Source organism: Pinus tabuliformis, chromosome 8, assembly GCF_031772625.1.
Source record: "Pinus tabuliformis cultivar Carrire ecotype Pingquan chromosome 8, CPIR1, whole genome shotgun sequence".
NCBI classification, from domain to species: Eukaryota; Viridiplantae; Streptophyta; class Pinopsida; order Pinales; family Pinaceae; genus Pinus; species Pinus tabuliformis.
The window spans coordinates 882,528,222-882,600,310 of NC_142294.1; positions in this window are offsets into that span (position 1 = coordinate 882,528,222).

The window sequence follows — 72,089 nt, forward strand, 5'->3', positions numbered from 1 at the left end:
TATCATGGATACTACAGATGGAGCAATATTTGGATCTCCATAATGTGCAAAACATACAAAAGGTATGCATTGCAACTTTATATTTGGAACCCAATTTGTTTTTATGCTATTGATGGATTTTCTCTCGTAAAAAAATTACCACTTGGGAAATTTTTACGAAAGAAATGATAGAACATCATGAGGATACAAAAAGAAACACCTTTTTTAGTCAATTGATAAATCTCAAACAAAAGGGTTCAATGATGAAGCACATTAAGGACTTCCAAAAATTGAATATAAGGGTAAAAAGTATTCCAGAGGAGCATAGGATTGATGTGTTCATAGGGTCATTAAAGGATAACATCCAACATGAGGTCCTCCTTTGGGAACCTTAATCATTGGAGAAGGAATTCGGGTTGGGAAGAAAAATGGAAAGAAAAATTATGGAAACAATGAAGCCTACCACTCAGAACTATAAATATGGAAGTGTTGTGGCCCCTATCCTTCCACAACCTACAAGGTTGACACCACAACAATTGGCAGAAAAGGGAAAAAAAGGGCTTTGTTACAGTTGTGATAGCAAATACACTAAAGGTCATAAGTGTGTTGAGAAGAAATTAATTTACATAGATTTTGAATAGGAGGAAGAAAAGGAACAAGAAACATCAAAATAAGAGGATATACACCAATAAAAAACCCCATAGAAAGAAGAAATGAATCTGACCATATCTTGTAATGGGTTGGCCAGAATTACCACTCCTCAAACTATCAAGATAGAAGGACATATCAAGAAGAAAAAGGTAACATTCTTGATTGATTTGGGTAGTACCCATAATTTTGTTCACTGTAAGATAGCCAAGGAATTGAATTGTTTCCTATATCCAACACCAAAGTGTCAAGTGATGGAAAGTGTCATAATATCAAGCTATGCATGGGAGAATATGTATTGAATAACCCAATGCTTTCCATTCCAATGGGTGGTGTTGAGGTTGTACTAGGAGTCCAATGGATAAAATATTTGGGTATGATAGCTTTCAATTTTCATGAACATTTCATGAATTTTTTTCTGGAAGGAAAGGAAGTTGAATTAAGGGGTATCACAAGGAAACCCTGAAAGATAATCAACTCTAAAGGAATGCCAAAGATTCTAAAGAAAGAACAACGAGGTGCAATTTCACAATTATGTTCGTTAGAGGTTTCGACATTGAAATCATCTATTTCTCCAGATCTCCAAAAAGGCTTGGATAATCATTACAAGGTATTTGAGACTCCCAAAGGCCTCCCACCTATCCATGATCCTGACCATGCTATTAATTTGATTCGAGGAAGTGTTCCTCCAAACATGAGGCCTTACAAAAATCGTTATACCCAAAAGAGTGAAATTGAACCTGGACAAAAATGTCTTATTCAACCTAGTCAAAGTTCTTTCTCTCCTCTAGTAGTATTCATGCACAAGAAGGATGGATCATGGTGAATGTGTTCGGATTATAGGGAGCTCAAAAATATCACTATTAAATATAAATTTCCATTCCTATAATTGATGAATTATTGGATGAATTAAATGGATCAATTTACTTCAACAATTTGGATCTTCATTCATGATACTATCAAATCAGAATGAATACTGAAGACATTCCAAAAAAAACATTTAGAGCTCATGAGGGTCACTATGAATTTTTGGTCATGCCTTTTGGACTTACCAATGCACCTTGTACATTTCAATGTTTGATGAATTCCATTTTCAAACCCTTCCTTAGAAAACTTGTTTTGGTATTCCTTGATGATATACTAATATACAACAAGTCTTGGAAGGATCATGTTCAACATATTGGCAGGGTGCTCAAACTATTGGAGGACAAGCAATTATATCCAAAAACATCCAAATGTTTCTTTGGAGTACAAGAGGTGGAATATATGGGTTACATTGTATCTCATAAAGGTGTTAAGGTAAACCCTAGCAAAATTAAAGTCATTAAGGAATGGAAAATCCCAACATCCATAAAGCATTTGCAAGGATTTCTATGATTGACAAGGTATTATCGCAAGTTTGTTAAGAATTATGGGAGAATAGTAGCACCTCTAACAATATTATTTGAAGAAAGATGCATTTTCATGGACTTGAGAAGAAGCAAAGGCCTTTGAACATCATAAAAATGCAATGTACCAAGAACCGGTGTTAGCTACATCGGACTTCACAAAAACCTTTATTGTGGAATGTGATGCTTCAAGAAATGGAATTGGTGTTGTTTTAATGCAAGAAGAAAGACATGTTTCTTTTGAAAGTCGTCCAATCAAAGAAAGTATTTACAAAAAGCTATTTATGAGAAGGAAATGTTGGCTATACTACATGCACTTAAGAAATGGTTACCATACCTAATGGGAAGACACTTCAAGGTTAAAACCGATCATGATAGTCTTAAATAATTTTTAGAAAAAATGTTATCTTCAGAAGAGGAACAAAAATGGGTCACAAATATGTTTAGTTATGACTTCGAAATAATCTACAAAAAGGGAAGAAAAATGTTGTGGAATATGCACTCTCAAGAAAGGATGACGATGTGGAAGCAACACCATTTCTGTTATCCAAACATATTGGATAAATGAAGAAAGGGATGAATGGAAGAATGACGAAGAAGTGTGGCACTTAGTCACAAGTTACAACAAGATCCAAGTACATCTGATACATTTAGTTGGAAAAATGATTCATTATGGTACAAAGATTGCTTATACCTATGTAAGAATTCCCAACTCAAGCAAAATATTCTTATGGAATTGCACACCTCTCCCTTAGGAGGACACTCAAGATTTTTAAAATCTTACCAGAGGGTTAAGAAGGAATTTTTTTTTGGATGGCCTTAAATCTAATATTCAAAAGTTTGTGGCGAAATTTTTGGGTTTTCTAACAAAATAAAGTTGAAACAATTAAGACTCCAGCTCTATTACAACATTTAACCATTCCAAGCAACCTTCGGAGGAGGTTTCAATGATTTTATCACAGGTTTACCCAAGTCCGAAAGAAAGAGTGTCATCATGGCAGTAGTTGACAAAATTACCAAGTATGCACGCTTTTCTGCATTATCTCATCCATTTAAAGCCAATAGAATTTCTAATACATTTATGGAAACAATTCAAAATTTAGATGGAAACCCAAAGGTTATTGTAAGTGACAGAGATTCCATTTTCACTAGAAATTTTTTGACAAAATTATTTTCTTTTCTTCGTACTCAGTTAGCTCATAGCTCATCTTATCATCCTCAATCTGATGGGCAAACTGAGATAGCAAACAAATTTTTGGAAGGATATCTTCATTGCTTTGTATCTGATAAATAGACACAACGGATCAAATGGTTGCCTCTGGCTGAATGGTGTTATAACACTTCCTTCCATACTGTAGAAAAAATGACCCCATTTATGGCTCTTTATGGATACCATCCACCATCCATAACATCATATTTAAGAGAAAGTTTGAAGGTTCAAGCAGTGGAAGACCACATCGAGCATCAACAACAAGTTCCTCAACTCTTAAAGGATAACCTCACTTTGGCACAAAATAGAATGAAACAACAGGTAGATCAACATCGCATCAAAAGAAGTTTTGATGTAGGTGACTAGTTATTTCTATGGCTACAACCATATAAAGGAATTTCCCTCAAGAAAGCTAGGAAAGATAATAAATTATCGCCAAATTATTATGGTATGTACAAGGTGTTGCAAAAGATTAGAACCATGGCATACAAATTGTAGATTCCTGCAGCTTCCCGAGTACACCCAGTTTTTCATGTTTCATGCTTAAAGAAGGTTATAGGTGACAAGCTCCTAGTTCAAACAATATTGCCAGAACTTGGTGAGGAAGGAAAAATCATATTAGAATCTGAAGCAGTCATAGAAACAAGAACTTGATGACTATGAAATTGATCAATTTCGGAGTATCTCATCAAGTGAAAGAACTTACCCATTGAAGATTCCACATGGGAGGATGAGAATTTTATACAGAAGCATCCAGAACTACTCAAGCATTGAGGAAAACACTTTTTTGAAGGAGTGGGGCATGTTAGGACCTTATATTACTATTGATTCCCCCATTACTATTGTCATATTGGCCCTTATTATTATTGTTGTGCCATAATTGTCCCCATATTGTTATTATTGTGCCCCATAAAAGCCAAATATTGTTATTTTTGTGCCCTTATATTATTATTGTTATGTCGGCCTGATTATATTGTGACCCCTTAGACTCCTATATATAGGAATGGGGTTTCGTCATTTGTATCATCCAAGAATTTTTCATTTGTGTAATGTAAAGGAGGTTTCCCCCTTGAAGGGGCTGATTTTCAAGTCGTTTATCTATCTTTTCTTCTATTTTGTGAGTTGGTTGCATAACATATATATATATATATATATATATATATATATATATATATATATATATATATATATATATATATATATATATATATATATATATGACATACAAATACATATGTATGCCATGCAACCCACCTTGCCACAGTGCTCAAACACAACGGGGACTACACTTACCATCTGCTACCCATCTAATAGATCGGATTAAAACACTACATCAATGGTGGAGGGTGGAATTGCTAACACTAACCTGTCACTGACGTCATGGGTAGGGGGGCATGGTTGCACTATTGTTTAATGGCCGTTTATTTCTAGAATTAAATCTACAATGTTCGAGTGCTTACTCAATTATCTTCAACCATTTGTAAGGTTATTATGTGGGTTATTGGATGAGGTTTATTGTCACGGTGCACAATATGTTCACAACATACTCCTCGTCATGTATGCTAGATATGACCAACATATGGTCGAGTGATACAAGACAAGAGAAATTGATGGTGTTCACCTTCAATTGCATTTGACTCACCAGAAACGTATATTTTTATCAAGATGAAATAACCCAACTATAGCAGAGTGTAGAGTGTATTATACCACTATAGGAAAACTCAATGAAATAACCCTCTATGATATTTTTTTCATACACAAGAAGTGTTAGCATCATAGAACAGTCAAACAGGTGATTACTTGCATCGGTTTCTCGTGAGAGGTCTTTCAAGATTTGAGTTGACAAACACTTGCTTAGTTCAACACTTTTCAATGACGATTATTGAGTTGCTACACAAATGCTTGCATCCTGCATCTTATGACTCCAGATTATGAGAACATGACTAGTCTCCACAATCGCGACTACAAAGGAGGAGTAACAGTAGTGAATGTTAAGGGAATGAGATCTGGAATTTTACTTTATTTCAATGATGTTATCGCCATGATATGAAACCATGCAAAGCTACCCATACTAGCTCTATTGTTAACATATCACATGCACCTACAGTCTCACCATTATAATTTTTTTTGACATGGTAATTGAGCCTCCTCTCAAGATGGCTAATTAGTGTTACTAGAAACATACAGAGACTAATAGTTATCATGAACCAGGGTAAGAAACATACCTTGTAGGATGACATTCTTGAGCATAAATAAATCTACCAAGACTAAGAGAACCATGATTTTTTATTATTACCACAATACTGAGAAACACATAGTGGAGTACTTATCAATAAGAAAGAGTTCTCATCATGTATATGGAAGCGTTGCAAATTTCATTGCAAGTCCAGGGTCACTAGAAATATAAAATGAAGTCAACAATAAGTATAAGGAAATCTCATGAGAAACACACAAAAGGAAGTTTTTATCCCTACTTAAGCAATAAGGAAATAGAAGCACATACCCAAGAACCTGGGCATATTTTATTGAAATACTTGGGAAGGAAATCATATGAAATAAAGAGGGAAATAGGGCTAAAGGGTGATGAATCTCCATTATTCCTACTCAAACATGTAAATAAGAGCTAGAAAGAGCTTGTCGTAAAATAAATATTATGCCACTATAAATTTGAAAGGATTTTCATGTTGTTTTCCATTAAAAGATAACCAATGCACACACAAATTGTTGGAATATGATTTAATTTGAGAACCATAACTGTAACCAACTCCTCAACATAAATTTATCACATTGTTCCAACACCTTTTATGAACAATGTCAACAACATATTAGTCATTTGTGTAAAAAATAACATTACGTACCATGCCTCATATAGCAATGGCATTATTTGAGATGATAAATGAAAATATATTTTCATTGTGAATAAATAACATAAGAAACATTTATCTCAAAAGTTATTGGGCAACTGAGTCTGGGACATCAACTCTCCACTCAACCATAGACACTGCAACCAAATTTCACTTACAATTTTCACCCTAAGCTATATTCCAGTGACTGAGGAGTGTCACTTATAGCTGTCACCCCTGAGCTAGAGCTAGATACTAGTGACTGAGGGGTATTTTTCTTAGTGATTAAAATCAACTACTAGTTGAACCAAGGATTTTAGAGATTCTCGCACCTTCACCCACCAATTCATTTGCAGTGAATAGCAGTGAACTAAAATTCATAGGGAGACTAGAGACCTGTTGTGTCCACCCTTCATATTTCTACATTATGGTTCCATGCAACTTGGGAACTCTAGAACCATAAAAAAAAAAATTACAACATGGAATCTTCTAGAAATCCTCTAGGAATTTCTATGAACAATTCCTCCACTGTAGCCCTCAAAACTCAGAGAAACGCAATCTCATCCCTCTGGGCAAAAGAGAATCAAGAGGCAATTAATTCCTCACCTAGATGTTATTTCCTCATGCCCCCTTTCGAATAGAGAAGTCATCTCCATTATTTGACTGATATCCCCCTCCAATTGTCTCTTCTTTTCTCTTCCCTAATTATTCTAGTTATTACTCTGCCTTCTTTGTTGCTTTATCCTCAATTGTTATAATGATCTCCCTTCAAATAGTAACTTGTGCCACTAGAATCATGTCAGCCAATGAGAAAAGTGCTACTTTCCTGCATGCTCCCAGGTTGTTAATTGCTAATTAGTTAGTTTATTACAGTGGGTGGCCAACACACCTTTCATGCTGACAACTTACCCATTCTCCTTTTTAAATTTCTGTCAATGTTTCCATGTACACTACTGTTCTTTGCATATCTGATAAAAAAAATACAATGTTTCCCTTTTGAATAGCTATCAGCTTCATGTACAAGAGCATATTCCTTTTGTAAGGAAACTTTAAAAGTATCATCATCGAAAAACCTCCTTAATCGTGTTCCATTATTTGGCCCATTTTTCTCTCCAAAATATTTACATTTGGGTAAAATAACTGGGCAACACACCCTTCACAAAGGCCAAAAGTAGAGTTTCTAATGTTGAAATTGATTATAAATTTCTTTATTTTTTTAAAAAAATCATTATAAATATTAACATGGATAAATACACAAAATAATAATAATAATTCAATGTTGAAGCTGATTCTAAACTTTTTTTTCCTAGAAAATTTATTATAAATAATAATAAAAATAAATAAATAAATCTAAGCAAAATTTTGAATCAATGGAAAGAAACTTGAAGATAAGATAAAATTATATATCTATATAATGTTCAAATTAACTTAAATGTTTCTATTTTCTAAAAAATTACTATAAATATTAATAAATATAAAATTTAAAGAAATTTTTAAATTTATTTAAAAAATTTTAATATATAATGAAATTACATAGTTTAAAATCTTCTCTCATAAATCTTCCACACAAATTTACATTGTAATTTTAAAATAAAAAATAAAAATGGAATTACAATTACTTTTTAATAATTTCAATTTTATAGAATGAAATTGTCAATAACGTTTCTTTTACTCGACATTTTAACCCATTAAACCTTAATTTTTACTCAATATTTCAACCCATTAAAAATTAAAAATATACCATAAAAAAGCTCAAATAGGTGTACCAACTCCAATCCACTTTAATAGTTGAAAATATATGATTATCTTCATTTAGAACACCTTTCTATAGTTTTATAAAACGAAATTATTTGTATTTTTTATTTTACTCTATGTTTCAAGACATTATAAGTATACATATTTATTTGTAATCAACATAGATCCATTTTTATTCTTGATCTACGAAGTGCCGAGAGATCAGATATTTTTCACTCTATGTTAGTTTGCATATCAAGATATTTGATCCCTCTCATAGATCTATGTTAGTTTAATTCCCCCTTTAAATAGGCTACATTCCACATGAATACCATGGGTCAATACCATTGATTCTCAATACCTTGTGCCATCTTTATTTTTATTAATATTAATATTAGAATTAATATTGTTCTTTTTGCATGGTATTAATAATAATTTGGCTCATTGGCTGCATCTAAATAAAACCTCTTTTTTAAGTATTCATAAATATAAAATGACTTATGGAGTAAATATAAAAAAATGTTTTATTTATTTACCATACCTCTATTTATATTTTTATTAATTTAATATACATCTTTTATAAATATGGTATTTGGCCCATAAGTTTCACCTAAATAAAACATTTTTTTGAGTCTTTTTAAATATAAAGAAGTTTATGCAATAAATATAAAAAAAGGTTTTATTTATTTACCATACCTCCACTTTTATTTATGTTTTTATTTATTTACGTACTATTTTTTGAGTGCTCATAAACTTCTTTAATTATATTGATTTCTAAATAGCCCTGACATTTGATTAAAAATGGTAAATGTTAAATATTACATGTTAAATGTTTACATTTATATTTACATTTACGTTTTTATATGAGATCTACAACACTTATCCATTTAAGATAACTATATATCTTAAGTAATACATTTATGTGAAAATTACTTACTAATTTTATCCAAAATAAAAATAAACTATTTTCTATCCTTGTAAAACAAAATGCAGAGATGAATACCACTTTTCAAAATGGATTCCAGGTTGTTATTTTTGTCAACGGAGTGCACTATGATATGAAGAGAAATATTATTTATTAAATGGAATACAAAATGGAGATGTTACATATTTCTTGGAATATTCTATCTTAATATTGGCTTTTTCACTTTTCAAATTCGGATAACTTGTTTATTTTAATGTATGGGCTGTTATTTTAGGATTAGGATAATCCAGCATTCTGTCTCACTTAACTCCCTACTTCCGGATCGTAGGTTGTAACTCTACTAATTCTTTTGATACCAGAAAATATATTTGATATGAGTTGTAACTCTACTAATTGTCTTGATAAAAAACATATATTTCGTACTTTTTGCTATAGCAAGTAAATGATATATTACTCTACTGAATTTAATTAAATTTCACAAATATTTCAACATCTAATAGATAGACCATCTTTTAACCTCACTTTTAAGATTTCCATATTAACTCACTCCCCCACTACGTTCATGACCTTCACTTTGAATTAGATTCTAAAATAAATATTATCAAAACCTACGATCAAAATAAAAATAATCATATTTATAATACTCTTTCCACATATTTCTCTTCTACTTCTACCCCAAGTTGCAAATAATATTAATAAGAAAAGCCGGAGTGAGGAATTATAGGCAGCGGAAATTGGCACCTGAATATGCCCACTGTCATTGTCATCGTCATATGTCCCTGTAACCATGTACTGCTGCAACACGACTCTTGCAACAGAACTCAACATAAATATCATCATCATCCGAATAAATACTGACTCGGAGCCCAATGCCCGAAATCAAATACCATCATAGGATGGTATCGGATTCCAGATGGGAACCTGGTGCAGGCGATAAGGCTGGAGCAATAGTGTCATGGATGTCGAGCAGTTTGAGACCATTGGGTAACAGAGTGAGATTCGAAGGGACAGAAATGGGACATATCTTTATCGGTGGTCTCATGAATTCGTAAAACTAGTAGTGGTGTGATACGTCGACTAAAGAACGTGATGTTAATTTGATGTGCCTGGTGGCCTCCGTAACATATTCGAAGTTCACTTTTCTGCATGTTGCAAAGAGCATAAAATGTTCTTTGCAAACAATGTTAAACAGTGGGACACAAGGTCAATTATTTTGTTAGTCTTGTTGTCAAATTTTAAAATATTTCAAGAATTTCCCATAGAAATGAGCTTTAAAATATTTCAAGTATTTACAATAGAAATGAGTTTAAATTTGATGAAAGATGCTATTTATGAGTCTAAATTTGATGAAAGATGTTATTTATGTTAAATAGTGAAACTATATTTGCTATGATAATTGTTTAGATCATAGTCCAAATCTAACAAGGTTTAAACAGGGTCATGTAAGAATGACATGAACGGAAAAACCTAGATGAGAATGGTGTCCTCTTATTAATGCTTAAGCGAGGTGTCCTCCACCGACTCACCTCAAATAAGTCTAAGGGCTGTGTATATTATTCACTTGACAGCGCAGTGGTTAATGCTAGGGAGATGGCATGGTTTAGTAATTTGGCCATGCAATATTTAAATTTAAGAAAATGGATTTAAAGTTAAGAAAATGGATTTGAATATTATATTATTTATAGTTACAATGAAGAATGAAGGTTGAATAGGGAGATGGCATGGTTTATTAATTTGGTTATGTAATATTTAAGGTTAAGAAAATGGATTTAATATTATATTATTTATAGTTATAATGAATGTTGAATAGTTGGGTGTATAGATATAATCAATACAGCTAAGTGAATAGACATAATTATGGATAAACTTTTTATTTCCAGAAATAGAAATCTTTTGCTATGTTTGCTAACATGGTTAGCAGCTTCTTGTTTTATTTACTGTTGTTTTTGCATTTGATTTTTATTTTTTTGTTGTAAATTTATAAATAATATAATTACATAATTAAAAATAATTTATATATACAAATTCACATCCTTTTCTATTTTTATAGAATGAATAGAACATATAGAAATATATAAACCGCTTTATTTAATTTTCACTTTGATATAAATCTTTAATGTCTAAGAAGATATATGTTATAGGTTTTATATCATTTAGTGTCATTCTAAATGTTTTATGTTTCTACATATAGTATATTAGACTGGAAGTCCTTAGTAAATTACAAATTCAAAGATCATCTTGATATTAGTTGTAAATTTTATTTTTGATGAGGTGTTGTCATAATTCACTGGTTAAGTGAAATTTAAATCTACAATTTTAAAACTAATCTACTATCAGTTCTTGAAATCAATACAATGTATTGAAAATGGCAATAGCCTTTTTAGCCAACTTATATCATGACATAGTATTAAAACCATAAAAAAAAACTTGATAATATCAAAACAACATAATGTTAGAATTTAAAATCAAGGTAGTTTATTTATGATAGTGATCCATGAGATATTACTGAAGCTGCCTATGCCAACAAAACTTAGATCTATATTCATTTCAACCAGCAATGGTAAAGACAAAGCCATAATTCTCTTATTTTAGTGTTAAATTAATTAGCTATTGTTTTCTAGAGAAGAGAAAATTGCATTCTTAAATATATATCTACAAAATAGTAAATTCAAATCTGGTTGTGATTATAATATAGATATAATTTACTGATAACATAGATTTAGTTTAGATCTAGTTTATCATAAAGCAGGTTTATAGATTAATATATATGTGAAATAGTTATTTATGTAGATCACCTAAATTTTTAAGATTTTATATTCTCTAATAGTTGATACTTTGTAATCTTCAATATTTTTACTTAAATTAAATATAGTTTTTTTTTAATTCTTTAGAACTCGTTACCATGTGTTTTTCTTTTTGAGTGTATCTTTTAAACCAACCAATATGATTTATCATAAGACACCCCTCATCATCAACACACTTGATAGCCTAACCCAAAAACACCTAAAAAAAAAAAAAACAAAAAACACTGAGTAGCCTGACCGAAAAAACACAACGTAGTAATAAGGAAAGGAAAATTATACAATGTAATAGATCCAGATATATCATATCAAAATTACTGACCTTAAAAAAAAACTCAGAAAAACTTGAACTTCAATTCAACAGCCTTGGCCCTCAAAATCTGCACGTGTACTGCCTATATATCAACTGTATGCATTCATCCGATTCAGTTTTGGCTTTGTCGGAGCGTTTTTATAACACCTCACCTCAAACACACTTTCTCTGTTTATTCAACCTGCGCGCATCCTGTGCGAGTGGCCCCACATTGGGTTTCTTGGCCTCAGGAATAAATACTATAATCCCAAATTCTTGTGGGGCAGAGGGCTTCCATTGCTCTGAGAAACAACAACAGCTCTCCATCAGCTCTCTACTGTATGGTAAAAAGGATTTGGTATATCAGAAGCATTTGGTAGTGGCATGACTTGTTTGAATTCGATGCCATGGTATCATTTCTGATGAGCAAAAAAAATATAGAAACCTTAGGCAGATCCTGTGCAAGGGTCAATCATGTGCTATATAGACAACATAGTCCCATACGTTGGGAGTGTTAAAGAAATTAAAATAGAAGAACCTCAACCTACTTGTTCTACATATGGCTTATTCAACCGGCTTACAATCAGGTACGGGAGAAGAAAGAAAACTGGGGTTTCCGTTGCGTTGTTTCTCATGGTCTGCACCATCGATCATAGAACAAGTATGATAAATGATCTTTATCGTGGAAAGCAGACAAGCCCCAAGTCACTACTTTTTATTTCAAACGAACGTGAAATGGATTGTTAATGGCCCTTAATTTTTAAAAGGTATTTTCTGAATTTCGAGCTTTTCGTTTGAATTTTTTATTTTTTTGTTCGTAAAATGAAGGGGAGGTATATGTGTAAACCTAAACTAATTTTTAATTTTGTGGAGATATAATTTTTTTTTATGTCGTTTATATAAAATTACAATGATAAGTGGTTTTTTTTTCTAAGATTGATTTTTTCAAGGAGTATATTTATTCAATATTGTAATTAAGGTATTTAACTTTAAAGAAGACTATATGTGTTTATCATCTGCTATGATGTAGTGTGTTGGAACATAAATATTGAAAACTTTTTTATTAGCTATAAAATAATTGGAATTGAGAAAATATTGTATTTATTTGATGAAAAAGGATATATAATAAAATTATAATTTTTTTATATATGTTTCAGAACGCTTTGAAATTGAATAAGGGGTTAAGGATATTTGTTATTGTGTATGATTTACTGGATATTTACATTTGTTGTTGTGTTGTATTTTTGACATTTAATTGTAATTTGTGACAATGTATGTATATTAATAAGCTGTTAAAATCAAGTTCTTTGGAGCGTTGTCAAAATGTCAAAGACTTTAGTCTTTTAAACCATCGAAGACCTAATTGAATTGTAAAAACTAAATGATCAGTTGTTGAGGTATATTGTGAAAGTTATCATCAAGAATTGCATAAAATTGAATAATAAGGTGATAAAATTGAATAATAGGGTCAAGTAAGTCATGAGAGTCAAAAACACTTTAAGTGCACGATGAATAGTACCCAACATCCTAAAGTACCATAGAATCAAGAAAATGTGACACTGATGGGCCTCACAAATTCCCATATTTTCATCATGCAATATTACCATCCATACCCTAAAACCCGAGGTCTTTAACCCGTTCCATACCCTAATTCCATCAACTTGCCGCCAAATCACATTTTATATCTTGTGGTTGAATATCATTAATTTTCTTAGATTTTCTATGATTAAAGATAATTATGCCATTATTTAGTAATGAAGGTTTCTCTAAAGCTCATTTTCACAAGGTTCTATCGCCAAGTTTCTGCACAAGCCAATAGAGTGCGGAAACAACCAATTTGGGGTTTTTGACACTTTCGGCATGCTTCCGGAGAAGCCTAGAGAGGTTATTGTCAAAAATGATGTTGTAATACCTTTCCATAACTTGGATTGCACCCAGGTCACTCATGCGGGTCTCTAGAAGGAAATTCATAAATTTTCCCAAATCTGCGATAATTTTCAAACTTCTAACTTCCGCCTAGATTTTTGTACAAATGAAAGCAAATTAAGAACATCTGGCACATGGGTTTATGTCCCAGTAGAGCCAATTTACTAGCCCTAAAACCATTTTCTAAAATTCCTTACAGTTTGGGAGATATGCAAAGTTATCTGAAGCCAATTTATAAAAAATGTCCAGATTTGTACTTAACAATCAAATTCGGATTTGCTATTTTTATGCCACAGTTACGGTTTGATAAGTTCTTGTCCTCCATCCCTACATTGATCATGATCAGCACCAACCATTAGCTATTTGTAGGCCATCTAGAAAATTCAAACAGGGAATGAATTTGTTTGTAATTAATCTACAACATGTATAAAAGCATAGCAGCAAGCATAGGAAAGGAGGCAGCTCTCAAACATGGAAGTAATTGTTGTGTATTTCATGACTTGTTTTTAATAAAAGATATTGACGATGCTTCTGCTTTGAATTTGGGATTAAGCATTTGATGGATTGTTGAAGACAGTGGATTGATTACGTTGGAGATTTCCTTTCTACTGTAAGTTTATCTAGCTCCTAGGTGTGGCCACGGCCCACCCATCTGGGTTGCTTTCTATATTGCAGATAGAATCACTATGTGATTAGTCACTGTGCATACTTGCATTTCAAATTAGTTTGGCTTGACTGTGTGAGAATTGCATTTATTTGGTTGTTTAAAAGAGTGTAGGTGCATTGCTGTTCTTTCATCCACTCGTTTCCATAATCACTGGCTGAAATTTTTAATGAACTTTGCTTTGATTCCAAAACAGAGTATTCTTGCTATTGCATTGATTCATAATTAACCAAGAAATGCCACATGAACATCTAACAAGTGAAATGAACTATCCATACACCGAGAGTGCTGAGATTGTTTTGCTAATTAATTATATTCGGTGAATTCGAACTAACGAGAACAAGATTTGTTTGCTCATTGAACCATTCTTCGTTCCCTAGGAGCTGGATCAGATTAACTGTGTGTTTGAACTATTTTATAGGCAATATCCCATGAAGAATTCTTGTTGATAGTTCTTGGTTTAGTTTCGAGTTATTTAAGTTAAAGATTGCTTTTATAAACACTGGTTGGTTCACTATAAATATTTGATGTCTAAAATGGGTCTCCTAAGTAATACCATAATATAATAAGGGAAATAATAAAATAAGGTTAGATTACATCATCTAATTTTAGAGGGAAAAAAGAAAAAATGACTTTTTCAACTCGTATTTTCAACTTATCTCCATACAATTTTACTCAAATTTCAAATAAGAGAACTCATTGGATGTGGAATTTAATTATTCATCCAAGGGGTACACGTATTTCATACTTTCGATGAACCTTGCTACAAAAAAAAAGGGGAAATATGTGAAGAAACGTGATAGCATTCACAATTTTCATCTATTTCTCATCTTTTGTGTAACAATATCCATCAAAATTATGAAACATGGGTACTCCTTAGATAAGGAATTAAATTGTGCTTCCACTCTAAATTTTAGTAAAACAATAGGGAGATAAGTTGAAGATATGCGTTGAAAAAAAAGTTTTTTTTTTTTATGTTTTTTTTTAATATTTTTACTTTTATAACTCCAAAAATGGTGAATCATCCCTCGTGGTAGACATCATCATATTATATCCTGTTGGTTCTTATGAAGTTGATTTTGATTGTACATTTTTGTTTTGAGGCCCATTTTTTATATCAAAAAAATTCTAATAGAAATTGTTCTAGTAACTAATGGCTACTGAGTCATGTGATTGGACCCTGAAACTAGTTGGGGTGTGGTTATTAAGTTAACCATAACAAATAGATGGATATAGTTTTTGAGCTGAGCTCTAGTGGCCCCAGGAGATGGGTGGATCAAAGGGTTTGTATCCCTATTTATGAATTTGTGTCATGGAACCTTGGTAAGGATCTCGTTGGAGATAGTGAAAGAGTCATGGTTTGGGCTTTAGCACTGTCTGATGGGTTTGGTCAGTTTGGTCATTTGACGCTTGAACATAGAAAATGGTAGGACGTTGGAGTTTTAGGCATAAACTATTTTGGCGAATCGTAATTTTCTCTAGAAGATAGGCACCACAAAGGGTTTTAGGTTGCTCTAGTTAGGGGTTGGTCAGGCGGACATGAGCCTATGGCTAGAGATGGAGGTCGTAAAGGTTAGTGTCATGGCTTGGGATTTGTTTTTTTTTGTCAATTGTTGCCTTTGGATTTGATGTCCTAGCTCAAAGGTGACTGGTTGTTTAGTTTATGAACCACTCAGTCTATCGATAGAAGGAACATGGAGAGACCATAACTAGTTGGTTCTTTTCAGGAGATAAGTGTCAAAAATATTGATCATGGCCTTTTTTTGTCCAATCTATTCAGTTAATATTTTATTTTATTTTATGATTCTTTGGAGATTATTAAAATGCAAATGATACATAACATTATTATGTTTTATGTTATGAGTATTTAATTATTCTTACACATAATCTACAATGACACATTGCATATAGTGTTGCATATAATATTTAATTGAATTTCCAAGTACATGTTAAAAGGTTGACAAAAATATTTGTGTACACTTCTGCAATATTATTTCAGATCAATTAATGGGTTATGCAGTACTATAAGAGTGGTGTTTCACGATTGGGGGCTAGGGACAGTACATATTGGTATTAGAGCCAATTTCAACTCTGGGCTTGAATTGGGCCAAGCATTATATGATGAAGACCATGTGGTTGACGAAATAATGTATGGTGGAAATGACTAAAATATCATCAATATTTCAAAGTAAATGTTCTTGTCACTTACTGCAAAATGTGTTTACAGTTGTACAAATAATAAATGAGTAGAGAGGTTGTTAGTCATCTTCCAAGCCATAGAATGACTCAAAGCCTAAAATAGACCCTCTCCATTGGAAAGTACTTTGAACAAGCTTTCCAATGACACGTGGAACTCCAAAATTGACTCATGGATCAAAATATATGGTCTACTGAAGTTTCAAGGATTAAAGCCTCAAGAGGGAAAGAATATCAATGGTTGCATATCAAAGATCCTGACATATCAACCATCACATATCAGAGGTTTGAATGCCAGAGGTCGAGTAGAGTGGTGGTCACAAAATCGTAGCTTGGAAGAGATCAACACATCGAAGCATCAAGCATATCAATGATCTCATATCGAACGTTAGGCATCGTAGCATTGGCACATCGGAAGGTCGATGATTCGGAGAATCAAAACTTCTGATGGTGACAACCTTTTAAAAGTTGCGACATGAATATGTGCTGATAGTGTTGAAAAATGTCGGGGAACTGAAAAAAATATTAACAAAGGATTCCATCACAAGACCACACGTGGATGAGCCCTTTTCTCTCTCCTCTAGTAGGACACGTGGAAACATAAGAATCTTTCCAATAAGCCACCCATGGAATCACATGATTGGCTCTAATAAAGACACGTGGTATCATATGATTGGTTCCAATAAAGCTAGAGTGGAATTTAACATCAGCATGATGTGGTAGTATGGAAGGACATGCGGATGATAGTTTTAGCATTATGAGAGGGCCTATGGGGGAAAATATGGGTGACACGTGTCACCACTCATAAGGTGCCACGTGGAATAATGAAGTCATATCGAAGGTTGCATATCAGAGGTTTAGGATGTCGAGACTTTACAATAGTTGATGCTTGAAAAAATTCCGATAAGGGGGCTTTGATATTAGGGTTTGCACATGGCCAAGAAGAACTCAAAGAACCAAAGGCATAAACGATGGGGTTGAGCACAAAGTGTAATCAACATATCAGAAGTGAAAAATATTGCAACTCCCATGTTAATCCTCTGATTTGAAAGTTCTGATAAGAGGGGCTCCAATATTTGGCTAGCGCATGGTCAAGAGGAATTTAAATGACGTCAGACATTAAGCACTTAACAAAGGAAAAATGGTTGTAGGGCAGGAAAAAAATTGCCCTAGTACCTTAAGGCTAAGCCTCCAGTAACTGCACCGAGTCCCATGGAGGAAAATAGAAAGGGCCTAAACAAAAGGGGTCAAGGGAATCAAAATTTGTTGTTTTCGTAATGTATTTTAAGAATAAAGTTATGTAAGGAAAAATATTTGATATAAGACTATTGCAATAATATAGGACATATTGGGCTTCAGTAGTGTAATACAGAGAGTTATTAGATGGATGGGTCAACAACTGCGATATTGAACGAAGGCACAAAGGAGTTGGTAATTGAAAAGTTTTAATTTTGTGGAAGACTTTGTAATAGGAAACCAAGGACAACATTGGTAGCATAAACAAATTCACCTGCTTTGCTTGCACGTCTTTAGTGAGTTAAAATGATGTATGGGACTCATGAAGTAGTGTGCGGGTCACCTGAGAATTAATTTCTCATCATGGAGCTCCATGCAGTCAGACAATGAATGATTTCCATGTAGATATACAATTCTACTCTGTGAAAAGCAACCAATAGTTGATCGCTCCCAGCTCTAGAGATTAGGGAATTCAAATAGTAAAGGGAAAGTGACAGGTGAACTAGTCAAGTAGCTAAAGCAGAACATCATGGCAAAGATTCACCTGATCAAAGGAAATCACAGGAAGTGGCATGGGGATATTTTTTTATGATCATCATTCAGTTTTCCCTTGTTTTTTTATTTTGTAATTTTTGTATTTTAAAGAAAAGAATCAAATATGTTGTAATGATTTGGGCGATAGAGCCTTTGCATGCTGGGACAACTAGTCAATGAGACAATTGGAACTCGGCTAAGATATTTTTGTAATTGTTTTTCAAGTTCTTCCTCTCCTTATAAAAGGAGGGAATAAAGACTTAAAGAATGTTCAAAAGTTTTGGTAAGAACTCTTGGAAAGGGCCTTTCCTATTTTTGTGAAGGCAGTGTTATGAATCTTGATGTATGCACATTTCTCAGAAGATTACTACAAGCTTCATGGTGATTCCAACTTATTGGATTGCAATATGTTCATCTCCATATGTATTTTCATAAATGTTAAATATTCCTTTGAGATTTCATGTCATGCATTTTCCAGATATATTTCTCATTAGATGGATATTCATTTGATCAATTTATTGATGGAAAATGCTTAAATTGATGTGGAAGCAAGGTCTTTAAAAAGTGCTCAATGTATCTTAGCATTCCAAAAGCATTTCGTTACTTCCGCTTCTCTCTAAATTCAAATATATAGAATTCTTAATTTTAAGCTTTGTATGATGGATTTCTCCTCTACTCTCTTCTACCATTAGATATGTCTTAAGAACTGATTTGATGCAAGCTCTCATTCTGATTTGGCCAACGCTGATTGAGGATTACTTCTTGTATATTCATGCGTGTATGCTGGTTCATACAATGTATCTTTATGAATGGTTTTGAATCAGTCTTATTTGAATTAATTGTGAAAAACTATTGTGTTATAAGTATTTAAGATAAATTTGACAACACTAATTAAGATGTACTAGGAAATGGTCTCCAATCAACCCAAAGGCTGTCTCTAGGAGTGAAAACATCTTTTTGGCACCTTTGTCGGGGAACGAATCAGAGTATTTTTCCTTGCATACGACAATTTTTACTTTCCCTCTATTAGGTGAGCAAGGGAAGTGTGGATTGAAGATCTCTCACCTTGGCAATTCCATTGTTTGAATTTTATTGTAAACACCCCCGTGACTCCACTGTCTCAATCTTATTGTAAACATCCTGATGACTCCCCTCTCAAGTCATAAGTTCATCACCCTATATTTTAAGAGGCCCCATACCTACTCAAATACCCCTTAGTAGAGAACACCATATGTATCTGATCCAGAGAGGCTAATATCTAAAATGATTCACAAGGAAAAAATTACCCATACTAATGCTCTCAAGGTAGAAGAAAATTTTACATCAACGGGGAAGTCAAGGAGAAGAACTATCTCTGGAGAGAAGAAAAGCATGAATGAGGAGGCAACTTCCTCAAGTCATGGAAGAGAATCCCAATAACAAAAGATGGAGGAGATGGAGAGGTTCGTAAATAACTCAAATAAATTGATAAAATTGGAGCTAGAAAATAAAAACCTTCGACGACAAAACTTCTATGCTACTAATCGATGTTTAAATCACTAATAAAGAAGGCCTCCCCTACAAATATTGCAAAGGGAGAGGAAAGAATGACAAGACCACATCCATCCTCCATTATATATAAAATATGATCTGGAGGAGCAGATACAAGATGCCAACGAAGTTCAGGGGAGCTTGTATTCCTCTTTCCTTGATGAAGAACAAGAAGTTAGAACATATGAAGAGGAGGGTGATGATTTTGATGCAATGCTAAACAATGATGAGATTGATGATTACTACAAGCATTTCACTGATTTCATGTTGGCTCAACTGTGAACTAAACATGATCTTCGGTCATCTAGAAAGAGATCAAGGGGACAAGACCAAAATGAAGGAACTTCCTCCCAAGAGCCTCCTAAGCTAGCTAACAACGGGACGGGGCCTTTAGATCCAATTATTAAAAAAATGGAGTCCTCAGATTGAAACTTCTTTAATCCCGAAATCCTCAAAGATGTGAAGTCGCCTTCTCCCTCTAGGCTCATCTATGAAAAATAAAAAGAGACAAGTAGTGTCTATGGCTACCCTAAGCAAGAAGATGTTGGTCAACAAGATTTTTAAGAAAATAAGGCAGCTGTAATTTTCTCTCATCAATTCTAGGACCCAAAAGATAACCTATGGGTTACGTATCAAGTTTTTTGTTTTAATATTTTTACTGGTGCATGCTTGTTTTATTTTTGAATATTAGCAACATCGAGGCATTAGTACCAGCACCCAAAAGATAACCTATTAGCATTGGAAGGTTGACCTCACTTGCGTGAATTGATCCCTATGAATAAGCAAGAGTTGTATATAAATAAGCTCACTATCTAAGTGTTTAATTTCTAGTTTTGTGAGGAAAGCACTCCCAACAAATAAAGTTCCATGGAGATTTTCTGGTTTTATAGGTTCAATATAATTTTGACTCCATGCCCAATGGTGAAGGCTACTAGTTGGTAGGTTCTCAGCACCTTGCTATTAGGTGTGGAGCCTGATTATCTTCTTTATTCAGAGGTATCATTGCATTAGACCCTAGTTTGTAATGTTGCGGCAACACCTCCCATAATATTTTCACTGCAAGGAAAGTCTTGGGGGGGGGGGGGGGGAGCGATCTTTAGGAGCCCCCCCTTGGCAGGGGATTAGGGGCAGTGCCCCCGAAGCTAAAAATAGATGTAAAATTTCCTTGTAAAATGTTGTAATTCGTACTCAATCTAGGTCGTTCATTAGGTAGATATCTGACAGTAGAAGCTATGTTTACTTTAGGGTTTTTTTCCCTAGAAGGGAACCCCTCACTATATATGAGGGAATTGTATTTCATCTATGTAGATCTATATTCTGAGTGAGAAAGAGAGAGGATATTGAGTGAGAGAGAAGAGGGAATTACAGTGTATCTGATGTAAGTTGTATCTCTTTAGTTTGTTGGATAATATAAAAGGAAGGACTGGCTGTTTCTTTGTGGACATAGCCAAAAATGGGTGAACCACATATATATGTGTCTCTCTTGTTTTATGTGTTTTCTGTGTTTATATGTCCACAATATATTTTATGTGTTCCATTGCTTTGTAATATATAATTTTCTAACAACTCGTATCAGAGCCGAATGTTTATTTGCCTGATCAACTCGCAGGAGATAAGAGTTCGTGGCTCGAGTGGGAACAATGGCGGAAGATGGTAGGTTTAGGGTCGAAAAATTTAACAACAAAAACTACCATCTATGGAAGATGCAGATGGAATATTATTTGTACTAGAAATATTTGTACCAAGCATTGAGCGGAAAGGCAAAGAAGCCAACAAGTATGATAGACACAGAATGGGATATTATCAACAGAAAGGCACTTGGAACAATACGGAAGTGCCTAGTGGTGTCACACCAAAAGAAAAAAGGACACTGGTGAGGGGCGAAAAGTGTCACCATAAGCTCATTGGTGATGGTCAAAAGGGCCTTCGTCACCAAAAACTGAACGTCACAAAAAGTGGCGTCCCCAAAAGTATAGGTGTTGTAGTGACATTCAAAGTCTATCACCAATAATGATTTATAATGACAGATAGTGATTCTCACCATTTCATATGAGTAATGGTGATGGACCATAGCCCCCGTCACCAAAACCTGAACGTCACCAAAGGTGGCATTGGCAAAAGTATAGGTTTTGTAGTGACATTCAAAGTCTGTCACCAATAATGATTTATAATGACAGATAGCGACCATCACAATTTCATATGAGCAATGGTGACAGACCATAGCCTCTGTCACAAGAAACTGAACGTCACCAAAGGTGGCGTCACCGAAAGTATAAGTGTAATGATGACATTAAAGGTTTGTCATGAATATTGATTATAATAACGGATACTGACCGTCGCCATTTCATATGAACAAAAATGATTTATTGTGATGGATCTTTCATGGCCATCACTATTCATTGACCCTCGCCAAAAGCCACATTTCCATAAGTATAAGTGTTGTGGTGACATTCGAGGTCCATCATGACTAATGACTATAATGACAAGCATCTATTGTCACCATGTCATATCAACAATAATGATTTATGCTTACAGACCTTTGAGGTTCGTCACTATTGATGCATATATATGGTGTCGTTCATTGACCGTCACCATTTCATATTTTGGTGACGGTTGAAAAGTGTCACCAACAATCATTGGTGATGGTCAAAAGCTCATTCCATGTGGATCATGTCAGGGTACGATGGAATCAAACCACCAACCTTCTACTTGTAAAGCAGGTGCTCTCCCATTGAGCTAGCACCCTTTAAAGAATTAAACTTTTAAAATTAGACCTTGAAACTTCATAAATTGTAAATTATACAACTTTCAATAAATTAAAGTCTCGACAATATTTTACTAAACAAGCAAAGAAACATCGAAGTTGCAAGTCGCTACCTAATGGTTATGGAATTTATGAAAAGTGGGTGGAGGGAAAAATAATTATGTATAAGAGAATCAATATGTTTAGTTGAATACTCAATTAGAATTTAAAGTCTGAAGACATTTATAATCTTCAAATGACCTATAACTAGAAAATGCGCAAAATATTGCAAAGGAAATGTCATAAGTTGCTAACATATGGAAGAAGAACGTTGATGAAGACAGATGCAATATGTTATAGGTTGATTGAAAGAAAAATCTCAATGTTGTTGTTGTTTGGTGTTTAGATATCTGAATGATATCTAAACTTCTATGAAAATGTAACATGGATCTCCGGAAACCATGAACGACATATGTATATATATATATATATATATATATATATATATATATATATATATCCCCTTTACATAAACTAACATGCAATTTGGAATTTCACAAGTCCGCACTCAAAACATGACAACAACCAACAAATAAAAGAAATTGACTTGGACAGAAAGAAATAGCTTCACCTTCATTCTTGAGTTGCTTCTATTTATTTTAATTTCACTCATGACATTTGTTATCTAACAAGGAATCAAAATCATCACTAGTATTAAATTCATCCAACACGGACTTTGGATATCCCACTAACATCTGTGTTTTTGTTGCCATGCCTAAAAGCCATGGAGTTTCCTGTTGATAGTAGAATAAGATGTGTGCTTGCTGCTCAAGAAAAAATTCCTTATTAACCATTGTTACCTAGCAAAAACCAAAAAGACAACACAATATCGGTGTACACAATATCCCCTAGCGAAATATAATCATAACTTAGCAAAGAAGTCTAAAAGATGTTCTTAATTAATAAACTTTGTATTTGGAAATAATGTTTCTTTAGATTTAAAAAAGACTATGTTGTACAACACTTCTTTCTATTTATCCAGGAAATTATATCATAGCATATGTCACACAGTAGCAATATACAGTACCTAAAGTAAAAAGACAAAATTGCTCAAGAAAATAGATTTATAAAAGAGATTTGAAAACTATATGTTTTTCATCAAAGCTTTACTTAATTTAACAACAAACTAGTTGGAGTTTGAAAATCAAAATCATTCATAAGAAATGAATAGGACAATGGCCAAAGTCATTATTCATACAAATAAATCTAGAGTCACTATTTCCATTGCAGATAATTGAAATTTGGGTAGTGGTCTAACAACTAGAGCTTATTTTCTAGAAAGACTCATCAATATCATCATTTTTTTTCCATGGTCTGTTGTGTCTCTAGATCCAAATCAGATAGCTTGCCATTCTCGAGTTCTACCTTTCAAGTACTTATTTCTGGCTAACCCTTTAAAACACAATTATACCACTCGATTTTATTTTGTTTTTTCAAGAGAATTGGCAGGACCTTCCCATCCTTTGTTTTACATAATCAATAACCATCCATCAATGATATAAAGAATAACAGATACACAACAAAGGCCAAAGATGTTCTTGTTGTATACCTATGTTCTAGGACTCATCTGATCTTACTAGCGCAAAGAGCTCACCCTAAAAAAATAACATCCACGTGGAATTTAGAAAAAAAAAAAATCAAGCCCCAAGTAAACCAATCAAAATATGAACATCCTTTTAATCAATAAAATCTTTGACTTAAAATAAAAATGGCCTAGAATTGAATGTTATATCAACAATGTCAAGTAACTAACATTGGGTGAGAAATACAATCCATGCATATTGGATTAGTAAAATAATTGATTTGCTAAAGCTCAAACACGGATGACTTAGAGCTAAGAAATACAAATAAATGAGTTAGAACTAGGACATGGGATTTCCCTTTCAACCCTGTCATTAAATAACTCTTCTTTATGTCACTTACCATTAAACTATTTTTGATACCAGGTGGAAGTGGTATTATAACATTAACCTCTGATAGTCTGTTTCCACGAATACTTCTTGAGATCCGCTCCATTACCAACAATTGGGGCTAGATAAGATACATGCGAAAACCATCAACATGAAAATAAAATCTACATCCTTGTAAAAAATGGGAGGAAGAAAAAATATCCAGAAATTGAAACAGACTGTAGGATACGTCATTCTTGCAACATGATTATCTTGTCATGAACAACAAAAAAATAAATCAGGAGAAAGGTAATTTTGGCCACATTTTGACAATGAAATCTTTTGCATATTCTATAAACAATTGATGAAAAAAGTCAGCTAAAGCTTGTCAGCATCACGATTATCGTAAAACATAAAGGAACCACTCCAACACATATATAATACTAAACATAAGTATCTATACATATAAGTATTTATTGAGGACATTGTATTATGTGAAAGTATGGAAATCAAATCTTTGAAATCACACAATTTATGGTGTTACATTCTTCTAATGTGGGTGATCCCTCTTTCAGTTATTATCTTGAAATGTCAAACAACACAGTGGTTCCTTGGTCTCATGCCTGCATTGTTCTCCTAAATTCTAGTGCTCACAACGTTTATTAAGTGGGTTTCATTTTGGCTAAGCTTGACTTACAGTGGATGTGCCCACTCCTTATTTCTTGTCTACTATTTTCTTGGGCCATTTCATTTTATCCTTCATGTTGTCCTTTACCTTACATTCAATTCTGAGTTTGGGCTTGCGTTTAGATTGTTCATAGTAGTGTTTTAATTTTTGGATGACCTCATTCAATGTTTGAGGTTCTAGAATTTCAATTCGATCTTTGAATGTTATGGGTATCCAACTGATAAGTATTTGGATTTTTTCCTTCTCATCCCTAAGATATGGCACATATCTTAGCAATTCCAAAAACTTTGTGACATGTTCTTCATTCGACATTTGTCCCATCCTAAGCTCATTAACTTATTTTTCTTTTCTCTGATAGTATCATTCTAACAAATATTGATTTCTAAAGAGCCTTTAAAATTCACTCCAAGTCAAATTCTCCTCAGTTATGCCTTGGATATTCTTCAAATATCCCCACAATATTTTTGTTTTTCCCTTCAAACTATAGGTTTCTACCTTGGCCTTTATATTCTCATAATAGTCATTGATCCTAAAGAATTTCTTCAGTCCAGGCAACCAAGCTTCTTTCTCTTCATATTTATTTATCTCTCCATCAAAGGTGGGTGGTTTTGACTTTTGAAATTCCTCTGGAATATAGTCCCTTTATCTCTTACTCTGATGATGATGCCTCCTAGTAGTAGAACTAGAATGTATACCAAAGTGATTCCCTTAAGTACTGGTTCTTCTCTCTGAGTTGGTCATTTATGCATTCACCCCTCACAGTGTCTTCACTTTACCATGTGTGCTTGTTCCTAGGCCTGCTACCATCTTCCCCACTTGTTCTCTCTTCTGAATCCAAAGGGCTCTACCTCTCTTTATCACTAGCCCCCATCTCATGTTTCCTTTGTGTTTGTAATCTAAGAGGCTTTGCATGTTAGTTACATTTAACTTATCTTGCCTCTATTGAGCCCTTAACAACCTTTCATTATATTCCTTGAAGCTCCTAATCTCAGACCTTAGGCTCCTCAAGGCATCCATCTAATCAGGAGGGTTTACCCCTCCCCTATTCTCCACTAAAACTTCTTCATGCCCATCCTATGACCTATCAGAACTGTATTGAACCATCCTACTATTCACGACTTTGTTTCTGACTTTCCTTTATTGCTTGTGATGTGTTTTCATTCACATGTAATTTTTAGATACATAATAGTATAAATGAATGATAAAAAAAAGTACCATTCCCATGATCTTTCTTTTGTGGAGTTGTTATAGTAAGCTTGTTGTAACAAACAACCATGTTAGCACACCAATGTCAGTCAATCATCAAATCAGTAGCATCAATATACATATGCATTCATAGTTAACAACATATATCTATCAACACAGGTTGTTAGATCATCAATAATAATGAAAACATATCAATTGTTAGTCCATGCTATCTAATCAAATCACAAGGTGGGAATATAAATCATGTATGAAATCAATCAATCACAAACTGAATTTTAACATCTAAAAATTTATTTATCATTTTTCTAAAAAACATTATGAATTCCCCTTGCAGAAACTCTATTGTTACTTTACATCATAGAGCCCATCTAGTCCAAGTGTTGAACCTAGATCCTATAATACCACCTATAAACACACCCACTTAACCTTAAGAATGTACTCACTATACTTACCCAAATTACCTGGTACAGTTAGAGAAATGGGATAATATTTTCTTTAATCTTCCTTTTGATTTCTCAAACCTCATTTTGGATGTCTTCATCTCGTTTTTCTTAGTGAGATGATTCCAATGATACAAATTTTTTCCAATTTAGACACTGGGATATTAAGTTGTGCTTCCATAAAATTTCACTAATTAAAAGTGTCCCTCTTTTCTAGCATGTGACACCCATGTGGGACGACCATGTGGAATAACAACCTATTACTACTTAATAGAGGTTTAGACACAGATGCCCATGTGGCATGTCTCGTGTGGCACTTTTATTTATAATGAACAAGTATGTTTCTATGTATTTGTATTTAGTTATGTATATGTATAAATAGTTTTTATATAATGAACTCGGTTGAGGACCAAAAGTTCCAATAATATGACCCATACCTTACTCGATGGCCAATCCCTTATGCATTCCATATATATATATATATATATATATATATATATATATATATATATATATATATATATATATATAATTTTGCCTCACCTTACGCAATAATAATGTTACATATATTAAACGAGGCCATGGGCCCAATGTATTAGTGACCACACATATGTCCAACATGTGCCATATCATATATGCTAGTTCCCTCTAATACTAGTGATTCCCCCATTACTATTGTTATTTTTGTGCCCTTATATTATTATTTTTATATCGGCCTGATTATATTGTGACGCCTTAGAATCCTATATATGGAAAGGAGGTTTTGTCATTTGTATCATCCAAGAATTGTGCATTTGTGTAATGTAAGGGAGGTTTCCCCCTCGAAGAGGCTGATTTTGAAGTCGTTAATCTATCTTTTCTTCTATTTTGTGAGCTAGATGCATAACATTTGGTATCAGAGCTTCGGATTCTAGGGTTTCGCTGCTCCAAAGAGGTCATCATGGAATTTTCACTGTAACGTTTTTTCTACGACGTTTCAGAAGCCAAAAATAAAACCCATTTGAGACACAATCTGGATGAATCATGGGTATGCATTTAAGATCATATCTAATTATAGTTTAGGAGATATGATCCAAAGAAGTTAGGGTTTTTTGTAGGATCACGAATTATATCTCAAACTGGTGACCTGTGGAAAATAGTCATAAATATGTATTTGAGCATCAGATTGAAATTTCATAAAAGAGTAAAGAAAGAGGATGCAATATAGTTTTGTGTCTATCAGTTTCAGTTCCTAAGGTTGAAACAGTGACATGTGGGACTTCATACAAGTTTTCTCTACTAAACCAGTCTATAATCAAGTCATCCTAGGAGATTTGGAATAACACTTCCTTGGAGAATCTAATCTTGATGAGAATTGTAGGGTTGGAACGAGGATGCGAAGGGATACAACATGATGGAATTTGAAACCTAGGAGATCCGCAATAATATAGATACAACATATTCGTTATCGAGCTCCTACAAAGCCAAAAAAGGTGTGTAGTCTTTTTAAAAGTTTGCATAAGTTTGATTTGAAAAATTAGTTTGAAGGAATTCAAAGGACACAGTGAAGCATAATTGTCATTAATTGATGCCCTGAAGAAATAAAATGGAAACAACTATTAAGAAACCTGAAATTTCTAGCATGACCCATGAAGAAGAGGAAGAAATGCAACATGATATATCGAAATTACGAGATCAAGTGCAACAAATTTCACTCTCAAAACAAAAGCTAAGATGAATGTCTTAAAGAAAGGTGTGGAATCTAAGATGAATGGAATGGAATCTAAGATGGATGCCATGGAAGCTAAGATGGATGGCATTGAATCTAAGATAGAAGGAAACCTTAAAGGAAACATGGAAGATTTGAAGATAGATTTGGGAAAGTTTCTACAAGAAATGCTTACTAATGGTGAAATGGTAGTAAATGAAACTCTTGATGAGCACAAGAGAAATGCTAATCATTATTTCATAGACTCTAATGTTGGATTCAATTCCCACCAAGTTCCAAAGATTGATATAAGGAAGTTTGATGGCAAGGATCCCATAACATGGATACTACAAATGGAGCAATATTTGGATCTCCATAATGTGCAAAACATGCAAAAGGTATGCATTGCAACTTTATATTTGGAACCCAATCAGTTTGTATGGTATTGATAAATTTTATCTCATAAACAAATTACCACTTGGGAAATTTTTACGAAAGAAATGATAGCACATCATGAGGATAGAAAAAGCAACACCTTTTCTAGCCAATTGATAAATCTCAAACAAAAGGGTTCAATGATGGAGCACATTAAGGACTTCCAAAATTGAATGTAAGGGTAAAAGGTATTCCAGAGGAGCATAGGAATGATGTGTTCTTAGGGTCATTAAAGGATAACATCCAACATGAGGTTCTCCTTTGGGAACCTGAATCATTGGAGAAGGAATTCAGGTTGGGAAGAAAAATGGAAAGAAAAATTATGGAAGCAAGGAAGCCTAGCACTCGGAACTATAAATATGGAAGTGTTGTGGCCTCTAGTCTTCCACAACCTACAAGGTTGACACCGCAACAATTGGCAGAAAAAAAGAGAAAAAGGGCTTTGTTATGTTTGTGATAGCAAATAAACTAAAGGTCATAAGTGTCTTGAGAAGAAATTATTTTACATAGATTGTGAATAGGAGGAAGAAAAGGAACAAGAAACATCAAAAGAAGAGGATATACACCAATAACAAACCCTATAGAAAGAATAAATGAATCCAAACATATCTTTTAATGGATTGGCCGGAATTACCACTCCTCAAACTATCAAGATAGAAGCACATATCAAGAAGAAAAAGGTAATATTCTTGATTGATTTGGGCAGTACCCATAATTGTAAGATAGCCAAGGAATTGAATTGTTTCCTATATCCAACACCAAAGTGTCAAATGATGGTTGTAAGCGGAGGAACCATAAATTTATGTGGAAAGTGCCATAATATCAAGGTATCCATGGTAGAATATGTATTGAATAACCCAATGCTTTCCATTCCAATGGGTGGTGTTGAGGTTGTACTAGGAGTCCAATGGATACAATCTTTAGGTGTGATAGCTTTTAATTTTCAAGAACTTTTCGTGAATTTTTTTCTGGAAGGAAAGGAAGTTGAATTAATGGGTATCATGGGGAAACCCTGAAAGTTAATCAACTGTAAAGGAATGAAAAAGATTCTAAAGAAAGAACACTGAGGCATAATTTCACAATTATGTTCGTTAGAGGTTCCCACATTGAAATCATCTATTTCTCCAGATCTCCAAAAAGGCTTGGACAATCATTACAAGTTATTTGAGACTCCCAAAGGCCTCCCACCTATCCATGATCCTGATCATGCTATTAATTTGCTTCGAGGAAGTGTTCCTCCAAACATGAGGCCTTACAAATATCGTTATGCCCAAAAGAGTGAAATTCAACATATGTTTACAAAAATGCTAGAGGCTGGTCTAATTCAACCTAGTCAAAGTTCTTTCTCTCCTCTAGTAGTATTGATGCACAAGAAGGATGGATCATGGTGCATGTATCCGGATTATAGGGAGCTCAAAAATCTCACTATTAAAGATAAATTTCCATTCCTATAATTGATGAATTATTGGATGAATTACATGGATAAATTTACTTCAACAAGTTGGATCTTCATTCAGGATACCAGCAAATCAGAATGAATATTGAAGACATTCCAAAAAAAACATTTAGAACTCATGAGGGACACTATGAATTTTTGGTCATGCTTTTTTGGACTTACCAATTCACCTTCTACATTTCAATGTTTGATGAATTCCGTTTTCAAACCCTTCTTTAGAATTTTTTTTTTGGTATTCCTTGATGATAAACTAATCTACAACAAGTCTTGGAAGGATCATGTTCAACATGTTGACAGGGTGCTCAAACTATTGGAGAACAAGCAATTATATGCAAAACATCCAAATGTTTCTTTGGAGTATAAGAAGTGGAATATATGGGTCACATTGTATCTCATGAAGGTTTTAAGGTAGACCCTAGCAAAATTAAAGTCATTAAGGAATGGAAAATCCCGACATCCATAAAGAATTTGCGAGGATTTCTATGATTGACAAGGTATTATCGCAAGTTTGTTAAGAATTATGCGAGAATAGTAGCACCCCTAACAATATTATTTGAAGAAAGATGCATTTTCATGGACTTGAGAAGAAGCAAAGGCCTTTGAACATCATAAAAACGCAATGTACCAAGCAACGGTCTTAGCTACATCGGACTTCACAAAAATCTTTATTGTGGAATGTGATGCTTCAAGAAATGGAATTGGTGTTGTTTTAATGCAAGAAGAAATACATGTTTCTTTTGAAAGTCGTCCAATCAAATAAAGTATTAACAAAAAGCGATTTATGAGAAGGAAATTTTGGCTATACTACATGCACTTAAGAAATGGTGACCCTACCTAATTGGAAGACACTTCAAGGTTAAAACAGATCATGATAGTCTTAAATAATTTTTAGAAAAAATATTATCTTCAAAAGAGGAACAAAAATGGGTGACAAATATGTTTGGTTATGACTTTTAAATAATCTACAAAAAGGGAAGCAAAATGTTCTGGAAGATGCACTCTCAAGAAAGGATGTTGATGTGGAAGCAACACCATTTCTATCATCCAAACATATTGGATAAATGAAGCAAGGGATGAATGGAAAAATGACCAAGAAGTGTGGCAACTCAGCCAAAAGTTACGACAAGATCCCAGTACATATGATACATTTAGTTGGAAAAATGATTCATTATGGTACAGAGATTTATTATACCTATGTAAGAATTCCCAACAAAACAAAATATTGTTATGGAATTGCACACCTCTCCCTTAGGAGGACACTCAAGATTTTTAAAAACTTACCAGAGGGTTAAGAAGGAATTTTTTTTTGGATGGCCTTAAATCTAATATTCAAAAGTTTGTGGCGAAATGTTTGGATTTGCTAACAAAATAAAGTTGAAACAATTATGACTCCAGCTCTATTACAACATTTAACCATTCCAAGCCAACCTCCGGAGGAGGTTTCAATGGATTTTATCACAGGTTTACCCAAGTTTGAAAGAAAGAGTGTCATCATGGCAGTAGTTGACAAAATTACCAAGTATGCACACTTTTCTGCATTATCTCATCCATTTAAAGCCAATACAATTCCTAATACATTTATGGAAACAATTCAAAATTTATATGGAAACACAGAGATTATTGTAAGAGACAGAGATTCCATTTTCATTGGAAATTTTTTGGACAAAATTATTTTCTTTTCTTCGTACTCAGTTAGCTCATACCTCATCTTATCATCCTCAATCTTATGGGAAAACTGAGATAGTAAACAAAATTTTGGAAGGATATCTTCGTTGCTTTTTATCTGATAAATAGACACAATGGATCAAATGGTTGCCTCTGGCTGAATGGTGGTATAACACTTCCTTCCATACTGTAGAAAAAATGACCCCATTTATGGCACTTTATGGATACCATCCACCATCCATCACATCATATTAAGAGAAAATTTAAAGGTTCAAGCAATGAAAGACCACATCAAGCATCAACAACAAGTTCCTCAACTCTTAAAGGATAACCTCACTTTGGCACAGAATAGAATGAAACAACAGGCAATTCAACATCACATCAAAAGAAGTTTTGATGTAGTTGACTAGTTATTTCTATGGCTACAACCATATAAATAAATTTCCCTCAAGCAAGCTAGGAAGGATAACAAATTATCACCAAATTATTATGGGATGTGCAAGGTGTTGCAAAAGATTAGAACCATGGCATACAAATTGGAGATTCTTGTAGCTTCCCAAGTACACCCAGTTTTTCATGTTTCATGCTTAAAGAATGTTATAGGTGACAAGCTCCCAGTTCAAACAATATTGCTAGAACTTGGCGAGGAAGGAAAAATCATATTAGAATCTGAAGTAGTCATAGAAACAAGAACTTGACAACAATGAAATCGATCAACTTCGGAGTATCTCATCAAGTGAAAGAACTTACTGTTGTTGGGAAAAGTATCCAATACGGAATGACCCTATCCCACTCTAAGGGTGATAGTACCTCAGCAACAACCGAATGCAAAGCTATTCAAGATTACTTCTTTATGAGATGTAAGAGAGAGGAGAAAGAGATCCACTAACCGTTGTCTTCCGCTAATGATTGATCCAATATTCTCTCGTTGCTGCTTGCTCCTAGCTCCTTGCTCTTTCACTGGCCCAGCTACACAAAGATCCTGCAAAAGGGCAAGAAAGAAAAACTACAAGCAACATACATTCATAACTGATTCAAGGATTAGAATAAATCAAATACACAAGTATAACAATTCACCATTGAGACACATGCATATAGAAGAACCTCAAATGCTTTATTAATGGAAGAAGTAAAGTTTTGAGAGTGTTACAACCATAAGAGGCCCAATCCAGCAACACCTCCCAGCAGAAAGAAATCTCCTCTTCACCTCCTTCAAAGCAATCACCCAATAGTTCTATACTCAAACCAAGAGCACTTCCTTACATTCACAAGATTCCCCCCCCCCCCCTAGACCTCATGAGAGAGCTCTATATATAGGAGTTTGATGAGTCAGCTTGAGCTTGGCATGGAGCTGACTAGTGTCCTCTCCCACTTCAGTTATTCTTCAGTTCTTGAGTCCACTTGGAGGTTCTTGCTTCCACTTGGAGATCTAGATCCTCTTACTCATCACAAGGCGAATTCCCTGATCCAAGTGTCATTTTGGAAGCTTCCTGGGCATTTGACACATTGAGGAATGACTGTGCCACTTGGCCAATCTCACCCAGCGCAGGTAGCCTTCATTAGAGTTGACATTCAGCGCAGGTACAGAGTGGAGCAGTTGACATTCAGCGCAGATGCTCAGTGGAGCAGTTGACATGATCCAGAATTTGCTTGTTTTTGAGTGTTTTCAGGTGGAGAACTGATATTTAGTGCTGTGGTTTGCTGACCTTGTTCCTCTAGGGGTAGGAACAACATGTTTAGGGACTTTGGATCCCTCAGATTATTGACATTTCATGCTTCATGCTGTAAGGCACAAAAATGTCTATAACAGTTGCCCCCTAAAGTATGAGGTCGTTTATCGAGTGAAATACTTTATCAGGAGGATCCGAAGTTCATTCAATCGCTGAGAGGTGACCTGTAATAAATACAATACAATACATTATTTTTCATTCTGCTTTCATGATCTAGCTGAGGCGGGCATTCCCATGCTCAGCTTTATAAATTCATTTTGGTACATATAACAGACGACCGTCTGATGGTAGACTGATAATTCCCTGCTGAAATTATCATCCTTTGAATAGGATGATCATCTGCTGTAAAAATGTACATATCAAATGTCTTTATATTTCCTGAATATATATCGCAGCCCGGATGGATGAAACTAGATCCGGGGTCTTCAAACTCGTTCGATCTTCACTCTAAGTACAAGTCGATCCATGTGAGAATTGCTCTGAAGTCGAACATGGAAAGACATCGCTTGATTACCGGTCAATAATGTAAACCGTTAACAAGCGCGAGAGGAATCACCGATAATGATAATGACCCTCAAGGTACTGCAGTACAATTCATGTGGTGTGAATAGAGGACTTGGCGTCGAACACCACGCAAAATCTTCTGGTCGAAGGTCATTGATGTATACCTGTCGCCGGAAGTGAGAAACTTGCCATTGAGGCATGCAAGCTTCAAAGTACTGAGGGGGGTGTTCCTAGATCAACTTCTTGGATAATGAGCTGAAGTCGACAAGAAGCGATCCGTCAAAGGAGGGCCTTAATGAATCCCACATCAGTGACACAGAACGGAGCTAGTGATTTTAGTGGAGGTGAAAACAATCTGTGAGATACGATTCAGGGTGGCGATCATGGGTGGATGAAGGATAATGTATGGCAGTGGATGGGACACGGTTGACTCTTTCTGAACAACATCTCTTGAACACATAACGACACTGATGTGATGGATCGGTAGCATTACCCCAAATGTGGATGGTTTGGCGAAGACCATGGTGATGAGACCGGTGAATGAAACAACCCAACCCGATGTGATACGGAGGACAAAGTGTCATGTTCAAGAGCGACTTGCTACCATTAAAGCTTTGAGGTTCTCCCAATTTTTCCCCAGTCATTTCTGACCAGTACCTCTTTATTTTTGTCAAGCTTGAGGAGGATAACATATGCTTGTTCTATAACCTGCCCTTCGGCCAAGCCCATCGCTATGTTTTAACGAGCCTAGCGATAGGGAAACTCGTTCTCGTCTAAAGACAAGTTTGTCGCTATTTAATCATTTTAACGAGTCTAACAACAAAGAAAACTCGGTCCTTTTCATTTTTAGAGAGTCTGAAAAGGTACAGAAAGTTAACTCCAAAATTCCTTTTTCGTCATCTAATCCCTTAAGTCTGAAAAAGTATAAAACAATACAGAAGGGATGAGTTTTCGATAACTTTAACGAGCCGAATAAAACAAGCGCTCGACCTTTTTGTGTAATAATCCCTCAGGTCCAAAAAGATTAAAATCTAGAGGAGGGATAGCTCTTCCGGTCACTTTAACGAGCTGGAAGGCCAAAACTCGGCAAGCTTTTCATATTTTACGAGTCAGGAGAAAAGAGCTCAAAGAAGACTCGTCTTTTGAGGAACGAGTGATAAACAGGGATAGCAGCAGATTCCAGGTACAGGTTGGAATTTTCCAATCACGGCAGTGTCACAAGGATGGCTAAGTGAAATCACTCTTCGCAGCTGTTCCTCAAAATGGGTAAACAATCATATGGGGGTGAATGATCGGCCAAATGGAATGGAGGTGGCAAGTGCAAACACGACCAAGGCTTTTCATGGCTAATAATTTTACGATCACAATGGTTATTTACCGGAATAGGTTCATTTTTTAATGAGCTTAAACTCTGGAGGAAACTCTTGCTCAATCTTATGTTTATTTTTTAACGAGCATGAACTATGTGCTAAAACTGCTCGGATCTTCGCTTTTCTATTTTTTAACGAGCATAAATTCCGCGGTAAAACTGCTCGATAATACCAGTCATAAGATAAGAATGTCTCCTGTGAGATCTCTATTTTTTATAGAGCTTCATCTTCACTAAGCTTTGCTCCCTCTCATCCTTTCTTTATGCAAGTTCGGAAACGGCTAATCCCAAAAGCAGATAAATAACCGCTCCTAGCTTGCACTCCAAAAGGTTTGCATGCCCCCAGGTATAAAGTACAATTTCAAGGCTGCCCCTACTTATCCGATAAAACATTTGTTTTAAAGGGTGAGGCTTGCCTCTTTCTGGTTACCCAAAGATTGTTTTGTTAACACCATCAAACGAAAACACTTCCTCGGCACTGTCTACCGAAGTAGACAATGGTGAATGACCTTTGTCAAACAAGTAACCTTATCAAAAGAATCTTGTTCTAGAACAACCCCTCTTCCTTCCACGGACGGGGTACAGACTAGTCATATTCCTTCGCGGAAATTCTACTTTATACCCAAGGTTTCCTCTGCCCGAAGCAGACCAGGATGCATGCCCCCTGGGTTTCAGTCCCATCTTTCCGAATCACTCGCACTCATCGGGAAGGAGGACTGGGGGTGGAGACATTTCTTGGGTGAATAGACCATTGAGGGTTGGTATGTGACTATTTGCGATGCGTGATTCCGAAAATGAAAGTTGGTCTACGAGCTTGACCATTCTTCCTTCATGTGGAAAACACATTACTCTAAAGAGTGAGGAGACTATAGCTCCCATGCAATATATATAGTCTCGTCCAAGGAGTAGGTTATAATCCAAGGGTCCTTGAACAACCATCACGTTCATTTGAACGGTCTTCCCTTTCAATGTAACAGGCACATTGGGGAGGATCCCTAATGGTCGACTAGTTCCTTTATCAAAACCCGAGAGATTTCTTATCTCAGGCAAAAGCTCCGGGGAACCCATTGCTTTCCAAGCAATAGAGGAAAGGATACTCACAGATGCCCCTTCATCAATGATAGTCCCAGCCATTACCATTCTATAAATTTGGACTATGACTCTGAATGGTACACTGGCTGGTAACCGGGGTCTGCCTAGTTGGTTCCAATCAAAGGACACAACCAGGTTGCTTGGTGGTGGGACCGAATACACGGCCGGATATGACCCTGACGATGTTCCTTCCTGTCATAAAGGAATGGGCGCATTGCCCTGATGCTCATCAGAGTCGGTGTTGATGAAAAGAATCTGGATGGTGTCATCCTTATTCTCTTCAGTGAGGGTGTCATTTGAAGATGAATTCAGTGACGGTGTCATTTGAGGATGAAACCTCTGAAGGAAGAACCGGGTCAACTGCCGTATCGACCTTTAGACTTTCGTCTGGTCTGGATTCAGTAGGTTCATTTTCAATGATTGACGCTTCAGCTGACCACTTGAGCGGGCCAGCTGTATTTTCAACCAACGAAGGACTTGGCACGAGTTTTTTGTATCCAGGAGGAAGTCTCATCGGTGAAACCGGGCGATCTTCCAAAACTCTCTTCGCTTCGTCTAAGAAGGGACAACGGTGGATGGCGTGATCGCCTTCACACAGTCTGCAAGGGGATCTTACTCCCCCTCTTTGTCTTGAACCTTCACTTTCGCTGGTTGACGGTAAGCATTCAACATGGCTATCAGAGGTTGATGCTCCCGAACTGTGCAACCGAGGGGACCAGTCCCTTAGTATCCGGGGAATACAGGGACAATCTCTATGGAAGTGGTCTCCTCTACATATGACACATGGCGATTTAGGCCCGGTCTGTGCTGTGTGTGGATTTTTGTCAGATGTCTTTTGCTTGCCCCCAGTCGCCTTAGGCTCCTTCTTCTTCTTCTCTTTCTTCTTCTTCTCCTTCTTCTCCATGGGAGCTTGGCTTTTGCCGGCTCTACCTTGCGAAGATGAAGGATTGGAAGAAGAGTTATAGGAAGTAGAAGGCTGGTGGACAGCTTTAGACTCATCTAACTGTTGACTCGACTGTTTAGGAACCATGGTGTTCTGAACTACATTGGTTGAGAATAGCCAAATTGGCAGGCCAATTTTCAGTCCTGGAAGCGACAATGTGGCCATGTGGGGCGCACCAACTTCTCCCCAAGAGGAGAAAGGACTAGGATTTCCATCTTGAGGAATTCCTTGGTTGGGGCGTTCCATGCTCTTCAACCTAAAGATCAACGCAGGAATGGGAGGTGATTATGTTCCGTTTAAAATAAATTTTATAACGACGCTTCAGACACAACTTGCTTTTTCACTTTTTAAGAGTCGAGAAAAAGCTAAAGATGACTCTAGTCTCCTTCGATGTTTTAACGAGCCCGAAGTGACAAATGCTCGGATGGACTTTTTCAGTTATAGAGTTTAAAAAGGCCAAAAGAAACTGCTCTGGAGATCTAGGCAGAGGGTGTGCCAAACCTTTCGCAAAACCACAGAATACGTTTTACGGTACGAGTGGTCGATCTTCGTGAATGCTGTGTTCACTGCATTGCGATCAGTAGGGCGGCCGACACGGTTTCCTATGGATAAAGGCTTTGATCCTATAGGGGTCTCCCAATATATATGCGACGGTACGTGGGAGCACAAGTCTGTATTGATACTTATCGCTTCACCATGGAGGAATCACCCAACCACTCAACGCTAAGATATCACGTTTAACGACGCCGGAACACGTCTCTAGCTTAGACCTCTATGTGTTTGCGTTATGTTTCAATGCGTTGTTATGTAAATTCAATTTATTTTAAGGTTGATCTTGTTTAGCAGTTTGCCTTTATGGATCACCACGAGATGTATAGTAACACTCCTAAATGCAGTTTAAGATGATAAGCAAGCTTTTCAATCTTTCAACTTTGAAAATCTTAACTACCAGGGGAAAAGAAAGACAACATCTTTTCACACAGATCATAGAGCACACACTAATGCACTTTTCCCTAAATCAACATGCAAACTGTCATAATGCACATGCACAATGCAAGTATTTCTTTTCTCTTTCTTAATGTTGGTGCGATACAAAAAGAAAGCTGTTGTATAACTTTGAATTCAATTTCAAGTGAAAGCAAACAAGCTTGTCCAAAATCAAAAGACACCTTAATATTTACTTGTTTCGACACTAGAAATATATAAATTCAAACCATATGACGAAAGCAAAAGCCCAATCAGCTATGAATAGCAAACAAACTAACTCTTAAGATCAAAACGACACTTTATCACAGGTCTAGATCTAAGAGGCCACAGCAAGACTAGTTCACTTTCATTATGGGAAACTGTAAATGATATAAGAAATACACAAAGAACAAACACAGTTTCTTTATACAACCGAGGCGGAATAGTGGTAAGGAAAGCTGGTTTCAGATAGGCACATTGACTGGTAACAGGCAGCAAAAACAAAGGTGAAAACAGGGCAAGAAACAACAAGAAACCCCAGTAGCACAAGGCAAGACTGGTTCAGCACAGTTAGTACACTGTCACTTTGACATTCAGCGTAGGTAGCCCCTTCGGGAACTGCGCTGAAATGCAGACAGCCTTCACACAGCCTGCACTGAAGAACGAAACTTTCGTTTCTCTTGGTTTCCGGGTCACAGATTGCTAAAAAATTCACAGTTTTTGGCCAAATCAGAAGCTATCAGTCAAGTACACACTAAGGGATGAAAAGGAGGATGAAAAGCTATCACTAAGAGCTTATTAGAGTCCTTGTGGATCAGCTCTTCAAATCATAAACTTGCCCAGAAACTGAGCTAGAGTAGCTGCCCTCTACTTTGCATTTGATAGATCCAAATGCAGTTCGATTCGGTACTCCCAGTGTTTATAAAATGAATAGCAAAAACACAAACAACCAACAAGATACGATCCCCAGTGGAGTCGCCAATTTGTTGTTGGGAAAAGTATCCAATACGGAATGACCCTATCCCACTCTAAGGGTGATAGTACCTCAGCAACAACCGAATGCAAAGCTATTCAAGATTACTTCTTTATGAGATGTAAGAGAGAGGAGAAAGAGATCCACTAACCGTTGTCTTCCGCTAATGATTGATCCAATCTTCTCTCGTTGCTGCTTGCTCCTAGCTCCTTGCTCTTTCACTGGCCCAGCTACACAAAGATCCTGCAAAAGGGCAAGAAAGGAAAACTACAAGCAACATACATTCATAACTGATTCAAGGATTAGAATAAATCAAATACACAAGTATAACAATTCACCATTGAGACACATGCATATAGAAGAACCTCAAATGCTTTATTAATGGAAGAAGTAAAGTTCTGAGAGTGTTACAACCATAAGAGGCCCAATCCAGCAACACCTCCCAGCAGAAAGAAATCTCCTCTTCACCTCCTTCAAAGCAATCACCCAATAGTTCTATACTCAAACCAACAGCACTTCCTTACATTCACAAGATTCCCCCCCCCCCTAGACCTCATGAGAGAGCTCTATATATAGGAGTTTGATGAGTCAGCTTGAGCTTGGCATGGAGCTGACTAGTGTCCTCTCCCACTTTAGTTATTCTTCAGTTCTTGAGTCCACTTGAAGGTTCTTGCTTCCACTTGGAGATCTAGATCCTCTTACTCATCACAAGGCGAATTCCATGATCCAAGTGTCATTTTGGAAGCTTCCTGGGCATTTGACACATTGAGGAATGACTGTGCCACTTGGCCAATCTCGCCCAGCGCAGGCAGCCTTCATTAGAGTTGACATTCAGCGCAGGTACAGAGTGGAGCAGTTGACATTCAGCGCAGATGCTCAGTGGAGTAGTTGACATGATCCAGAATTTGCTTGTTTTTGAGTGTTTTCAAGTGGAGAACTGATATTTAGTGTTGTGGTTTGCTGACCTTGTTCCTCTAGGGGTAGGAACAACATGTTTAGGGACTTTGGATCCCTCAAATTATTGACATTTCATGCTTCATGCTGTAAGGCACAAAAATGTCTATAACACTTACCCATTGAAGATTCCACATGGGAGGATGAGAATTTTATACAGAAGCATCCAAAACTACTCAAGCATCGAGGAAAACACTTTTTTGAAGGAGAGGGGCATGTTAGGAGCTTATATTACTATTGATTCCCCCATTACTATTGTCATTTTGGCCCTTATCATTATTGTTATGCCACTACTGTCCCCATATTGTTATTATTGTGCCCCATAAAAGCCCACTATTGTTATTTTTGTGCCCTTATATTATTATTGTTATGTCGGCCTGATTATATTGTGACCCCTTAGACTCCTATATATAGGAAGTGGGTTTTGTCATTTGTATCATCCAAGAATTGTTCATTTGTGTAATGTAAAGGAGGTTTCCCCCTTGAAGGGACTGATTTTGAAGTCGTTTATATATCTTTTCTTCTATTTTGTGAGTTGGTTGCATAACAATATATATATGTCATACAAATACATATTTATGCCATGCAACCCACCTTGCCACAGTGCTCAAATACAACGGGGACTACACTTACCATCTGCTACCCATCTAATAGATCGGATTAAAACACTACATCAACAGTGGAGGGTGGAATTGCTAACACTAACCTGTCACTGATGTCACGGGCAGGGGGGCATGGTTGCACTATTGTTTTATGGCCATTGGTTTCTACAATCCAATCTATAATGTTCCAGTGCTTACTCAATTATCATCAACCATTTGTAAGGTTATTATGTGGGTTATTGGGTGAGGGTTATTGTCACGGTGCACAATATGTTCACAACATACTCTTCGTCATGTATGCTAGATATGACCAACGTATGGCCGAGTGATACAAGACAAGAGAAATTGATGGTGTTCACCTTCAATTGCATTTGACTCACCAAAAACGTATATTTTTATCAAGATGAAATAACCCAACTATAGCAGAGTGTAGAGTGTATTATACCACTGTAGGAGAACTCAATGAAACAACCCTCTATGAGTTTTTTTCAAACACAAGAAGTGTTAGCATCACAAAATAGTGAAACAGTTGATTACTAGCATCGGTTTCTCGTGAGAGGTCTTTCAAGATTTGAGTTGACAAACACTTGGTTAGTTCAACACTTTTCAATGACAATTATTGATTTGCTACACAAATGCTTGCATCTTGCATCTTAAGACTCCAGATTACAAGAACATGACTAGTCTCCCCAATCTCGACTACAAAGGAGGAATAACAATAGTGAATGTTAAGGGAACAAAATCTGGCATTTTACTTTATTTCAATGATGTTATCGCCATGATATGAAACCATGCAAAGCTACCCATACTGGCTCTATTGTTAACATATCACATGCACCTACAATCTCACCACTATAATTTTTTTTGACATGGTAATTGAGCCTCCTCTCAAGATCAACTAATTAGTGTTACAAGAAACATATAGAGACTAATAGTTATCACGAACTAGGGTAAGAAACATAACTTGTAGGTTGACATTCTTGAGCATAAATCTACCAAGACTAAGAGAACCATTATTTTTTATTATTACCCGAGTACCGAGAAACACATAGTGGAGTACTTATCAATAAGAAAGGGCTTTCATCATGTATATGGAAGCGTTGCAAATTTCATTGCAAGTCTAGGGTCACTAGAAATATAAAATGAAGTCAACAATAAGTATAAGGAAATCTCATGAGCAACACACAGAAGCAAGGTTTTATCCCTACTTAAGCAATAAGGAAATAGAAGCACATATTGAAGAACCAGGGCATATTTTATTGAAATACTTGGGAAGGAGATCATATGAAATAAATAGGGAAATAGGGCCAAAGGGTGATGAATCTCCATTATTCCTACTCAAACATGTAAATAAGAGCTAGAAAGAGCTTGTCGTAAAATAAATATTATGCCACTATAAATTTGAAAGGATTTTCATGTTGTTTTCCATTAAAAGATAACCAATGCACACACAAATTGTTGGAATATGATTTAATTTGAGAACCATAACTATAACCAACACCTCAACAAAAATTTATCACATTGTTCCAAGACCTTTTATGAACAATGTCAACAACATATTAGTCAGTTGTGTAAAAAATAACATTACATACCATGCCTCATATAGCAATGGCACCATTTGAGATGATAAATGAAAATATATTTTCATTATGAATAAATAACATAAGAAACATTTATCTCAAAAGGTATTGGGCAACTGAGTCTGGGACATCAAGTGACCACTCAACCATAGACGCTGCAACCAAATCTCACTTACAGTTTTCACCCTGAGCTATATTGTAGTGACTGAGGAGTGTCACTTATAGCTGTCACCCCTGAGCTAGAGCTAGATTCTAGTGACTGAGGGGTATTTTTCTTAGTGATTAAACTCAACTACCAGTTGAACTAGGGATTTTAGAGATTCTCCCACCCTCACCCACCAATTGATTTGCAGTGAATATCAGTGAACTAAAATGCATAGGAAGTCTAGAGACCTGCTGTGTCCACCCTTCAGATTTCTACACTATGGTTCCACGCAACTTGGGAACTCTAGAACCTAAAAAAAGAAAATTACAACATGGAATCTTCTAGAAATCCTCCAGGAATTTCTATGAGCAATTCCACCACCGTAGCCCTCAAAACTCAGAGAAACACCATCTCGTCCCTCTAGGAAAAAGAGAATCAAGAGGCAATTAATTCCTCACCTAGAAGATATTTCCTCATGCCTCCTTTCCAATAGAGAAGTCATCTCCATTGTTCGACTGATATCCCCCTCGAATTGTATCTTCTTTTCTCTTGCCTAATTATTCTAGTGATTACTCTGCCTTCTTTGTTGCGTTATCCTCAATTGTTATAATGATCTCCCTTCAAACAGTAACTTGTGCCACTAGAATCATGTCAGCGAATGAGAAAAGTGCTACTTTCCTGCATGCTCCCAGGTTGTTAATTGCTAATTAGTTAATTTATTACAGTGGGTGGCCAACACACCTTTCATGCTGACAACTTACCCATTCTCCTTTTTAAATTTCTACCAATGTTTCCATGTACACTACTACTACTGTTCTTTGCATAGCTCATAAAAAGAAATACAACGTTTCCCTTTTGAATAGCTATTAGCTTCATGTACAAGAGCGTATTCCTTTTGTAAGGAAACTTTAAAAGTATCCTCATCGAAAAACATCCTTAATCGTGTTCCATTATTCGGCCCATTTTTTCTCCAAAATATTTACATTTGGGTAAAATAATTGGGCAACAAACCCTTCACAAAGGCGGGAAGTAGAGTTTCTAATGTTGAAATTGATTTTAAATTTCTTTATTTTTTTTTTAGAAAAATCATTATAAATATTAACATGGATAAGTACACAAAATAATAATAATAATAACAACAATAACATTGCAATGTTGATGTTGATTCTAAACAGTTTTTTTCCTAGAAAATTTATTATAAATAATAATAAGAATAAACAAAAAATCTAAACAAAATTTTGAATCAATTGAAAGAAAACTTGAAAATAAGATATAATTATATATCTATATAATGTTCAAAAATTATATATCTACATAATGTTCAGATTAACTTAAATGTTTCTATTTTCTAAAAAAAAATATTATAAACATTAATAAATATAAAATTTAAAAAAAAAATTAAATTTATTTAAAAAGATTTAATATATAACAAAACTACATAGTTTAAAATCTTCTCTCATAAATCTTTCACACAAATTTACATTCTAATTTTAAAATAAAAAATAAAAACGGAATTACAATTACTTTTTAATAATTTCAATTTTATAGAATGAAATTGTCACTAACTTTTCTTTTACTCGACATTTTAACACATTAAACCATAATTTTTACTCAATATTTCAATCCATTAAAAATTAAAATATACAATAATAAAAATTCAAATAGGTGTACCAACTCCAATCTACTTTAATAGTTGAAAATATATGATTATCCTTGTTTAGAACACTTTTCTATAATTTTATAAAACGAAATTATTGGTATTTTTTTATTTTACTCTATATTTCAAGACATTATAAGTATATATATTTATTTGTAATCAACATAGATCCATTTTTATTCTGGATCTACCAAGTGCCGAGAGATCAAATATTCTTTCACTCTATGTTAGCTTGCATATCAAGATATTTGATCCCTCTCATAGATCTATGTTAGTATAACTCCCCCTTTAAATAGACTACTTTCCACTTGAATACCATGGTTCAATACCATTGATTAGCAATACCCTGTGCCATCTTTATTTTTATTAATATTAATATTAGAGTTAATATTGTTCATTTTGCATGGTATTAATAATAATTTGGCCCATTGGCTGCACCTAAATAAAACCTCTTTTTGAGTGTTCATAAATATAAAATGACTTATGGAGTAAATATAAAAAAATGTTTAATTTATTTACCATACCTCTATTTATATTTTTATTAATTTACCATACATCTTTTATAAATATGGTATTTGGATCATGGTATTAAAATGATATTTGGCCCATAAGTTTCACCTAAATAAAACATTTTTTTGAGTCTTTTAAAATATAAATTAGTTTATGCAATAAATATATATAAAAAAAAAAGATTAAAAAAAGGTTTTATTTATTTACCATACCTCCATTTTATTTACGTACTTATTTTTTGAGTGCTCATAAACTTCTTTATTTATATTGATTTCTAGATAGCCCTGACATTAGATTAAAAATGGTAAATGTTAAATATTAGATGTTAAATGTTTACATTTACATTTTTATATGAGATCTACAACACCCATTCATTTAAGATAACTATATATCTTATGTAATACCTTTATGTAAAAATTACTTACTAATTTTATCCGAAATAAAAATAAACTATTTTCTATCCTTGTAAAACGAAATGCGGAGATGAATACCACTTTTCAAAATGGATTCCAGGTTGTTATTTTTGTCAATGGAATGCACTATGATATGAAGAGAAATATTATTTATTAAATGGAATACAAAATGGAAATGTTACATATTTCTTGGAATATTCATAGTTTAGTGATTATTGTTCGGAAAGGTTCTATCTTAATATTGGGCTTTTTCAGTTTTCAAATTCGGATAACTTGTTTATTTTAATGTATTGGCAGTTATTTTAGGATTAGGATAATCCAGCATTCTGTCTCACTTAACTCCCTCCTTCCGGATCATAGGTTGTAACTCTACCAATTCTTTTGATACCAAAAAAATATATTTCATATGAGTTTATTTCATACTTTTTGCTATAGCAAGATTGTTGGCAAATGATATATTACTCTACGGAATTTAATTTAATTAAATTGTAAATTTCACAAATATTTCAACATCTGATAAATAGACAATCTTTTAACCTCACTTTTAAGATTTGCATATGAACTCACTCCCCCCACTACGTTCATGACCTTCACTTTGAATTAGATTCTAAAATAAATATTATCAAAACCTACGACCAAAATAAAAATAATCATATTTATAATACTCTTTCCACATATTTCTCTTCTACTTCTACCACAAATTGTTGCAGATAATATTAATAAGAAAAGCCGGAGTGAGGAATTATAGGCAGCGGAAATTGGCACCTGAATATGCCCTACTGTCATTGTCATCGTCATATGTCCCTGCAGCCATGTACTGCTCTGCAACACGACTCTTGCAACAGAACTCAACATAAATGTCATCATCATCCGAATAAATACTGACTCGGAGCCCAATGCCCGAAATCAAATACCATCATAGGATGGTATCGGATTCCAGAAGGGACCTGGTGCAGGCGATAAGGCTGGAGCAATAGTGTCATGGATGTCGAGCAGTTTGAGACCATTGGGGAACAGAGCGAGATTCGAAGGGACAGAAATGGAACATATCTTTATCGGTGGTCTGATGAATTCGTAAAAATAATAGTGGAGTGATACATTGACGAAAGAACGTGATGTTAATTTGATGTGCGTGGTGGCCTCCGTAACATATTCGAAGTTCACTTTTCTGCATGTTGCAAAGAGCATAAAATGTTCTTTGCAAACAATGTTAAACAGTGGGACACAAGGTCAATTATTTTGTTAGTCTTGTTGTCGGATTTTAAAATATTTCAAGAATTTGCAATAGAAATGAGCTTTCAAGTATTTACAATAGAAATGAGTTTAAATTTGATGAAAGATGCTATTTATGAGTCTAAATTTGATGAAAGATGTTATTTATGTTAAATAGTGAAACTATATTTGCTATGATAACTGTTTAGATCATAGTCCAAATCTAACAAGGTTTAAACAAGGTCATGTAAGAATGACATCAACCGAAAAAACTAGATGAGAATGGTGTCCTCTTATTAATGCTTAAGCGAGGTCTCCTCCACCGACTCACCTCACATAAGTCTAAGGGCTGTGTCTATTATTCACTTGACAGCGCAGTGGTTAATGCTAGGGACATGATATGGTTTATTAATTTGGCTATGCAAATATTTAAATTTAAGAAAATGGATTTGAATATTATATTATTTATAGTTACGGAGATGGCATGGTTAATTAATTTGATTAAATTTGATTATGTAATATTTAATGTTAAGAAAATGGATTTGAATATTATATTATTCATAGTTATAATGAATGTTGAATAGTTGGGTGTATAGATATAATCAATATAGCTAAGTGAATAGACATATTTATGGATAAACTTTTTATTTCCAGAAATAGAAATCTTTTCTTGTGTTTGCTAACATGGTTAGCAGCTTCTTGTTTTATTTACTGTTGTTTTTGCATTTGCTTTTTATTTTTTTGCTGTAAATTTATAAATAATATAATTATATAATTAAAAATAATTTATATATACAAATTCACATTATTTTCTATTTTTATAGAGTTGAATAGAACATATAGAAATATATAAACTGTATTATTTAATTTTCACTTGGATATAAATTTTTAATGTCTAAGAGGATATATGTTATAGATTTTATATCATTTAGTGTCACTCTAAATGCTTTATGTTTCTACATATGGTATATTAGATTGGAAGTCCTTAGTAAATTACAAATTCAAAGATCATCTTGATATTAGTTGTAAAATTTATTTTTGACGAGGTGTTGTCAAAGTTCACTGGTTAGGTGAAATCTAAATCTACAATTTTAAAACTAATCTACTATCAGTTCTTGAAATCAATACAATGTATTGAAAATGGAAATAGCTTTTTTAGCCAACTTATATCATGACATGGTATTAAAACCATAAAAAAAAACTTGATAATATCAAAACAACATAATGTTAGAATTTAAAAGCAAGGTAGTTTATTTATGATAGTGATCCATGAGATATTACTGAAGCTGCCTATCCCAACAAAACTTGGATCTATATTCATTTCAACCAGCAATGGTAAAGACAAGGCCATACTTCTCTTATTTTATTGTTAAATTAATTAGCTATTGTTTTCTAGTAAAGAGAAAATTGTATTCTTAAATATATATCTACAAAATAGTAAATTCAAATCTGGTTGTGGTTATAATATAGATATAATTTACTGATAACATAGATTTAGTTTAGATCTAGTTTATCATAAAACAGGTTTATAGATTAATATAAATGTAAAATAGTTATTGCTGTAGATCAAGTCAATTTTTAAGATTTTATATTCTCTAGTAATTATACTTTGTAATCTTCAATATTTTTACTTAAATCAAATATAGTTTTTTTTATAATTCTTTAGAATTCAGTACAATGTGTTTTTGTTTGAGTGTATCTTTTGAACCAACAAATATAGCTTATCATCAAGACACACCTCATCATCAACACACTTATAGCCTAACCCAAAAACACACTTGGTAACCTGACCCAAAAACACAATGTAATAAATAAAGAAAAATCATACAATGTAATAGATCCAGATATATCCTATCAAAATTACTGAGCTTACAAAAAAAACTCAGGAAAACTTGAACTTCTCTTCAACAGCCTTGGCCCTCAAAATCTGCACGTGTGCTGCCTATATATCAACCGTATGCATTCATCCGATTCAGTTTTGGCTTTGTCGGAGCTTTTTTATAACACCTCACCTCAAACACACACTCTGTTTATTCAACCTGCGGGCATCCTGTGCGAGTGGCCCCACATTGGGTTTGTTGGCCTCGGGAATAAATACCATAATCCCAAATTCTTGTTGCGCAGAGGGCTTCCATTGCTCTGAGAAACAACAACAGCTCTCCATCAGCTCTCTACTGTATATCAGAAGCATTTGGTAGTGGCATGACTCGTTTGAATTCGATGCCATGGTATCATTTCTGATGAGCAAAAAATATAGAAACCTTATGCAGATCCTGTGCAAGGGTCAATCATGCGCTAGTTATCGATACCGAATTCGATTCGATACGAAAAAAATTTGACCCTATAAAATTTAATACGTAAAAGATTCTACATTATATATTTCACACATACTTAATTTTTATTTTTATTTTTAATTTAAATAAGCAATCATTATATGAAAATTCATTAAATCTTTCTCTACCAAGTATATTTATGTTTACTTATCTCCAACGTTAATTTCTCCTATCTAAAATGTTATAGACCCCTTCTCTCTAAAACAACTTAGAAATAATGAAGATTAAAATGCATGAAATTAATTATTATTGCAGACTAGAAAAACATGTAAAAATAAAATCTAATAATATGAGTCACAACAGAAAAAACTAGAGTTCAATGTAAAAATTGAGATATTGGATATTAAAATTATGATTTAAGTGATCTCTAAATACCATGAAATTTATCTCTAAATCACTAAATAGATCTATTTGAAATTGTACATGCCATCTACAAACATTGATACAACTCTTAAAGGGTCTTTTTTTGTAGATATCTACAAACTTATGGAGAATCTGCTTGAAAGACAACAACAATGATATCCAATTTAAGATTCAAATATGAATTTAGATCATTTACTTCATGCTCATTTTGTATTATAGTTAAAAAAACAATGTTACTTATAAAATAAACACCTTTAAACCTTATAAAAGAATTCAATAAAAGTAACTAAGAGTCATAATATGTCAAACTAGAACAATTCAATCACATAAGTCAAAAAGTTAAAACATAGTTTAAGACTTATGTGCTTATACAAAATGCTAATAGAAATAAAAAATTTATGGTCACTACCATAAATGAAGGGCCAAAATTATCTTAAGGTGTGTAGGTCATCTCATCTCCATTGTCCTCATCCACGTAAGTGTATTCACTCATGAGAGAGTCATTATCACTACTAGCACTCTCATCTATAATATCTCTGAGCAAAACATCATTCTCATTGATGTGACGTGTGGATGTAGAAGACGATCCCACAATTGGTGCTTGTGAGGTTGCACTAGATGCATTAAAAATAGGGGGAACCTCTCGTACTATATTTGAAGTTGTTTTCTTCCCCTCCAAAGATTTCAGCCACAAGTGTAAATTGCAATGAATGCTAGCCAAATCTGCCAATTTGCTAGCTCCTAAATGGTTTCTTTTCTTACTATGGATGAACTCATGAGTGCTCCAACTCCTTTCACATGCTGATGCACTAGTGACCTATTTTTTTACATGAAAATAATATTATATTAGTATAATAATTTACATGGAATAGTTTGCAAATATACATACAAAATATAAATAATTATGATGCCTACATACCTGACTCAACACCTTGACTGCAAATGTTTGTAGTTCAGGTGTCTCATATCCATGGAGAAACCACCATTGAGCAGGGGTGACCTCTGGATGGTGCATATCTCGTAGTGCCCTAGCTGTAGTGAAAGCATGACTAGTGCCTTGCCTATATGATATTGATTGTATTCGTATTTTATATTGTATCTCAGGATCATGATACATCCTCTCCATGCAATTGTAAAATCCCTCCATGATATCTCTATCCTTAGGAACATGAAAGTAATTAGGTGCTAGAAAAAGCCCTGCAGCATGTAATGGCGTATGCAACATACACCACCTTTTTTCCACAATTCTCCATATTGGATTATATACTGAACTATCATTCTTACATACCAATGATATGTGTTCTCTTACCCTATCCATGCCTTCATATACAAAACCCATACATGCAGCATTAGAATCCACCATCCTCAATATCTGTACAATAGGCTCACAAATAGAGATGATTTTTTCTGCACATGACCAAAACATTTCATTGAAGATTGTTTTCTCTATTAGTTTACCACCTTCTGACCTTGACAAAGGAGAGTTGACCCACTCTTCATTGCATACGAATGATCGCAATGCAGCTTTTTGCTCTACCACCCTTTGCAGTGCAATAAAATGGGTGGCAAATCTAGTGTCACCTGGTCTCAGTAGATTCCTGGTTTTGTATTTTCTAAATATACTCAAACTCAATCGGTGGTTCAGAATGAATTTGACTAGTTTCCTTGCTTGAGATATATTTACATGCACCCAACCTATTTTACCAATGTCATGAAGGGCTAGATCAATACAATGTGCTGCACAAGGTGTCCAAAACAACTTAGGGAAATGCTCCATCAATAGCTCACCAGCACGAACACAATTGGATGCATTATCAGTGACAACTTGGACTACATTGTCCTCTCCTATAGATAATATGGTGTCCTTTAGTATCTGAAATAAATATTCAGCAGTCTTTGTTTTGTCCATACAATTAATAGTAGACAAATGGATCACTCCCTGAGGACAACATGCAAGTGTGTTCACAAGAGGTCTAGACTGGCGATCAGTCCAGCCATCACTAACTAAAGTACATCCAGAAATAACCCATGAATCCCTTACTGGTTTAACTATTTCCTCTATTCTTTGTTTGCTCCTATCAATTCCTTTGGTCCTAAGACTTTCATAGCTGGGAAGAACATATGAGGGACCAAAATGGCTGATCTTTTTTAACATATCATGAAATAATGAGCTTTTGATAGTGTTGAAAGAGATATTACAACCAATGAAAAAATCATAAACTGCATCATCTACCTCATTTCGCTCCAATGGCTTCCAAGCTTTCTCCAATGTTTGTTGTGTTGGATCAACGTCTGGTAAAGTAGGTTCTCTTCATGATCCATATGGCATAGAAGATGTTGTAGATGCCACAAATGGTGGGAAAGAGCTTGGTGTTGAATTAATAACATTTTCTCTTCCCATGAGTGTATCTTGTGTTCTTTTTTTTCTTGCTTCTTGGACTACCTTTCCTTTCTTATGAGCATTGACTTCTTCACTTAAACTTTTCTTCACATCTTCATCAATTTTAGTACATGTTGCCACTCCTCCACCAGTTCCACCCACAATGCCAAACAAATGATCTCTTGCTCGAGTCACTGATGTCCCACAAGTATTATTGCAGAACTTGCAATAAATTTTTCCATCATTTTTTCTTTCAAGATATTTCCATTCAGGAAGTTTCGATCTAGGTGCCATCAATTTCCTTTAGAGGGTCTCCAAGTATCCTCTTTGCAAGAAAAAAAAGTCATTCAAATTCATTGAACTATATTTGTACATATTTTGAAAAACAAAAAATTTCAAACTATAGAGAATACAAAAGAGACAATGCATAGAAGCCTACTTATGAGATTACTTATAATTGAATTAAAAACATGGCAGTGTATGTGAAACTAAAGCACATTAATTCCTAGAAATCTAGTAGAAAATTGCAAATATGGCAAGGAAAAATTTCAAAACTATTACTAGAGTGATAATTGGATAGAAACAAGGAAATTAATATTTACATGTCTATTAACAACAAAGACAAAATATTTGATCACAAATAACAAATAATAGCTTTCATTTAATTTCGATTTGTTATGTGTCCTATCTTATCCAAATTTATTACACAATATGTGGCAGTGCCCAACCTTTCTGGTTGACTACGGGAAATGAGCCCCTCTATTTGAATTCCACACCAGTGATCCTTGTTTTGCAATGGAATGCAATCTAGGTAATCACTATACTCCAACCTGGTAATAAATATCATAAAAAAATCATGAGAATAAAAACAAAAATGTGATTTAAATATACTTGCATTTTTTTAATATAAAACTTACAATTCCCTGAATTCCAAAAGTGTTTTGTACATGCATTGATCCAAAATTCTTTGTTGAAAGAGAACAAATTCTTAATTCTAACTCTGTTTTACTACTAATTTGACCAAGAATTCTTTATGGAAGGGAATAAGTTTTTAATTATAGTTTATAACTATACTTTTCTACTACATTAAGACATAATTCCATGTTAATTCTCATTACTTGTAGAAGGTTTCCAAAAAAACAAGATTAGTTGGTAAACTAGTTTTATTGCAATTTTTAAAAAAGTAGAACTTACTTTCTCTGTCATAATTTAAATTTAATATGGAAAAAAAATACATGTGCAAACTTATAATTTTCTACCAAACTTTAGTGTAAAATTGAACATGTAAATTTAGTTTATTGTTTTTTATATAAAACATGTAGCATGCGAATTTACTAAGCATACCAATCTTACTATACCATTTGTAACTACATAATTTTTTACATGTTATTTATTATTTTATACATAAAATTTAAAATGTAAATTTACTTTCTATTCTATTCACAAGTGTAACATTATCTTTATTACTATTTTATAGCTTTTTTTTTATGTAAATTTAATTGTTATTCTAGGCGAAACTTACGTTTACTATCATTCATGCTATTCACAAGTGCACACTTATCTTAGGTAACTGCAATTTCTTATTTTATATTTTTTTGTAATATAGAAATTGCCATTTTTCTATAATTTTGTATAGCAGTTATGGATTTGCAACTAAGCTTTTTCATTTTATACTTTTTATATGTACTTTTTAATATTGGATTTATCATTTTCCTATTTTTCATTGGAGTTATCCATTTTAAACTGAAATTTGCCATTTTATATCTTTTTGTAATATAGAAGTTACTGTTTTTCTATTTCTTTTATTCACAAGTGCAAACTTATCTTCATAATTTTTTGTAATATAGAAGTTGTCGTTTTTCTATGCTTTTGTATATGAGTTATGCATTTGCAAGTGCAACTAAGGTTTCCATTTTCCATTTTTTATTATTTTTTTAATATTGGATTTATCCTTTTTTTTCTATTTTTTCATAAGCCTTATCCATTGTAAACTCAATTGTGTCATTTTATAATTTTTTGTAATATAGAAGTTACTGCTTTTCTATTTTTTTGTATAAAGGTTGTGGATTTGAAAGTTTATCATTTTATATCTTTTATGATTTTTCTAATATTGATTTATCATTTTTCTATTTTTTTTGTATGAGTTATCCATTTAACACTTAAATTTGTCATCTTATAATTTTTTCCAATATAGAAGTTATGGTTTTTGTTTTTTTTTATAAGAATTACCAATTTGCAAAGAATTTACTATTTTATAATTATTTTTAAGATAGAAGTTATCATTTTCTTTTTGCAATTTGCCATTATATAGAAGTTACTAATTAGTTATCCATTTAACACTGAAATTTCTCCATTTATAATTTTTTCAAATATAGAAATTAGGTTTTTTGTTTTTTATAAAAGAGGTACCAATTTGCAACCAGTTTATTATTTCATAATCTTTATTAAGATAGAAGTTATATTTTTTTCAGTGGCAATTATATAGAAATTACTAGCTCACCTCTCATTTAAAACAATTAAGTCACATGATGCCTCTATGTATAAGAGCTAGTTATGTTATTTAATGTCAATGGCAATGATTCATTTTTAATAAAATTAATTATTCAATAAAAATTTTACATTTTAGTATCAGCAATTTGTTTTGAATTATACCATATTGTGTCCACGTTATATAATGAAATACCAAAATCAAATTAAGATTAAAATAATCAATTTTTTAACTAAATTGTTAACAATATTTAGCATTTTATAAAAAATTTAATAGAAATTGTTTTTTTTTATAATATAAAAATTATAATATAAAAATTATAATGCACATGACGTGCATGATGTAATGGCTGGGGCGGATGGCTTTCACACCCCCCACCCAAGTTCAAATCCTGCGAGGTTGTAAAAAGTGGAAAAATAAGAAGTTGTAAAAAAGTGTAAAAATGAGGGGTCCTTCCGAAGCTTATAAAAATTATAATATAAGAATCACTGTTTTTTATTTTGTTTTTTATAAAAATTATTGTTTATATTTTTTCCAGTTTTCTCGTTAATCCTCCTATAAAAAATACCCGTATAGAAATATTATAAAAACAAAAAAAATTAGGATTAAAAATCCCTGTATCATTTTTCAATTATCAAATTTCCACGACTAAAACTCAAACTTACTTATGATTTTATCCAGTAGCGATTTGTGAACGTAAAAAATTTCAACCGTGCTGACAGTTAAATTGTTAGCGCTATTTCAAAAAATTGTAACAGGGGCATTGTAAGAAGGGGTTTTTAGAACTAATGTGTTGTCGGGTTATTTACAGCGTTTAATTAATTTTTATTAAAAATTTAGTGCTAATCCAAAAGTCCCCAAACCACTGATTTACACAGACACAGCATAGTGGCAGCACAGTGGACGCACAGCATAGTGGCAGCTGACCAAAATTATTCAATGCTGAGCCGTACCGAATTGGAAAACGACGAATTATTCGCTGTACCGAACCGACTCAGCGAATTTTCGAATTTTTTTTGCTGGTACGGCCGAACTTGGTAACTATGATATAGACAACATAGTCCCATACGTTGGGAGTGTTAAAGAAATTAAAATAGAAGAACCTCAACCTACTTGTTCTACATATAGCTTATTCAACCGGCTTACAATCAGGTACGGGAGAAGAAAGAAAACTGGGGTTTCCGTTGCGTTGTTTCTCATGGTCTGCACCAGCGATCAAAGAACAAGTATGATAAATTATCTTCATCGTGGAAAGCAGACAAGGCGCAAGTCACTACTTTTTATTTCAAACGAACGTGAAACGGATTGTTAATGGCCCTTAATTTTTAAAAGGTATTTTCTGAATTTGGAGCTTTTCGTCTGAATTTCTTTTTTTTGTTGGTAAATGAAGGGGAGGTATATGTGTAAACCTATTTTTAATTTTGTGGAGATATAATTTTTTTTATGTCGTTTATATAAAATTAGAATGATAAGTGTTTTTTTTAAGATTGAATTTTTCAAGGAGTATATTTATTCAATATTGTAATTAAGGTATTTAACTTTAAAGAAGAGTATATGTGTTTAGCATTTGCTATGATGTAGTGTGTTGGGACATAAAGATTGAAATTTTTTTTATTAGCTATAAAATAATTGTAATTGAGAAAATATTGTATTTATTTGATGAAAAAGGATATATCATAAAATTATATTTTTTTCATATATGTTTGAACACTTTGAAATTGAATAAGGGGTTAAGGATATTTGTCATTGTGTATGATTTATTGGATGTTTACATTTGTTGTTGTGTCGTATTTTTGACATTTAATTGTAATTTGTGACAATATATGTATATTAATAAGGTGTTAAAATCAAGTTCTTTGGAGCATTGTCAAGATGTCAAAGACTTTAGTCTTTTAAACCATCGAAGAGCTAATTGAATTGTAAAAACTAAATGATAAGTTGTTGAAGTATATTGTGAAAGTTATCATCAAGAATTGCATAAAATTGAATAATAAGGCGATAAAATTGAATAATAAGGTCAAGTAAGTCATGAAAGTCAAAAAACTTTAACGTGCATGATGACTAGTACCCAACATCCTAAAGTACCATAGAATCAAGAAATTGTGACACTGATGGGCTTCACAAATTCCAATGTTTTCATCATGCAATATCACCATTCATACCCTAAAACCCTAGGTCTTTAGCCCGTTCCGTATCCTAATTCCATCAACTTGCTGCCAAATCACATTTTATGTCTTGTGGTTGAATATCATTAGTTTTCTTAGATTTTTATATGATTAAAGATGATTATGCCATTATTTACTAATGAAGGTTTCGCTAAATCTCATTTCCACAAGGTTCTATCGCCAAGTTTTTGCACAAGCCAGTAGAGTGCGGAAACGGCCAATTTGGGGCTTTTGACACTTTCGGCATGCTTCCGGAGAAACCGAGAGAGGTTATTGTCAAAAATGATGTTGTAATACCTTTCCATAACTTGGATTTCACCCAAGTCACTCACGCGGGTCTCTAGAAGGAAATTCATAAATTTGCCCAAATGTGCAATAATTTTCAAACTTCTAACTTCCGCCTAGATTTTTGTACAAATGAAAGAAAATTAAGAAAATCTGACACATGGGTTTATGTCTAAGTAGATCCAATTTACTAACCCTAAAACCATTTTCTAAAATTCCTTAGAGTTTGGGAGTTATGTCGAGTTCTCTGAAGCCAATTTATAAAAAAATGTCCAGATTTGTACTTAACAATCAAATTCGGATTTGCTATTTTTATGCCACAGTTACAGTTTGATAAGTTCTGGTCCTCCATCCCTGCATTGATCAACATCAGCATCAACCATTAGCTATTTGTAGGCCATCTGGATAATTCAAACAGGGCATGAATTTGTTTGTAATTAATTTACAACATGTATAAAAGAAGAGTAGCAAGCATAGGAAAGGAGGCAACTCTCAAACATGGAAGTAATTGTTGTGTATTTCATGACTTTTTTTTCATAAAAGATATTAACAATGCTTTTGCTTTGAATTTGGGATTAAGCATTTAATGGATTGCTGAATACTGTGGATTGATTACGTTTGAGATTTCCTTTCTACTGTAAGTTTATCTAGCTCCCAGGTGTGGCTAGGGCCCACCCATCTGGGTTGCTTTGTATATTGCAAATAGAATCATTGTGTGATTAGTCACAGTGCGTACTTGCATTTCGAATTAGTTTGGCTTGACTGTGTGAGAAATTCATTTATTTGGTTGTTTAAAAGAGTGTAGGTGCATTGTTGTTCTTTCATCCACTCATTTCCATAATTCCTAGATGAACTTTCTAGTGAACTTTTCTTTGATTTCAGAATAGAGTATGCTTGCTATTGCATTGATTCATAATTAACCAAGAAATGCCCCATGAACATCTAACAAGTGAAACGAACTATCCATACATTGAGAGTGCTGAGATTGTTTTGCTAATTAATCATATTCGACGAATTTGAACTAACCAAAACTAGATTTGTTTGCTCATCGAATTGTTCTTCGTTCCCTCAAGAGCTGGATCAGATTAACTGTGCGTTTGAACTATTTTACAGGCAATATCCCATGAATAATTCTCGTTGATCGTTCTTGGTTTAGTTTCGAGTTATTTAAGTTAAAGATTGCTTTTATAAACATTGGTTGGTTCACTATAAACATTTGATGTCTAAAATGGGTCTCCTAAGTAATACCATAATACAATAAGGGAAATAATAAAATAAGGTTAGATTACATCATCAAATTTTAGAGGGAAAAAATAAAAAATTACTTTTTCAACTCTTATTTTCAACTTATCTCCATACAATTTTACTCAAATTTCAAGTAAGAGAACTCATTGAATGTGGAATTTAATTATTCATCGAAGGAGTACACATATTTCATACTTTTGATGAACCTTGCTACACAAAAAAGGGGAAATATGTGAAGAAACGTGATAGCAATCACAATTTTCATCTATTTCGCATTTTCTGTGTAACAATATCCATCAAAAGTATGAAACATGGGTGCTCCATAGATGAGGAATTAAATTGTGCTTCCACTCTAAATTTTAGTAAAATATTAGGGAGATAAGTTGAAAATATGCGTTGAAAAATAATGTTTTTTTTAAATATTTTTACTTTTATAACTCCAAAAATGGTGAGTCATTCCCCGTGGTAGACAGCGTCATATTTTATCCTGTTGGTTCTTATAAAGTTGATTTTGGTTGTACATTTTTGTTTCGAGGCCCATTTTTTACATCAAAAAATTTCTAATAGAAATTATTCTAGTAACTGATGGCTACTGAGTCATGCAATTGGACCTTGAAACTAGTTGGGGTGTGGTTATTAAGTTAACCATACCAAATAGATAGATCTAGTTTTTGAGTTGAGCTCTAGTGGCTCTAGGAGATGGGTGGATCAGAGGGTATTTATCCCTATTTATGAATTTGTGTCATGGAACCTTGGTAAGGATCTCATTGGAGATAGTTAAAGAGTCATGGTTTGGGCTTTAGCACTGTCTGATGGGTTTGTTCGGTTTGGTCATTTGATGCTTGAACACAGAAAATGAAAGGACGTTGGAGTTGTAAGCATAAACTATTTTGGTGAACTGTAAGTTTCTCTAGAAGATAGGCACCACCAAGAGTTTTAGGTTTCTCCACTTGGGTGTTGGTCAAGGGGGCATGAGCCGATGGGTAGAGATTGAGGCCGTAAAGGTTAGTGTCATGGCTTGGGATTTGTTGTTTTTTGTCAATTGTTGACATTGGATTTGATGTCCTAGCTCAAAGGTGACTAGTTGTTTAGCTTATGAACCACATAGTCTATGGATAGAAGGAACATGGAGAGCCCATAACTAGTTGGTTCTTTTCAGGAGATAAGTGTCAAAATTATTGATCATGGCCTTTTTTTGTGCAATCTATTCAGTTAATACTTTATTTTATTTTATGATTCTTTGGAGATTATTAAAATGCAAATGATACATAACATTATTATGTTTTATGTTATGAGTATTTAATTATTCTTACACATAATGTACAATGACACATTGGATATAGTGTTGCATATAATATTTAATTGAATTTCCAAGTACATGTTAAAAGGTTGACAAAAATATCTGTGTACACTTCTGCAATATTATTTCTGATCAATTAATGGGTTATGCATTACTATAAGAGTGGTGTTTCAAAATTGGGGGCTAGGGACAATACATATTGGTATTAGAGCCAATTTTAACTCTGGGTTTGAATTGGGCCATGCATTATATGATGAAGACCATGTGGTTGACGAAATAATATATGGTGGAAATGAATAAAATCTCGTCAATATTTCAAAGCGGATGTTCTTGTCACTTACTGAAAAATGTGTTTTTAGTTGTACAAATAATAAATGAGCAGAGAGGTTGTCAGTCATCTTCCAAGCCATAGAAGGACTCAAAGCCTAAAATAGACCATCTCCATTGGAAAGTACTCTGAGCAAGCTTTCCAATGACACGTGGAAGTCCAAAATTTACTCATGGATCAAAATATATGGTCTACCGAAGTTTCAAGGATTAAAGCCTCAAGAGGGAAAGAATATCAATGATCGCATATCAGATATCCTGACATATCAACCATTGCATATCAGAGGTTCGGATGACAGAGGTCAAGTAGAGCGGTGGTCGCAAAATTGTAGCTTGGAAAAGATCAAGACATCAAAGCATCAAGCATATCAATGATCACATATCGAACGTCAGGTATCTACGCATCATAGGATTGGCGCATCGAAAGGTTGGTGATTCGGAGAATCAAAACTTCTGAAGGTGACAACCTTTAAAAGTTGCAACATGCATATGTGCTGATAGTGTTAAAAAATGTCGAGAAATTCAAACAAATATTAACAAAGAATTCCATCCCAAAACCATAGGTGGACGAGCCCTTTTCTCTCTCCTCTAGTAGGACACGTGGAAACATAAGACTCTTTCGAATAAGTCACACATGGCATCACATGATTGGCTCTAATAAAGACACGTGGTATCATATGATTGGTTCCAATAAAGCTAGAGTGGAATTTAACATCAGCATGACGTGGCAGTATGGAAGGACACACGGATGATAGTTTTAGCATTATGAGAGGACCTATGGGGGAAAATATGGGCGACACGTGTGACCACTCATAAGGTGCCACGTGGAATAATGAAGTCATATCAGAGGTCGCATATGAGAGGTTTAGGATGTCTGGATTTTACAATAGTTGATGCTTGAAAAATTTTCGATAAGGGGGCTTTGATATTAGGGTTTGCACATGGCCAAGAAGAACTCAAATAACCAAAGGCATAAATGATGGGGTTGAGCACAAAGAGCTATCAACATATCCGAAGTGCAAAATATTGCAACTCCCATGTTAATCCTCTGATTAGAAAGTTCTGATAAGAGGGGCCCCAATATTTGGCTAGCACATGGTCAAGAGGAATTTAAATAACCTCAGGTGTTAAGCACTTAATAAAGGAAAAATGGTTGTGGGGCAGGAAAAAATTGTCCTAGCACCTTAAGGCTAAGCCTACAGTAACCGCACCGAGTCCCATGGAGGAAAATAGAAAGGTCCTAAACAAAAGGGGCCAAGGGCATCAAAATTTGTTGTTTTCGTAATGTATTTTAAGAATAGAGTTCTGATAAGGAAAAATATTTGGTATAAGACTATTGCAATAATATATGACATATTCGGCTTTGATAGTGTAATACAGAGAGTTATTAGATGGATGGGTCAACAACTGTGATATTGAACGAAGGCACAAAGGAGTTGGTAATTTAAAAGTGTTAATTTTGTGGAAGACTTTGTAACAAGAAACCAAGGACAACATTGGCAGCATAAATGAATTCACCTGCTTCACGTGGACGTCTTTAGTGAGTTAAAACGAGGTATGGGACTTATGATGTAGTGTGCAAGTCACCTAAGAATTAATTTCTCATCATGGAGCTCCATGCGGTCAGACAATGAACGATTTCCATGTCGATATACGATTCTACTCTATGAAAAGCAACCAATAGTTGATCGCTCCCAACTCTAGAGATTCAGGAATTCAAACAATAAAAGTGAAAGTGACAGGTGAACTAGTCAAGTAGCTGAAGCAGAACATCATGGCAAAGATGTCACTTGATCAAAGGCGATCACAGAAGTGGCATGGGGATATTTTCTTATGATCATCATTCAGTGTTCCCATGTTTTTTTATTCTGTAATTTTTGTATTTTAAAGAAAAGAATCAAGTATGTTGTAATGATTTGGGCGATAGAGCCTTTGCATGTTGGGACAACTAGTCAATGAGACAACTGGAATTCGGCTAAGATATTTTTGTAATTGTTTTTCAAGTTCTTCCTCTCCTTATAAAACGAGGGAATAAAGACTTAAAGAAGGTTCAAAAGTTTTGGTAAGAACTCTTGGAAAGGGCCTTTCATGCTTTTGTGAAGGTGGTGTTATGAATCTTGATGTATGCACATTTCTCAGAAGATTAATACAAGCTTCATGGTGATTCCAACTTATCGGCTTCCAATATGTTCATCTACCTATGTATTTTGATATATGTTAAATATTCCTTTGAGATTTCATGTCACACATTTTCTAGATATATTTCTCGTTAGATGCAGATTCATTTGATCAATCTATTGATGGAAAATGCTCAAATTGATGTGGAAGCAAGGTCTTTAAAAAGTGCTCAATGTATCTTAGCATTCCATAAGCATTTCGTTACTCCCACTTCTCTCTAAATTTAGATATATAGAATTCTTAATTTTAAGCTTTTTATGATGGATTTCTCCTCTACTCTCTTCTACCATTAGATATGTCTTAACAACTGATTTGATGCAAGCTCTCATTTTGATTTGGCTACCATTGATCGAGGATTATTCCCTGTATATTCATGCATGTATGCTGGTCCATACAATGTATCTTTATGAATGGTTATAAATCAATCTTATTTGAATTAATTGTGAAAAACTATGGTGTTATAAGTATTTAAGATAAATTTGACAACACTAATTAAGATGTACTAGGAAATGGTCTCCAATCAACCCAAAGGAAGTCTCTAGGAGTGAAAACATCTTTTTGGAACCTTTTTTTGGGAACAAATCAGAGTATGTTTCCTTGCATACGACAATTTTTACTTTCCCTCTATTAGGTGAGCAAGGGAAGTGTGGATTGAAGATCTCTCACCTTGGCAATTCCACTGTTTGAATTTTATTATAAACACCCCCGTGACTCCACTGTTTCAATCTTATTGTAAACATCTTGATGACTCCCCTCTCAACTCATAAGTTCATCACCCTATATTTTAAGAGAACCCATACCTACTCAGATACCCCTTAGTAGAGAACACCATATGTATCTGATCCAGAGAGGCTAATATCTAAAAGGATTCGCAAGGAAAAAATCACCTATACTAATGCTCTCAAGGTAGAAGAAACGTTTACATAAATAAGGAAGTCAAGGAGAAGAATTATCTCTGGAGAGAAGAAAAACATGAAAGAGGAGGCAACTTCCTCAAGTCATGGAAGAGAATCCCAATAACAGAAGATGGAGGAGATGGAGAGGTTAGTAAATAACTCCTTAAATAAACTGATAAAACTGGAGCTAGTAAATAAAAACCTTCGACGACAGAACTTCCAGGCTACTAATCGATGTTTAAATCCCCAATAAAGAAGGCCTACCTTACAAATATTGCAAAGGGAGAGGAAAGAATGACAAGATCACATCCATCGTCCATTATATATAAAATATGATCTCGAGGAGCAGATACAAGATGCCAATGAAGTTCAGGGGAGCTTGTATTCCTCTTTCTTTGATGAATAACAAGAAGTTAGAACATATGAAGAGGAGGGTGATGATATTGATGTAATGCTAAACAATGATAAGATTGATGATTACTACAAGCATTTCATTGATTTCATGTTGGCTCAATTATTAACTAAACATGATCTTCGGTCATCTAGAAAGAGATCAAGGGGACAAGACCAAAATGAAGGAACTTCCTCCCAAGAGCCTCCTAAGCTAACTAAGTATGGGACGGGGCCTTTACATCCAATTATTTAAAAAAATGGAGTCCTCAGATCGAAACTTCTTTAATCCTAAAGTCCTCAAAGAAGTGAAGTCACCACCTCCCTCTAGGCCCATCTATGAAAAAGAGAAAGAGACAAGTAGTGTCTGTGGCTACCCTAACCAGGAAGATGTTGGTCAACAAAATTTTTAAGAAAATAAGACAGTTGTTATTTTCTCTCATCAGTTCTAGGGCCCAGTAGCTGATCACATGACAAAATTCTTTCGTCAGCAACAAAGGTTTTTTATGGGGTATGTATCAATTTTTTTGTTTTAATATTTTTACTGGTGCATGCTTGTTTTATTTTTGAATTTTAGCAACATGGAGGCATTAGTACCAACACCCAAAAGCTAACCTAGAAGCATTGGAAGGTTGACCTCACTTCGGTGAATTGAGCCTTATGAATAAGTAGGAGTTGTATATAAATAAGCTCACTATCTAAGTGTTTAATTTCCAGTTTTGTGAGGAAAGCACTCCCAACAAATAAAGTTCCATGGAGATTTTTTGGTTTTATAGGTTCAATATAATTTTGACTCCATGCCCAATGGTGAAGGCTACTAGTTTGTAGGTTCTCAACACCTTGCTATTAGGTTTGGAGCCTGATTATCTTCTTTATTCAGAGGTATCATCGCATTGGACCCCAGTTCGTAATGTGGCGGCAACACCTCCCACAATATTTTCACTGCAAGGGGAGTTTGGGGGGGAGGGAGCGATCTTTAGGAGCACCCCCTTGGCAGGGGATTAGGTGCAGTGCCCCTGAAGCTGAAAATAGATGTAAAATTGCCTTGCAAAAGTTGTAATTCGTACTCAATTTGGGTCGTTCATTAGGCGGATATTTGACGGTAGAAGCTATGTTTAATTTAGGGTTTTTTCCCTAGAAGGGAACGCCTCACTATATATGAGGGAATTGCATTGCATCTATGTAGAGCTATATTTTAAGTGAGAAAGAGAGAGGATATTGAGTGAAAGAGAAGAGGGAATTACAGTGGATCTGATGTAAGTTGTAAATTTTCAGTTTGTTGAAAATATAAAAGGAAGGACTGGTTGTTTCTCTGTGGACATAGCCCAAATTTGGTGAACCACATATATATATGTCTCTCTTGTTTTATGTGTTTTCTATGTTTATATGTCCACAATATATTTTATACCTTGCATTTCTTTGTAATATATAATTTTCTAACAACTGGTATCAGAGCCGAAGGTCTATTTTCCTGATCAACTCACAGGAGATAAGACTTCCTGGTTCGAGTGGGAACAATGGTGGAAGATGGTAGGTTTAGGGTCAAAAAATTTAACGACAAAAATTACCATCTATGGAAGATGTAGATGGAAGATCATTTGTACCAGAAATATTTGTACTAACCATTGAGTGGGAAGGCAAAGAATCCGATGAGTATGATAGACACACAATGGGATATTATCAACAGAAAGGCACTTGGAACAATACGGAAGTGCCTAGCAGTGTCGCACTAAAAGATAAAAGGACATTGGTGACGGGCGAAAAATGTCACCATAAGCTCATTGGTGATGGTCAAAAGAGCCTTCGTCACCAAAAACTGAATGTCACAAAAAGTGGTGTTGCCAAAAGTATAGGTGTTGTAGTGACATTCAAAGTCTATCGCCAATAATGATTTATAATGACAAATAGTGACTGCCACCATTTCATATGAGCAATGGTGACAGATCATAGCCTCCGTCACTAAAAACTAAACATCACAAAAGGTGGCATTGGCAAAAGTATAGGTGTTGTAGTGACATTGAAAGTTTGTCACTAATAATGATTTATAATGACAGCTAGCGACCTTCACCATTTCATATGAGCAATGGTGATGGACCATAGCCTCTGTCACAAGAAACTGAACTTCACCAAAGGTGGCGCCACCAAAAATATAAGTGTAATGGTGACATTAAAGGTCTGTCACAAATATTGATTATAATAATGGATAGTGACCATCACCATTTAATATGAACAACAATGATTTATTGTGATGGATCTTTCATCGCTTTCACTATTGGTGCATTTATATGGTGACATTCGTTGACCCTCACGAAAATCTGCATTGCCATAAGTATAAGTGTTGTGGTGACATTCAAGGTCCATCATGAATAATGACTATAATGACAGGCATCTACTGTCACCATTTCATATCAACAACAATGATTTATGCTTACAAACCTTTGAGGTTCGTCACTATTGATGCATATATATGGTGGCATTCATTGACCGTCACCATTTCATATTTTGGTGACAGTTGAAAAATGTCACCAATGATCATTGGCGATGGTCAAAAGCTCATTCCATATGGATCATGTCAGGGCATGATGGAATCAAACCGACAACCTTCTGCTTGTAATGCAGGTGCTATTCCATTGATCTAGCACACTTTAAAGAATCAGACTTTTAAAATTAGACCTTGAAACTTCATAAATTGTAAATTCTACAACTTTCAATAAATTAATGTCTCGATAATATTTTACTAAACAAGAAAAGAAACATCGAAGCTGCAAGTCCCTACCTAATGGTTATGGAATTTATGAAAAGTGGGTGGAGGGAAAAATAATTATGTATAAGAGAATCAATATGTTCAATTGAATACTCAATTAGAAGTTAAATTCTGAAGACATTTATAATCTTCAAATGACCTATAACTAGAAAATGCACCAAATATTGCAAAGGAAATGTCATAAGTTGATAACATATGGAAGAAGAACATTGATGAAGACAGATGCAATATGTTATAGTTTGAGTGAAAGAAAAATCTAAATGTTGTTGTTGTTTGGTGTTTAGATATCTAATTGATATCTAAACTTCTATGAAAATGTAACATGGATCTCCAGAAACCATGAACGACATATATATATATATATATATATATATATATATATCCCCTTTACATAAACCAACATACAATTTGGAATTTCACAAGTCCACACTCAAAACATGATAGAAACCAACAAATAAAAGAAACTGACTTGGACAGAAAGAAATAGCTTCACCTTCATTCTTGAGCTGTGTCTATTTATTTGAATTTGACTCATGACATTTTTTATCTGACAAGGAATCAAACTCATCACTAGTATTAAATTCATCCAACAAGGACTTTGGGTATCTCACTAACATCTGTGTTTTTGTTGCCATGACTAAAAGCCATGGAATTTCATGTTGATAGTAGAATAATATGTGTGCTTGCTGCTCAAGAACACATTCCTTATTAACCATTGTTACCTGAAAAAACCAAAGAGACAACACAATATCAGTGTATACAAAATCCCCTAGCGAAATATAATCATAACTTAGCAAAGAAGTCTAAAAGATGTTCTTAATTAATAAACTTTGTATTTGGAAATACTGTTTCTTTAGATTTAAAAAAGACTATGTTGTATAACACTTCTGTCCATTTATCTAGGAAATTATATCATAGCATATGTCACATAGTAGCAATCTACAGTACCTAAAGTAAAAAGACAAAATTGCTCAAGAAAATAGATTTATAAAAGAGATTTGAAAACTATAAGTTTTTCATCAAAGCTTTACTTAATTTAAGAACAAACTAGTTGGAGTTTGAAAATCAAAATCATTCATAGGAAATGAATAGGACAATGGCCAATGTCATTATTCATACAAATAAATCTTGAGTCACTATTTCCATTGCAGATAACTAAAATTTGGGCAGTGTTCTAACAACTAGAGCTTATTTTCTAGGAAGACTCATTAATACCATCATTTTTTTCCATGATCTGTTGTGTCTCTAGATCCAAATCAGATAGCTTGCCATTCTCAAGTTCTACATTTCAAGTACTGATTTCTGGCTCACCCTTTAAAACACAATTCTACCACTCCATTTTATTTTGTTTTTTCAAGAGAATTGGCAGGACCTTCCCATCCTCTATTTTACATAATCAATAACCATCCATCAATGATATAAAGAATAACAGATACACAACAAAGGCCAAAGATGTTCTTGTTGTATACCTATGTTCTAGGACTCATCTGATCTTACTGGTGCAAAGAGCTCACCCTGAAAAAATAACATCCACGTGGAATTTAGAAAAAAAAATTAAATAAAGCCCCAAGTAAACCAATCAAAATATGAACATCCTTTTAATCAATAAAATCTTTGACTTAAAATAAAAGTGGCCTAGAATTGAATGTTATATCAACCATGTCAAGTAACTAACATCGGGTGAGAAATAAAATCCATGCATATTGGATTAGTAAAATAATCGATTTGGTAAACCTCAAACATGAATGAATTAGAGCTAAGAAATGCAAATAAATGACTTAGAACTAAGACATGAGGTTGCACTTTCAACCCTGTCATTAAATAACTCTTCTTTATGTCACTTTCCATTAAAAATTTTTTGATACCAGGTGGAAGTGGTATTGTAACATTAACCTTTGATACTCTGTTTCCACAAATACTTCTCAAGATCTGCTCCATTACCAACATTTGGGCCTAGATAAGATACATGCAAAAAACATCAACAGGAAAAGCAAATCTACATCCTTGTAAAAAAATAGAAGGAAAAAAAAATGTCCACAAATTGAAACAGATTGTAGGATACCTCATTCCTGCAACATGATTATCTTGTCATGAACAACAAAAAAATAAATCAGGAGAAATTTAATTTTTTCCACATTTTGACAATGAAATCTTTTGCATATTCTATGAAAAATTGATGAAAAAGTTAGCTAAAGCTTGTCAACATCATGATTATAGTAAAGCATAAAGGAACTGCTCCAACACATATATAATCCTAAACATAAGTATCTATACATATAAGTATTTATTGAGGACATTGTATTTTGTGAAAGTATGGAAATCAAATCTTTGAAATAACACAATTTATGGTGTTACATTCTTCTAATGTGGGTGATCCCTCTTTCAACTATTATCTTGACATGTCAAACAACACAATGGTTCCTTAGTCTCATGCCTGCATTGTTCTCCTAAAATCTAGTGCTCACAACCTTTATTAAGTGGGTTGCATTTTGGCTAAGCTCGACTTATAGTGGATGTTCCCACTTCTTATTTCTTGTCTACTATTTTCATGGGCCATTTTGTTTTATCCTTCATTTTTTCCTTTACCTTACATTCACTTCTGAATTCGGGCCTGCATTTTTAGATTGTTCATAGTAATGTTCTAATTTTTGGATGACCTCATTAAATGTTTGAGGTTATAGAATTTCAATTCGATCTTTGAATGTTATGGGTATCCAATTGATAAGTATTTGGATTTTTTCCTTCTCATCCCTAAGATATGGCACATATCTTAGCAATTCCAAAAACTTGGTGACATGTTCTTCATTTGACATTTGTCCCATCCTGAGCTCATTAAATTATTTTGCTTTGCTCTCATAGTATCATTTTAACAAATATTTATTTCTAAAGAGCCTTTCAAATTCACTCCAAGTCAAATTCTCCTCAGTTATGCCTTGGATATTCTTCAAACATCCCCACCATATGTTTGTTTTTCCCTTCAAACTATGGGTTTCTACCTTGGCCTTTATATTCTCATAATAGTTATTGATCCTAAAGAATTTCTTCATTCCAGGCAACCATGCTTCTTCCTCTTCATATTTATTTATCTCTCCAGCAAATGTGGGTGGTTTTGACTTTTTAAATTCCTCTAGAATATAGTCCCTTTATCTCTTACTCTGATGATGATGATAATGATGATGATGCCTCCTAGTAGTAGAACTAGAATGTATACCAAAGTGATTCCCATAGGTACTAGTTCTTCTCTCTGAGTTGGTCATTTATGCATTCACCCCTCACAGTGTCTTCACTTTACCGCATGTGCTTGTTCCTAGGCCTGCTACCATCTTCCCATTTTGTTCTCTCTTTTGAATCCAAAGGGCTCTACCTCTCTTTATCAGTAGCCCCCGGCTCATGTTTCCTTTGTGTTTGTAATCTAAGAGGATTTACATGTTAATTACATTTAACTTATCTTGCCTCTACTAATCCCTTACCAACCTTTCATTATATTCCTTGAAGCTCCTAATCTCAGACCTTAGGCTCCTCAAGGCATCCAGCTAATCAGGAGGGTTTACCCCTCCCCTATTCTCCACTAAAGCTTCTTCATGCCCATCCTATGACCTATCAGAATTGTATTGAACCATCCTACTATTCACACCTTTGTTTCTCACTTTCCTTTGTTGCTTATGATGTGTTTTCATTCACACGTAACTTTTAGATACATAATAGTATAAATGAATGATAAAAAAAACCATTCCCATGATCTTTCTTTTGTGGAGTTGTTATAGTAAGCTTGTTGTAACAAAAAACCATGTTAGCACACCAATGTCAGTCAATCATCAAATCATTAGCATCAATATACATATGCATTCATAGTTAACAACATATATCTGTCAACACAGGTTGTTAGATCACCAATAATAATGAAAGCATATCAATTGTTAGTCCATGCTAGCTAATCAAATCACAACGCGAGCATATAAATCATGTATGAAATCAATCAATCACAAACTGTATTTTAACATCTAAACATTTATTTATTAATTTTATAAAAAACATTATGAATTCCCCTTGCAGAAACTCTATTGTTACTTTACATGATGGAGCCCATCTAGTCCAAGTGTTGAATCTAGATCCTCTAATACCACCTATAAACACACCCTCTTAACCTTAGGAATGTACTCACTATACCTACCCAAAATACCTAGTACGGTTAGAGAAATGGGATAATATTTTCTTTAATCTTCCTTTGATTTCTCAAAACTCATTTCGGATGTCTTCATCATGTTTGTCTTAGTGAGATGATTGCAATGATGCAAATTTTTTCCAATTTAGACACTGGGATTTTAAGTTGTGCTTCCATAAAATTTCACTAACTAAAATTGTCCTCTCTCTTTTCTAGCATGTGAAACCAATGTGGTCCCATGTGACGACCATTTGGAATAACACCCTATTACTACTTAATAGAGGTTTAGACACACATGCCCATGTGGCATGTATTGTGTGGCACTCTTATTTATAATGAACAAGTATGTTTCTATGTATTTGTATTTAGTTATGTATATGCATAAATAGGTTTTATATAGTGAACTCGGTTGAGGACCAAAAGTTCCAATAATATGACCCATGCCTTACTCGATGGCCAATCCCTTGTGCATTCCATATATATATATATATATATATATATATATATATATATATATATATATATATATATATATATATATATATATATATATATATATATATATATATATATATATATATATATATATTGTATGAGTAGGTTAGCTTCTGCGGCTTCTTTGCGGTGGTTTCTATGGCTTCTTTGTGGCTTTGCGGTGGTTTCTGCGGCTTCTCTGCGGCTTTTTGTGACTTCCTGTCATACGCTCGGCTACGATGTCCTTCCATATCTATGGCTTCTAATATTTTCAACGAATCCCATTCAAATTTTATGCAGCTTTTAATATTCTGCGGTGGTTTCTGCGGCTTCTTTGCGGCTTTGCGTTGGTGAGAAGGGTATGTAAGTACACGTGTAGAAGCAAGGGGCATTATAAACACTCATGGTTTTATATATCTCTGCAGCCATACAAAGTCTTTGCGGTTTGATGAAGATCGCAGTCCAACTATGCTGAGGAAATATCGTAGTCCAACTATGTTGAGGATTTGAAGTTTGCGAGTTCAATATATATACCGAAGATACCGTCGGTGTGTTCTGTTGCACTAAGCCAACCCAAATCGAATTGCAGGTTCTTCTCATGTGCACTCGTAGGTTTAATAATTCTGATCCACACTCGTTGTTTAGGTGAGATCTGGTTAGTCACTGGCATCTGAAAATTTTGAATGAATAAGTTTGTTTGCACATTTTGGGTTCTAGATCTAATCTTCTGTAGCTAGATCTAGATCTAGGTGGCTAGGTCCTAGATCTAATCTTCTGCGGCTAGATCTAGATCTAATCTTATCTTCTGCCTTATTTCTCTGCGGCTCGGTTCTACGGGCAAGTAAAATATGGCCCCCAGCTTCGCGAAAATAGCTGTTGGCTCATTTGCTTTTGGAGGGCAAGCTCCTGCCCACATCGTCAGTGAAGCCCCAACTCCCACTGTCCAGGTGGTCCAGGCCTCACTCGATGAGGTTTTGAAGTTTTCCAAAAGTGCCCTAATCTGCCGATTCAATGGTTTTTGGCCGTGGCTGACAGCTCTCCACAATTGGATCTCGGAGGTATGGAAGCCTTTCATTTCTGATGAAATTAATATCTACCCCTGTGCTATGGGTTTCTTTATAGTAGATTTTGAAAATCCTGAAAGCAGGCAATGTATTCTAGATTTCGGCCCTTGGTTTTGGGAAAAATCAGGCCTATTCATGAAGCCATGGAACCCATCATTTGATCCCTCTACAGCAGTAATAACCTCAGCACCAGTTTGGGTGAGATTGCTAAGCCTACCCTTGCATCTCTGGAATCTCTCCTCGCTAGAAGCCATTGGAAATGCAATTGGGAAATTTTATTGCAGGTGCCCAGAAATAGAGGTATATGCTAGAACCACCTATGCACGCATCTGTGTGGAAATGGACTTCAGCGCAGGTTCCCAGCTGAAATAAACCTAACAAGTAAAGACTATGTGTGGAACCAGAAACTCGATTATGAAAATGTCCTCTTCAGATGTCGATCCTGCTTCG